Source organism: Amborella trichopoda, chromosome 2, assembly GCF_054954075.1.
Source record: "Amborella trichopoda isolate Santa Cruz 75 chromosome 2, AtrichopodaSantaCruz75HAP2 v2.0, whole genome shotgun sequence".
Classification (NCBI taxonomy): domain Eukaryota; kingdom Viridiplantae; phylum Streptophyta; class Magnoliopsida; order Amborellales; family Amborellaceae; genus Amborella; species Amborella trichopoda.
The window spans coordinates 24,248,937-24,321,025 of record NC_142337.1 but is presented as its reverse complement, the minus strand read 5'-3'; the positions used below and the strand labels follow the sequence as shown (position 1 = coordinate 24,321,025).

At 39.5% G+C, this 72,089-nt stretch overlaps 1 protein-coding gene and 2 long non-coding RNA genes across 4 annotated transcripts; 2 read left to right on the top strand and 1 right to left on the bottom strand.

The window, feature by feature from the left end:
* Positions 1-18,375: 18,375 nt before the first annotated feature.
* On the bottom strand, positions 18,376-37,610 carry LOC18427894 (uncharacterized). 2 transcript variants are annotated; one of them, XR_016050491.1, is made up of 3 exons: positions 37,519-37,610; positions 36,281-36,739; positions 18,376-18,617 (listed from the first exon to the last, which is right to left on the bottom strand). It is a non-coding gene; the product is annotated as an uncharacterized LOC18427894 (long non-coding RNA). The 2 variants fall into 2 exon arrangements; XR_016050490.1 differs by lacking the exon at positions 18,376-18,617 and having other exon boundaries at positions 36,125-36,739.
* Positions 37,611-43,653: 6,043 nt separating this feature from the next.
* LOC148783173 (uncharacterized) lies at positions 43,654-57,345 on the top strand. The gene is made up of 3 exons (XR_016050489.1): positions 43,654-45,607; positions 45,708-45,827; positions 56,884-57,345. It is a non-coding gene; the product is annotated as an uncharacterized LOC148783173 (long non-coding RNA).
* Positions 57,346-60,713: 3,368 nt separating this feature from the next.
* Positions 60,714-61,295, top strand: LOC18427898 (uncharacterized). Its single transcript, XM_011622755.3, has one exon. The coding sequence runs from the start codon at positions 60,714-60,716 to the stop codon at positions 61,293-61,295; it is 582 nt and encodes a 193-aa protein (XP_011621057.1).
* The last annotated feature ends 10,794 nt before the right edge of the window (positions 61,296-72,089 follow it).

Sequence of the window (72,089 nt, the reverse complement as noted above, 5' to 3'; positions counted from 1 at the left end):
CGTGAGCCAGCGAGAGTAAGTCCCGAACCCACCCTAAATTCCTCTGTCATTGATTGGTATACATTCCCTTGCTCCTGAACAAGGTTCTCGAGAGAGCGATCTCAAAGTCTCGGGTTCTCCCAAAACTCGAGACGCGTGCCATCAGATCATCAAGATCCAAAGGGCAAGATTAAGGCACCTGACCAGCTTAGCGACTCCACTGGGGACTTACTACCCCTTCATCAGATCGTCCATGTTTGGTTAGCTTCTCCTTTGTTTCTCTGTTTTCACACACCACATATGGCTTATGGGTTCTCTAACCCATTTATCTGAATGGGGGATTTTGTAATCCCCACATTTGCAAACTTCCCCCAGAAACAAGTTCCTCGAACTTCGTTCCAACCTTCCTTTTGAGCAAAGACCCAATGTCTAGCTCCCAGGTCTTAACCTAGATAGGTTTGAGGAGAGACTTAAAGGTCCCTAACTCCCCATATCTTCGCTCTGGTAAAACTTCCACCAAGGCATCCTGCATTGGTAGCACGTCTGCTGCTACTCACAGCATGCACCCTGTCACTGATAAGTCACTTGTTGGTCGTAATACTGAGGTTCGCCAGAAGGCTGCCCAGTCCCTTTCTGCAAAAGGCAAGGAAGTTTCCATTGCTTTTGTTGGTTGCCGTAAGGCTTCCCCTCACATTCTTGCACCACCTCAAGTCTCTATGATTAGAGACTCAACACATCGTGGAGGAGACCCTACAACCTTCACGTCACACACACTACGGCTCGTGGGTCACTCGAGTCGCACCTCGGGACAGCCCTTGTGTTACCTCAATTAAGGGTCCAGGATCAAGCCTCCTTGGGCCAAAAGTTGTGTGCATGCATATGCGTCCCACTGCTTGGAGCAATGCCACTACTACGTTAACCTAAGCACAAGAGAGACGACCCCTTCTTCCTCCCACTCATCACACACTCGCGCACCCTGTAAGGGGCAGGCTTCCACCTGTTCCCTTATAGACACATGCTTGTAGTTCTCTACCTCCTAAGGCCAGATTACCTGTTTGAGCCCAGGTTGACCCCCAAGTCACCCGGAATGCTATTTCAAGGGGTGTACAAGAGCCGCCTTCCCAGGCCACTGTTTGCTTCAGACCCTGACATCATCGAAGAGATGCTCCCCTCTTCTTTCGCCCTTTCTCCTCCCGGCTGAAACCTCAAGACCTGGTACTCGAAGGTTTTCCCTAAGAGTACCATCCTTAGCCTGCCTCATCAGGTCCACTATGCCTCTAGAGCCCACAAATGAACTCGGGCCAAAGGCCTGATGATTGATGAAGTTCTTCAACTTATGAGGCAGCAGCCCAAGCTGGTGTCCACATTCGCTGCCCCACCTTATAGATACCACCCTCTCATGCTATGAGAAGGCAGGCCAACCTTGAACCCAGTCTCAGTTCTAGAGAGAGGTTTATCGCAGTCTAAAGATCAAGCAAGATAAAGGACTGCAAATTCTGATTAAGTAGCCGACTAGAAAAGCCGGGGCACCCCACTTCAAGGGTCTTCTACCTCAAAATCCCTTCTACCCTCTTTTAATCACAGAGACTGAAGAAGAAGTGTGGGAATCCTGCACCGTGGTCAGCATCATAAAAGATGACCTGATCAGCCAGCAGCCACGGTCCTTAGACCGTCAAGAGCCTGTCCTCACATGGTCCGCATATAAGACTTGAGTCTACTCGGAGCATGTTGACCCCTTGCTGACCGATCTGCCACGTGCGACCCGCCAAGCTTGAAAACCCTCAATTGCACCTAAGGCTAACCTCCCTCGAGAAACGGTCAACATCATGGTTGTAAAAGAGCCAGACGACTCCCAGGGAGCTCGCATGGAAATGTTTGAACAGATGGCGCAAGCAATGATGAAAAAGATTGATCGCATGGAGGTCGCGCGTCACTCGACTGACCATGAGGTAAATTCCCATCATTCAGATGATACAACTCCAAGGCAGCCTCCTCTTCCTACATCAAAGGACAATTCGGTCCCTCACCCCGTCTCATAGGCAGACATCGATGCTATGGTGACTCACAGCCTAAAGAATTGACAAATCCCCGGAAATATAGGGTGCAACACTTTATCAAAATCCATACCCTTCATACATTGATCAGGTGTCGCTTCCCTCAGACTACAAGAAAGGCAAGTTTCCCCTTTTCAATGGTACCACATCCCCGCAGTAGCATATCGCCCACTTCCAAGCGGCATGTCGAGAGACAGAAGCTAACGAGAGACTCCTACTCCGTCAGTTCGTTGAAACCCTTGATTGCCCTGCTTTTCAATAGTATGATCGGCTTCCCCCAAACTCAGTACATACTTGGGAGGAAATGGAGAAACTGTTCCATCAACTCGTCTACGAGGTTGAGAGAGAGGTTCAAACCATTGAGCTTCTCACCTTAACCCAAGATTCAGATGCACCCGTAGATCAATTCATAGCAAGGTGGAGAGATTTGGCCGCTTGTCATCCCAATTGCATGCCTGAGAAGGAAGCAGTTCAGACCTGTGTGCGAAAACTGCGACCTGAGATCACTCTGCATGTCGAGGCCTCCAACCCAACCTCCATGTCCAAGCTAATCTCAAAGTCAGTTTGCATAGAGAGACCATCACACCACCATGGTGGGTCACGACAATAGTCTTCAAGCTTGGGAACCCAGGGCAATGGTAGTTCTAGGGCCAACGCCCGAGGCAACCAACAAAAAGCGGTAATCAACGTAACTATTACAGTCAGTGATCAAAAGAAGGCTACCTCTCAAACTTTGGACCTCTTTAAAGGGGTAAGCACAACAAAGACAACACCTCGGACAGACATACAACAATCGTCATATAATCGGGTACCCCCACCTGCAAACCTTAACCGAGATGACTATTGGACCAGACATCAGAACAAGGTTTATCCTTTTGAAAGGGAATGGGTTCCTGCGCTACTTCGACTATTGCTGGAACATAACATGATTGAGCTGCCTGAGATCAAGTTTCCCGATCAAGCTGGTCTCGATACGCACGCAGGATACTATTGTCATCATCGAATGGTAAACCACTCCACAAAAGAATGCTACAAACTTAAAGATCTCGTCGAGGCTCTAATCCAAAAGGGTCAGATCAAGCTTGAAGAATTCAAGAAAGCATTCGGGGCAGCAGAAGTGTCCCACGCAGTGACAGTTCAAGAGGAAGATGAGGCACCCAACATCATTTGTGCCTTGTTTGCCATGATGCTTCAAGAAGGCCTCATCATGCCAAAACCAACAAGACAACCCACGCATTGGACTTGAGGAGCCGAGGGTGTCCGGTGTCCACATCCTAAGATATCAGGGCATGACCTTAGTGAATGCTCTTACTTCCACAAGCTATTAGCAAAGAAATTGCAGAGAGACCAAGAAGTTGGTGACGTTCCAGACAAAGATCCCCAAATCTCTCCTCCACTGATAGAAGAGGACCCCATGACTTAAGACCATGGAAATGATAATTCGGACCCTCTTATATCCTTGTTTGAGGCAATCCAACAAGGGCTCGTCACTCCTAAGCCGATAAGGTAGCCCAAACACCTTGCCCAGGGGACCGAGAATCATTGGTGTCCATACTATCAGATATGGGGCCATGAGTTGAACGATTGTTATGAATTTGAAGCTGTAGTTACAGAAAAAGTCTAGGCATGTCACATTGCTTATGCTTAATGCCCACAAGTCGATACTTCCACTCAAGAGAGGGTCCTAGTACAAGACTCCCGAAAGGATGCCTCTAATCCTGCTGATCCCTCAACTTCCCAGCCATGGAAAGTTCATCACCGGTGGAGCAAGCTCAAGTGTTTAAAGGGAGAAGTGATTCGTTAAGCTAGGGTTGTTCACAAACTTAGCAAGACAGACCAAGCACGTCTAAAGGTGATTAGAAGAAGATATGAACCAAGGGTTTCTCACCAGAAGAACAAGGTTCCTCAGCTACCGATCGAGCCAAAATTCCTCCGGTCTCTTCCTCCCTTACCCCCTTTAAAAGAATTCATCCCGGTCTCCACCAACCTCATTCCTTCATCTCATTAAGAGGATACCCCTGAGTCATCTCTTACTCGAGGCATGTCCAATGAGGGTCACAATGTATTGAGTCTTTATGCTGCATATTGAGTCTTTTAAGAGCATATCAAGGATAATACTTCTTTAGATATCACCCAGTGATGGGGGCATCGCCTCCTCTCCATCAGGATATGTCAGTATTTAAGCCCCATTTGGCAAAAATCTCTTGACTATGAAGGGGCCTTCCCACTTAGGTTCAAACTTTCCTTTGAGCCACCCATGCATAACGATCGGCCATTTGATGGCTAGAACCAGATCCCCACCAGCAAATGAGCGGACTTTGACTGGCTTGTCAAAGGCCCTTTTCATTCTCCCCTAGTTGAGTTCAAGATTCTACTGAGCTTCTAACCTCTTTTCATCGAGCGCATCTAATTCTTGATAACGAAGCTTGACTTTATCATCTTCGATAAGTCCTTGATGTATGGCAACATGCAGTGAGGGGAGTTGAATTTCAAGAGGCAAGACTACTTCAGCCCCATAGACCAGGGAATAAGGAGTGGAATCAGTGGCATTTCGTGTGGCGGGGCGATAGGCCCACAACACTTCAGGAAGCTTCTCATGTCAGTTCTTTTTCTTCTATGATACTGACTTAAAACGCTGCACAAGGTTTTATTGAAAGCCTCAGCTAAGTCGTTCGCTTGACGGTGGTACATAGTTGAGTACTTCCACTCGAAACCGAACTAGTTAACCAAGCGATCAATGTGATGACTTCTGAATTGAGGGCCGTTGTTAAACATAATCCGATTAGGCACCCCAAACTAGTATATGATGTGATGGCGCATGAAGTTGGCCACCGTAGCCCCAGGAACTTGCTTGAGGGGGACCGCTTCAACCCATTTGTTGAAATAGTCTGTTGCAGCTAGAATAAAGACATGACCCATTGCACAAGGAGGGTCGATAGGTCCTACAATGTCCATACCCCATTTTGAAAAGGGCCATGATGCCACTATAGCATGTAGGGGCTCTGGAGGCTGATGAATAAGGCTCTAGTACATTTGGCACATCAACAGCCATCGAAGGTCAATAATACCCCAATCTACGTATCCGCTCATAGAGCTTAGGGCCAGACTGATTCAATCCACAGATGCCTGAGTGTACTTCATCCAAACCTTATTTGCCTCTTGTGCATCTACACATTAAGAAGAATACTGTCAAAAGACCATCTGGAGAGAGCATCTCCTTCAAGGAGAGTGTACTTGGTAGACATTCGATGCACATTATTTCGCACGGCACGATCTTCAGGCAGTCTACCATGCTTTATAAAATGAATGATGGGCTCTCTCCAATCTTCCACTTGCTCGATTTGCGCACATATTAGGTCGAAGAACTGTGATTCCTATTTCTGAAAGTCAGCTCCTTGACTTTGTGTCATTTCCTGCTCAGCTTTAATAACTTCTTTGGCTGACAGAAGTTCCCCGAATGGATAAGGCGGGCACTCGGGAAAGAGGATTCTCTCATCATCCGCGTCCACTTCGGTTCTCAGTTCAATGTGTCTCCACCCTGCCACCCAGATGGGCATGGGCCCTAGTGAGGACAATTGAATGGTAGCTCCGAGCTTTGAGAGTGCATCAACCTGCGAGTTTAACCTCATGGGGATATTCTTCTACACATTAAGAAGAATACTGTCAAAAGACCATCTGGAGAGAGCATCTCCTTCAAGGAGAGTGTACTTGGTAGACATTCGCTGCACATTATTTCGCTCGGCACGATCTTCAGGCAGTCTACCATGCTTTATAAAATGAATGATGGGCTCTCTCCAATCTTCCACCTGCTCGATTTGCGCACATATTAGGTCGAAGAACTGTGATTCCTATTTCTGAAAGTCAGCTCCTTGACTTTGTGTCATTTCCTGCTCAGCTTTAATAACTTCTTTGGCTGACAGAAGTTCCCCGAATGGATAAGGCGGGCACTCGGGAAAGAGGATTCTCTCATCATCCGCTTCCACTTCGGTTCTCAGTTCAATGTGTCTCCACTCTGCCACCCAGATGGGCATGGGCCCTAGTGAGGACAATTGAATGGTAACTCCGAGCTTTGAGAGTGCATCAACCTTCGAGTTTAACCTCATGGGGATATGACTTAAGGACACTTCATCAAATTAAGCCATATACAATTTTGTGGTGTCATGATAGGGCTTAAAAGTGTCCTTTCTCACATCATAGATCTCCTTGAGTTACCGTATTACCAACTCAGAGTTTTCGAAGATATTGAGCTGCTCCAAATCTAGATCGAAGGCTATCTCCAACAGAATTATAAGGGCCTGATACTCCGCCTTGTTATGAGAACCGGCTTTAGTGAGAGAGAAGGATAGAGGAAGTACCCCTCCTTTCAGAGTCATGAATACCACTCTGGAGCCTCCTCGATCAGATTGAAAGGCTCTCTTGAAGTACATCTCCCACGCATGAGAAAGTTCTACACAGAATACTTCTTCATTAGGGAAGTCGCTTGATAAAGGAGATTCTACCGGTATTGGATGTGCTGCGAGGCAATAAGCCAAAGCTTGACCTTTGCTGACCTTTTGTGGTATATATGTGATGTTGAATTCCATCGGCAATAATGCTCCCTTAGCAAGGCGTCCCGACAAGCATGGACGTGTCATGACAAACTTTACAGGGTCTGATTTTGATATAACCTTTACGTCATGACTGAGCAAGTAATGACAGAGCTTTTGTACCACGAAGATCAAGGCCAGGCACATCTTCTCGATAGGGAGATAATTCTTCTCAGCCCCTTGCATCCTTCGGCTGAGATAGTACAACATGGCCTCTTTCCCTTTGTCATTGTTTTGAGCCAATAGTGCCCCGAGTGATTGTTAAGAGCCATCACATATAGGATGAGGGGTTTTCCCAAAACCGGTGTAGAGAGCACTAGAGGATTGTGTAAATACTACTTGATGTTGTCAAGCGCTGCTTGACATGCTTCATCCCAGATGAATGGGGTATCTTTCTTTAACAGGTGCATAAAAGGCTTACAGCGGCCTGAGAGGTTCGAGACGAACCTACGGATATAAGCCAATTTCCCTTGAAGGGACCGCAGCTTGCGCAATGAAGTTGGTGGTGGCAATGTCCTAGATTGCCTTGATCTTGATTGGATCAATTTTCAGCCCTCAGTGTCTAACAATGAACCCCAAGAACTTTCCTGAATGAGCACCAAAAGCGCATTTTAGCGGGTTCATTTTGAGTTGATGAAGGGGTAACCGTTCAAACACCTTTTCAAGGTCTAGCATATGAGCATCTTTCTTTTCAGAATTCACCACCAAGTCATCCATGTAACATTCTACCCCCTTGTGCATCATGTCTTTGAAGATGGTTGTCATTGCTCTCTGATACGTGGCACCAGCATTCTTCAACTTGAAAGGCATCATCGTGCAGCAGAAGACCACTTTTGGAGTCAAGAATGCAGTGGCTTCCTCATCTTCTAACGTCATCCGTATCTGATTGTACCCGAAGTATTCATCCATGAAGGAGAAGATCTGGCAATGAGCTGTAGAGTTAATGAGCTTCTCTATAAACGACAACGGGAAGTCAGCCTTCGGGCAAGAGGCATTCAGGTGGCGGAAGTTAATGTAGACCCTGATTTGGCTGTTTTTCTTCTTGACTGGGACAACATTCGCCAGCCAATTTAGGTACCTGACTTCACGAATGAAGCTTGCTTTCTTGAGTTTTCTCACCTCAGCATCAATCTACATTTCGAGATCAGGCCTAAACCTCCTTGATTTCTGCTTGATAGGCTTGACGGAAGGATCGATGTCGAGACGGTGGACTGTGACTTGGGGATCCAAACCAGGCATCTCATGGTAATGCCAGGCAAAGATGTCTCAGTTTGCTGCAAGAAGGCAGTAAAATTTTCTTTCTCCTCTGATGACATATATATCGAGATGAAAGTGGGCCTAGGGTCGACTTCATCTCCCAGATTTATCTTCTCGAGCTCATCAACTGTGGCTCGACCGCCTTCTTACCATTCTTCTGAGGCCTCTTTCAACTCCTCATCATTGACTTCGGAGGGCTTCTCGTCAACCTCCAGTGAAGACACCCATACTCTTGACATTTCTTCTTCTAGCCAGGATTTTCTATGGAACATGACTCTTGCATCCGCATCTTGTTTGTTAATAAAAGGGTCAACTTTGAGCAGGGCCAATGCATCCGGTCGAGGGAACTCACTCTGAGGTACCTGGGATGGTTGCGACTAGGTGATTGTGAAGACAGTCAGTGCCTCATGAGGATCTTCTCGATGTTCCCCTGTATCCACCCTAGGTATAAGTAATATGGTAGGTTGAGGGTCAGGTTTAGGTGGCAGTTGGGTGTACAGGACCAGAGGCATCCCAAGGAACTTAAGGATGGGTGGATTGTCTAGGGTATTTGGTCTAGGAAGCATCCTAGGGAACTTGAGGATGGGTGGATTATTAGGGGTATTTGGATGAGGAAGGAGTGGTGGACTAGGAAACTTTAAGACCTTTAGCTTATGAGGTGGAGGTTGCAGCGTCGTCCCCGATCTCAGGCTCATCTGCACCATGCTGGTTGACGTTTTTGAGATCTGCACCATGTGACAGACTTCTTGAGAATAGAAGCTCTATCCTCTTGATTATCTCACCCTTTGCTCCAAGTCGGGCTCAAGGGGCCACTAGGGTTTCTTCTGTTTTGACTTCATGCACTTTCCAGTAGAAGAGGATGGCTTTGACTTGGCCCGAGATGTCAGAGCATCAGCAACTGTCAAGAATCCAACCGTCTGGGCTAGCATCTTTCTTAGCCGCCTCTGGTGCGTCCTGCTTATATTAGTTCCTTCGAGTTCTCTACCAAGGGCCTCGAAGTCTGGACATTCCCGGGTTGTACCTTCAAAAGCATAGAAGAGGAGGACGGAGAAGAAGAAGAAGAAGAAGAGGAAGAAAAAGGGTTAGTAGGTGAGGGACCTTTAAGGTCATCCCCCTCATCGGACCGATTTGGGCAGCTTTTTACGTCATCACTAGAGTTGGACATGTGCGGGGGGTCTTTTGGGTCTTTCCCTTGCTTAGACCATTGGGGATGCTTTTAATGTCGTCACCCCTATTAGATGTGCCCCGAATAGAAGATTTCCCATGAATGTCCTCCTGATGAGATGAGGGAGGAAGGATGATCGAGTCGGGGATGAAGTCCTCTAAGGTCGACAATGGAGGGAGAGGCCTGAGAAATTCTTGCTAGACCGGTGGTTGAGGAATCTTTTTTTTTCGGCGAGCAGCCCTTGGCGCATGTCTCCTCCTGGTTTCCTTGGGAGGTGCTTGATCAGTCTTGCGAGGTTTGTGAACAGCCCTAGCTTGATGAATTGCCTCTTGCTTTAAGGACTTGAGTCTGCTCCGCTCGTGATAGACTCTCCATGGCTAGGAAGTTGAGGGTTCAACGGGATCAGAGGCATCATCACGGGAATCTTGCACTGAAGCATTCTCCAGGATGGGAATACTGAGTTGTGGGTGTTCTACTAAGACGACGTAAGCAATGTGACCTCTCTGCACCTCCTTTGCGACTATGGCTTCGAACCCATAGCATTCTCTCAACTTGTGGCGCCATATCTGATGATACGGGCACCAGTGATTCTCAGTTCCTTGAGCAAGGTGCATGGATTGCCTTGCCGGCTTTGGTGTGACGAGTCCTTGTTGGAGCATCATGCTAAATAGAGCCTGAAGGAGATCTGATGGCAGTTCATCAAAAGAGAGTGGGCCTTCATCTTCTTTTTGCACTGTCACCGCGTGGGAGGATTCAGCTACCTTGAATGCCTTTTTAAGTTCTTCAAGCTTTATCTGACCCTTCTGGATCAGAGCCTCGATGAAATCTTTGAGTGTGTAGCATTCCTCTGTCGGGTGGCTTATCCTCCGATGATAAGCACAATAGTTGCAATGGGTGTCGAGTCCAGCTTGATCAGGAAACTTGCTCTCAGGCAACTCAATCATATTCTGCTCTAGCAATAATAAGAGTAGTGCGGGAACCCATTCATTTTCAAAAGGACAGACCTTATTTTTATGCTTGACCCAATAATCATCTCTATTAAGGTTCGCAGGTGGGGCTACCCGGTTGTATGACTGCTGCTGCTTGCCTCCCTGATGCGTTGTCTGTGTCTTTGTTGTGCCTACCCCTTTGGAGAGGTCCAAAGTTTGAGGGGCAGCCTTCTTTTGATCACTAAAGGTGACGACAACACTTATTACCCCCTTCTGCTGATTGCTCTGAGCGCTGGTCCGAGAATTACCATTGCCCCTGTTGTTTCCCGAGCTCGCAGACTGTTGATGTGACCCACCATGGTGGCATAATAGGCTCTCTATGTGAACTGACTTAGAGATCAGCTCTGACATAGAGGTTGGATTGGAGGCCTCAACATGTAGGGCAATCTCGAGTCGCATGTTTTGTATTCAAGTTTGGACTACTTCCTTCTCAAACATGGGATTGGAATGGTAAGTAGCCAAATCTCTCTCCATCTCACTATGAATTGGTCCACAGGCTCGTCTGGCTCTTGGGTCAAGGTGAGAAGGTCAATGGTTTGAACCTCTCTCTCGATTTCATAGAAGCGCTGGTAGAACAATCACTCCATTTCCTCCCAAGTATGTACTGAATTTGTGGGAAGCCGAGCATACAATTGAAAGGCCGGGCCATCAAGAGTTTCAATGAACTGATGGAGGAGGAGTCTCCCATCAGTCGCTCTCTCGACATGCTTCTTGGAAATGTGCTTCTTGGAAATGTGCAATATGATGGTGCGGGGATGTTGTACCATTGAACAGGGGAAGCTTCCCCTTTTGGTAATTCGAGGGAAACGTAACTTGATCAATGTATGAGAGGTAAAGCTTTTGGTAAAGCATTGCCCCCTACATTACCGGGATCTGTATGTTCTTTAAGATATGGGTTACCATGGCGTCGATGTCTACCTATGAAAACATTCGAGGGGTAGAGCTATCTTGTGATGCCGGTGGGGAAGTCTGCTTTGGAACTACATCTGCCGAGGGATGGGAATTTACCTCGTGGTGGGGTGAATTAGCTGCGGATTGCATGCTTTCCATGCGATCAATCTTCTCCATCATGGCTTGCACCATGTGTTCGAACCTGTACATACACTCCTCTTGAGAGTCGTTAGGTTCGTTCAACACCATAACACTAACCGTTTCTCCAGGGAGATCAGCCTCAGGTGCGGTGGAAGGCTTCCGAGCTTGGGGGGTCATTCGCAGGAGATCAGTCAGCAAGGGCTCAGCATGCCTCGACTGAACTCGAGTCTTAGATGCTGACTGTGTGAGGACCAGTTCTCGACGGTCTTGAGACCGTGGCTGCTGGGTGGTAGGGTCATCTTCTATGACGCTGACTACTATGTAGGATACTTGCATCTCCTCTTCGGGCTCCGCCATCTGAAGCGGGTAGAATGAGTTCTTGTGAAGAGGGTCGTCGAAGCTGGCTGCCCCAACTGTTTAAGTGGCTTCTTTAGTCAAGATTTGCTGACCCCTGTCACGCTTGGCTTTGACGCTTTGATGGACCTCACGTCAAAACTGCGATTGGGAATGCGATTGGACGGGTTTTCTTGCTCAAGAAAGAGCCATCTCCATCAGATGAAGCAATGGGTGTGGGCCAGGAACTGAGGTCAACCTAGGTCGAGGAGGACGAAGGACTTGATCTCCCATCGGGTCTTTGCCCTGAGCTCTCTTATGAGCTCCAACAACATGACCGAGCTGATGGAGCTGGCTCAATATGGTACTCTTGGGGAAGGTCTTTGAGTACAAGGGCTTAAGGCGCTTGCCTGAATAAGAAGGGGCAAGCTGGAGAGGGATCATCTCCTGATGGTATCTGGGCCGAGACGAGGAATGGTAGTTGAAGGCAGGGCATGTGCACCCCTTGAAGAAGGATCACAGGTGACTTGGGAGTCAACCCGGACTCAATTAGTCGTTCTGGCCTTAGGATGCCAATAACCAAGAGCATGTGTCTGTAAGGGAACAGGAGGGAGCCTGCCTTTTACAGGGTGCACTGGTGTGTGCTAAGAGGGAGGACGAGGGGTTCGTCTCCTGTGTACTCAGATTGGCACAGCCACGATGTTGCCCCGAGTAGTGGAATGCACATGCATGCATACAGGTTTCGGCTCAAGGAGGCTTGATCCTGAATGCCTACTCGAGGTAACACAATGGTTGCCTCGAGGTGTGGCTCGAGTGGATAACCCAATAGCTTTATGGTGTGTGTGTGAGGTGGAGGCTCCAAGATCTCCGCCTCGATGTGTCGAGCCTCTAAGCATAGAGACCCGAGGTGGTAGAGAAATGTGGGGGGTAGCCTTGTGGTAACCCACAGGAGCAATGACAACTTGTTTGTCTTTTTTCAAAAAGGGACTGGGTAGCCTTTTGACGTACCTCAGCAATACGACCGGCAAGTGACTTACCGGTGACGGGGTGCATGTTGTATGTGGTAGAAGATGTGCTACCGATGCTAAGTGCTTTGGTGGGGGTTCCCCCAGAGCTAGGAGATGGGGAGATAGGGACTTTTAAATCGTTTCTCACACCTATCCAGGTCAAGACCTGGGAGCTAAACACTGGGTCTTTGCTCAAAAGGAAAGTTGGGAGCGAAGTTCAAGAAACTTGTTCCCGAGGGAAGCTCGTGAATGCCGGAATAAGAAAATCCCCTATCCTGATGAATGAGCTAAGAAACCCGGAAGCCATGTGATTGTAAAATAGAAAAATAAAAGAGAAACTAGCCAAACAGAGATGATCGGACAAAGGGGTAGTGTGTCCCCAATGGAGTCCCCAAGTTTGTTAGATGCCTCGATCTTGCTCTCGGGTCGGGATGACCTGGTGACATGTGTCTCGCGTTTCAAGGAGAACCGAGGACTTGAGACCGCTCTCTTGAGAACCAAGGACTTGAGACCGCTCTCTTGAGAACCTTGTTAAGAAACAAGGGTAGGTACACCAACAGTTGAGAGACGAATTTAATGTGAGGCGGTACACCAACACACCTCACTTAGGTCTGTGATTCACTAGGGCTAACTCGCGACGGCACCCTCTTAGATCACAAAGAAAAACCCTCTAGTCTTACAACTGGTTCGAAAATCACCTCCATTGACCTATACTCTCATGTTTTTGTAATCACATACACACGGTTAATTTACATGACAAGTGGGCCAAGAGACCCCACCTTGTCTTTGGGCGAATACACACAGGTGTGCACATTCAAAGAAGAAAGGAAAGAAATGATGAGATGAAGATTGGGGTGATGAAAGGAGAAGAAAGAAATAAAATAGAGAAAAGAGAAGAGAAAAGACATTTGACCAGGTGGCTAGCCTGACACAGTGGCTAGACCAGTATGATGATTGACCTAAAGTGGTAGTAAGATGGGCACAGTAACTCAGAGCGACACAGCTGCAATACTACTCGACCACATAGCCAACACCAACCAGCCGAGCACTGACGTGGCAGTAAGACAAGCAAGGTAACTCAGATCGGCACAACGATAATACTGATCAACGACGAGACTACCATGATAGTGCTAGACGTAACCTGTCCCTTGGTCAAATGAGAGAGGAAGAAGAAAGAAGTGAGAGAAGAAAGAGAGGAAGAAAAGAAAAGAGAGGAAGAAGTAAGAGAAGAGTATTGAGAGAGAAGAAGGAGAAGAGAGGAAAAGAAGAAGAAGAGAAGAGAGAGGAGAGAAGAGAGGAAGAAGAGGAAGAGTGGAGAGATAAGAGAGAAGACATAAGAGCATGAAGAAGAAGGGAAAAGAAGGGAAAAGAAAAAGAGAAGAGAAGGGAGGGGAAGAAGAGAAGAGAGGGAAGAGAAGAGAGAAGAAGATAAGAGAGAAGACAGAAGAGAGAGAAGAAGGAGAGGAGAAGAGAATAGAGGAAAGAAGAAGAGAAGAAGAAAGATGAAGAGAGGAGAAGAGAGAAGAAGAAGAAGAGAAGAAGAGAATAGAAGAGAAGAGAAGTGAGAAGAAAAATAAGAGAATAGAAGAAGAGAAAGAAACAGAGAAAAAGCCGAGGAAAAGAAGAGGATGAGAAGATAGAGAAAAGGGATAAGAAAGAAGAGAGAGAAGAGAGAAAAAAGAAAAGAGATGAGAAAGAAAGAAGAGGAAGAAGAGAGAAGTGAGAAGAGATGAGAAAGAAGGGAGAGAAGAGAGAAAGAAATGAGAGGAAGAAGAGAAAGAAGAGAGGAGATGAGAAACAAGAGGAAGAAGAGAGGAGATGAGAAAGAAAAGAGAGAAGAGAGAAAGAAAGAAGAGGAAGAAGACAGAAGAAAGAAGAGAGAAGAGAGAAGAGAGAAGTGAGAAGAGAGGAAAGAAGAAAGAAGAGAGAAGGGAGAAAAAACAGAAATATGGACGATGATGGGTTCCGCTGTCCAAGATAAGAGAGAGAAAGAGGAGATAGAAGCATGGACGATGATGTGGTCTCGTCGTCCATGACAGAGGAGAGAGAAAAGGGGGAAGAGGAGAAGGAACATGGACGGTGATAGGCTCTGCTGTTCATGACAGGAGAGAGAGAGAATAAGAAAGAACATAGACGGCGATAGGTTCCACTGTCCACGATAGTAGAGAGAGGGTAAGAGTGAACATGGACATCGATGGGTTCTGCCGTCCATGATGGGAAAGAGAGAGACAGAAAGAACATGGACGGTGATGGGTTCCGTCGTCCATGATGAGAGGGAGAGAGACAGGAGAGAGAAAAGAAAAGACACGCACGGTAATAGGCATCACTGTGCGTCTCAAAAGGCACTCAGACACAACCCGGCCCACTACTTGGAAAAGGGCCCAATTCAATGTCCTCATTAGATAATAGGGGAAGAAATGTCATGCGCGGTGATGAGCATCGTCGTGCACAACATGGTGAAAGAGGAACTTGGAAAGAGGCCCAGCCCGCCACTAGCATTAAGGCCCGGCTCACTGTGCATATTCCAAGAGAAAGAGGAGGTCATGCTCGGCGATGGGCACCACGGTGCATGACTGGGGAGGAGAGAGCAAGGAAGGAATAGAGATAGAGAAAAGGAAAGACAAATGAAAGAGAGAAAGAGAGGGAAGTGAGGAAAGAGAGAGGAGAGAGAGACATGCACGTCGATGCTTATTGTTATACATGTTTGAGGTAGAGAAGAGAGAGATAGGGAGAGCGAAAAGAGGAGAGAGAGAAGAAGAGGAGAGTGAGACATGCACGATGATGCTTATTGTTGTGCATGTCGAGAGAGAGTGAGGAGAGAGTAAGAGAGAAGGGAGAAAAAGAGAAAAAAAGAAGAAGAGAGAGAAAGAGAAAAAGAAGAAGAAGAGAGAGAAAGAAAGAAGAGGAAAGAAAGAAAGAAGAGGAGAGAGAAGAGAGAAAGAGAGAGAAAGTTACCTTCTATGAGGGGTATGAGACTTTTTTTCTCTCTCCTCTCTCTCTCTCCAAGACGTGGTCTCAAAGCTTAACTCTCAATTTTATTAATCGAATTGAAGGTCTTTTACAATGGGGTACAGTGTGGTATTTATAGACTTGGGCCAAAAACATGGGTGGATGCTCAAAATCTAACCTAATTGATGATAATTACAATTTATTTGAATTAACGTAAAATCTAAAAATGGGTGCAAATTTATGATTTTGCCCCTGCCCATCAATATGCGAAATTCCAAAACAGTCTCTGCTGCACCAATGGAACGTGTGTGATTTTCCTTGGCCGATTCGGGGTTGCTCCGGTGCTTGTTTGACCAAACGATTATCACTTCTTCATTGGGATCGGCATGATGATCAATTTGATACTAACTTCGAGCCACGGATCATGTTTTTAGGCCACTATCACGCGACTTGAAATTTGTATGACTCTTGGAAACTTCTGATCGATGGTGCACTCATTTCTTGATGCCTTTTATTGATTTCTTTGCTGAATTGCGCTGAGTATGCCATCACGATCTATTTGCAACAAACGCAGCTCGATTTTGTGTCCAAACGAAGATTATACCATATTGGGTTTTTTGCGGGATCTTAAATTATAGGGCCTGAATTTTGCAGCAACTTTAACACCTTCATACACCAAATCTAACTATTCATCACGTACGAGGTTTGGACCACACATAGCCTTGGACCTTCCGCACGCAATGCAACTATTTTTACGTCGATCGGGTATGCGATCGTCTTGATATGGCCGCTCGAGTGGGTCATGCTACTGCTGATTTTCCTGCAACCTTGATCTCGAATAGTCATATTCTCTCTAGATTTTCTCCCTGCTCGGACATCGTCACGTGACGCGCCCATATCAAAACGCTCGTCTTGATGAGACGAACACGCTCGTAAAATTTGAGCGCACCCGACTCATGACGAGAGAGATATGAGTCCCAAAAATTGTTGTTTGTGACTGTGAAAACCGGTCTTCTTTAATGGCGATTGCTGCAGGGGGGGCGCACAGGAATAGCGTGCGGCCTCTCCTTTTTTAGTATTTTGCTCATAACTTTGTTCTGAAACGTCTGTTTACACTGAAACTTGACCCTTGTGGGTCTTTGACGGTGCCAGATCCAATGGCTGCAGGACCAATGGCGGTAGTCCCACAGCCATTTGACGATCCAAAAATAGGGTTCCAGTTATAGGGTCTATTTCAGGGTGTCAGAGACTGATTTTTGTGAAATTATTTCTTTGTCTTCACTGCCTTAGACATGTCAGATTGCAGTGAAACTTGACACATGAGGTTTGAAGTCCTTAGGAACATTCCCACCTGTTCTAGGGCAATTCTGAGTGTCAAAAATTCCACTATAAGTTAGGGTTTTATTGACCAGCTTCTCTTTTATTCTGCATTGGGGACCAAGGTGCTAAAAAATATGTTCAAACATCTTTCTCCGCTGAATGCTGTGCTTCGGGGACCAAGGATCAAACTATATTTAAAAAATATATTTATTGTTAAGTACGCATTTTTACAATATGCTGGCTGCATGCTAACCATGTCCTTCTTTGATTAATTTGACAATAAGCCAAATTAAAAGGCACATTGTCCTTGAATCCCCATTCCCAATGAGCAAAAAGAAGCAAAAGGACCGAGACCTCAATGAAGACCCAACTATCTCATGTCTACATGATGAATTTATTTTTAAGTATTCCCCTATTTCTATGACGACTTTGTGTACCCTTACCTATTTATCAAAGGTTTTTCAGTTTTACTTAAACCTAACTAGAATGTAAATGAAACGAGATGACTAAGGTTGCTTTGAACTCGTCCCTAAAGTTTTTTTTTAATGAAAAAGATTTTGATCCCTAATGATCAATAGCGAATTTGGTTCCTGATCTATGCACTTTTTGTTATTTGAAGTCTTTCCTTTCTTTAAATATTTAAAGCATGCATTTCTCTTGCCTTTTAAGGACTGATTGGGCCATGTATAATGGTATCGATGTCTACCATTACGTTATTTGACCCTGTCAAAGATGACAACATTGTATCTGGTTCGCAAATCATATATTTTTGGGCTAGAGTGATGCTTCTTTAAGATTTTGTGTCAGCTTACAGAAACATACATATGTTGGCATGTGACCACAATGGAAAGTATGGGATCTTTATGTAGCACTGTTTGCGAGCCAAGCTAGGATTTGGTCTTTGAATTTATATAAGAACGCTGAAAAGTTTAGAGAGAGAGAGAGGAACTCTTTGAGAAAATAATTATACCCCCCACAAATCTTGCGGTGGTTCTTTCATTGTATATATATTAATAATACAAAGGTATAATATACACCTTCCTATCTTGTCATATGCAATATACATTTCATATCTTGTCATTGTCATATGCAATATAGACTTTCCTCACTTGCTACTTTCCTATCTTTCCTATCTTGTTACTTTCCTATTTTGTTAAAATTTCTTAATTGTCTTTTCTATCATTCCCCTTCAAACTCGACTGAGGAGGGATTTGAAGTCCTAGTTTGAAGCAAAGATCTCGAAAAACAACTCGTGGAAAAGGTTTGGTGAAGATATCAACTACTTGATTGCGAGAGGAAACAAAATGAGTGACAAGTAATCAAAGAGCAATCATTTCACGCACAAAATGATTGTCTAACTCAATGTGCTTTGTCCGTATATGCAAATTATGATTAACTATCATGTAGATAGCACTAATAAAAGAAAGCCATGTCAATTCTGCAGTAGTGGATGTCATAGATCGGTATTCAGCTTCATCACTCAAACGAGCCACAACTGATTGTTTCTTAACACTCCAAGATATGTAGTTGGAACCAAGATAGGTACAAAAACTAATGGTTGAATGACGAGTGGTTGGGCACCTAGCCCAGTTTGCAGCAGAGAAGGCATATAACTCAAGCGAACTAGCTAACAAGATTCTTATGCCACATGATTGTGTATCACTGAGATAATGAAGAATTTTTTAACTGCTTGAAAATGAGCAATTGTAAGAGCATCATAAATTGACAAATTGTATTAATACTATACGAAAGGTCTGGGCATGTTATAATAATGTATTAGAGTACACCAACAATGCTCTAGTAAAGAGATGGATCAAGAAATGGATCAGAATTCCCATGAATATTATTTTTCATTACTATTGGTGTTGAAATTGGTTTGGTACCGAGCATCTGAGTAAGATCAAGAAGATCCCGAGCATATTTGCGTTGTGAGAGAAAAATCCCACCTGAAAAATACGATACTTCTATATCAAGAAAGTAGTGAAGATGTCCAATATCTTTCATTACAAATTCCCTTCCAAGTTGACAAATGAATCATTCTAAAAGATCTGAAATATCACCAGTAACAATAATATCGTCGACATAAAGGAGAAGTATAATAGTGCCTTGAGTAGTGCAACAAACAAATAGAGATGAATCAGTTATGCCGCAATAAAACCCCAATGATAATAAATAGCCATTAAACCAGACCCGAGGTTCTTGCTTGAGACTGTATAAAGCTCTTTTTAATTTGCAGATATGATTTGAAAATTTTGAACTCACAAATCCAGGAAGTTGTTCCATAAATATAGATTCCTTAAAAAAAACCATGCAAAAAAGCTTTTTTCACATCAAGCTGTTTGATAGGCCAATAGCACATAATAGCTATAGTGAGCACAATCCGAATACTAGCAAGCTTAATAACTTGACTGAATGTTTCAAAGAAATCAATGTCAGCAACTTGATTATATCCTTTAGCAACTAGTCTAGTTTTATGTCTCTCAGGATGGCCATCAAGCTTTAATTTAGTCTTATAGACCCAATGACAGCCAATAACATTTATACCTGGAAGACGTGGAACTAACTCCCAAGTTGAATTAACATGTAGGGCTTCAATTTCGTCTTCCTTCGCATGATGCCATCCCGGATGACCCAAGGCAGACTTAATGGTTTTAGGTTCAGAAGGGATAGCTTCAAAAGTAGGAGAACTTGAGATTGCTGCCATGGATGGGAGAATCCAAGGTCTACAAATACCATATTGAGATTTTATGACCATGTGATGACGATGATGCTCAGAGGATGGTAAAAAATTAGATTGGTTGGTTTCTTGATTGACAATATTTTTATCATCATGATTACATATTGCATCATCCTGGACATCTTGGATTAGTGTTGCAATGGTGAAATCTCCCTCTACAACAGAAGTTGGAAAGCTGTTATTGGCGATGGGCAAAGAAGGACTTGAGGGACTAGATACATCAAGGGCATCCCATATGGGTGGGTCATGGGGAGCTGATGAACCAGAAGAGGAAGGGGTCTGTAAGTCAGCCTCATAACAGTCTAACCATTCTACATAAGTGGACAACTCCCTCTAAATCTGAGCATTATTTAACAAAGAATTGGGGTTAGCATAAGGAAATATATTTTCATTAAATACAACATGTCTAAAGATATAAACACATCCTGTAGGTGGATGCAGACATCTGTAGCCCTTATGCTAGACACTATAGCCCAAGATACACATGGAAGAAACCGGGGAATAAATTTGTTTGTGGCATAGTCTAGAAGATATGAGAAAGACCGACAATTTAATGCTCGGAGTGAGGAGTAGTCTGGTAAGCATCCAAACAATAATGAGTATAGTGAATCCATTTTTAAACTAGTAGAGGGAATTTTGTTGAAAACATATACTGCAGTATGAAATGCTTCAACCTAAAAAGGTTTTGGAATTCCTGTATAAAACATATTTGTAAGGCCTAATTCTACAATATTTTTATATTTCCTTTCAGCTATTCCATTGTGCTCAGGGGTTCTTGGACATGATAATTGTTGCATGATTCCATTATCATTAAGATGAGCTATAAATTTTGTTGCATGATTCCATTATCATTAAGATGAGAAATAAATTCTTTCTTAGCAAATTCATCACCTCCATCATATTGAAAAACTTGAATGTCAACCATCTTATTTAATTTTGTAAATTCAACACAAAATTCAGATGTTTTTTTTTTTGGATAAATTCAAATAAAACGAATATAATTATCAACAAACAACACAAAATCAATAACTATGATTAGATAATATTGAAGCAGGGCCCCGTGAGTCTGAATGAATCTTAAAGAGAGGCTCAGTGGAGGTTTTATCAACACTGCTAAACCGAAGCTTACAAGCTTATAACTTTTTCCCATTTGACAACTATCACAAACATAATGAGATTTATTCCATACATCAACATTAATCAACTGTTTCGATTCTAATAAATGAACAACTTTATTTTCAGAATGTCCAAGACCTTGATGCCACACATCTGCTGATGTTATTTATTTCTTATGGACAATCAAGTTTGATTCACTTCTTTAAGTGCATACAATCCTCCCTTTCCACTGCCGCTAGCTAGAGTTCTCCCTATGCTCATTGGTTAGATGCCTCGATCTCGCCCTCAAGGCCGAGATGACCTAGTGGCAAATGTCTCAGGTTTTAAGGAGAACTCAGAACTTGAGATCGCACTCTCTAGAACCTTATAAGAAAACAAGGGCAGGTATCCCAACCGATGAGAGAGGAATTTGATGTGAGACGGGACATACCTTACCTAGGTTCGTTACTCACTCGGACTGACTCACGTGGGTGCCCTCTTAAATCACGACGAAAAGCCCCTTAGTACTTCAACTGGTTCGAAATCACCTTCCTTGACCTGTATCTCATGTTTCTATGATCACACACGCATGGTTAATTTTACAAGACAAGTGGGCCAAGGGACCCCACCTTGTCTTTGGGTTAATGCACATAGGCATGTGCAATCAAAAGAAGAAGGAAAGAGTAATGGGATAGAGATTGGGGTGATGAAAGGAGAAGAAAGAGATGGAATAGAAGAAAGGGAAGAGAAGAATTTGAGCAGGTGGCTAAACTGACATAGTGGCTAGACCAGTAGGTGATTGACCCGGCATGGTAGCAAGACGGGCACGATAACTCAGACTAACACGGTGGCAATACTATTCATCGTTAGAACGAGCACCGACCAACCCGGTACGATGGCTAGCCTATTGTGGTAGCATGACGGGCAAGATAACTCAAATTGGCAGGACGGTAATACTGCTCGTCGATAAGACTACTATGATAGTGGTAGACTTAGCCTGTCTCTTGGTCAAACGAGAGAGAAGAAAGAAAGAGAAGAAAGGAGAAGAGAAAAGAAAGAGAGATAAGAGAGAAGAAAGAAAGAGAAAGAATAAGAAGAGAAGAGAAGAGGGAAAAAAATAAGATAAGAGGTTAAGAGAGAAGACATAAGAGAGAGAAAAAGAAGAGAGGCACGGACTAGAAGAGAGAAAGAAGAAAGGGAAGAGAGAAGAAGATGAGAAGAAAGAAAAGTAGGGAGAAGAGAGAAGGGAGAAGGGGTTGAAAGAAAAGAAAGAACGAAGAAAGAAGAGCGAGAAGGAAGAAGACAGAAAGAGGAGAAGAGAGATAAAGGAAGATAAACATGGATGGCGATGAGATCCCACCGTTCATGATAGAGGGGGAAAAAGGAAAAAGAAACAAGGTCGGCGATGGGGTTTCACCATCCATGACAGAGGAGAGAGAAAGGGGAGGAAGCATGGACGGTGATGAGGGTTCCGCCATCCGTGACAGGAAAGGGAGAAAGAAAAAGAACATGGACAACGATGGGGTTCTGCCGTCCATGACAAAGGAGAGAGAGAGGAAAAAGAAACATGGACAGCGATGGGGTTCCACAGTTCATGACAGAGAAAAGAGAGAGGGAAAAGAAACATGGACGGTAATGGGGTTCAGACGTCCATCACAGAGGAGAGAGAAGAAAAACAAAAGCATAGACGGTGATGAAATCCCACCGTCCATGACAGGAAAGGGAGAGAGAAAGAGAACATGAACGACGATGGGTTCTTCTCTTCATGACAAGGGAAAGAGGCGAAAGAGAGAAGAGAAAAGAAAAAAAACATGCACAACGATAGCCATCGTTGTGCGTGTCGAAAGGGACCCAGACACGACCCGGCCCGTTACTCGAAAAAGGGCTCGGATCAATGTCCTTGTGAGGGTTTAGGATAATGAATGTCATACACAGCGATGAGCATTGTCGTGTGCGACATGGGGCTTGAAGAACTAGGACAGAGGCCCGGCCCGCCACCCAGGTCAGGACTCGGCTCACTGTGCATGTTTCAGGAGGAGGATATCATACCCAACGATAGGATCCTTCATGCATGAATGGAGAAGAAAGAGAAAAAAAGAAATAGGGATAAAGAAAGAAGAGAGAGATTAAGAAAAAGAGGCAAGAGAAAGGAAGGAAAAAAGAGAAAAAAGGAAAGTGAAGAAAGAAGATCAAGAAAGAGAGAGGAAAGATTATGAAGGAAAGGAGGATGATTAAAGAAAGAGCGGAGAAAAAGAAGAAGGGAATGAAAGACATGCATAACAATGGGCCACTACTGTGCATGTTGAGTGAAGAGAGAGAAAGAAAGAGGAAGAGAAGAGAGACAAAGAAGAAGAGGAGAGAGAAAGAAGAGGAAGAGAGAGAAAAGGAAAAAGGAGAGAGAAAGGGAAAGAAATGAGGAGGAGAGAGAAATAAAGAGAAGATAAGAAAGAAGAGAGAGAAAGAGGAACATGCATAATACTACAGATGTCGTGCATGTGAGAAGAAGACGAGATAAGCAATGAGGAGAAAGGAAAAATGGAAAGAGGAAAGATAAGAAAAAGAATGAAGAATGAAGAAGGAGAGAGAAGAGAGCAAGGGAACATGGGCGGCGATGAGAGAAAAGATAGGAAAGAACATGGAGGGCGATGAACTCTCCCCGCCCATGACGGAAGGGTAAGAAGAGAGAGAAAACACAGGCAGCAATGAGCCTCCACCGTCCGTGATAAAAGAATGAGAGAAAAGAGAGAAAACATGGGCCGCGATGTGCTTCCGCAGTCCATGACAGAAGAATGAGAGAATAGAGAGAATACATGGGTGGCGATGTGCTTCCGCCTTTCATGACAGAAGAATGAGAGAAGAGAGAGAATACATCGGTAGCGATATGCTTTCGCCATCCATGAAAAATGATTAAGAAGAAAGAGAAAACATGAGTGGTGATGTGCTTCCACCGTCCATGACATAAAATTAAGAGAAAAGAGAAAATATGGTCGACGATGTGCTTTCGCCGTCCATGACAGAGACTAAGAGGAGAGAGAAAAAATGTGGGCAACAGTATGCTTCTACCATCCATAAAAGATGATTAAGAAGAGAGAGAGCACATGGACGATGATGTGCTTCCGCCGTCCATGACAGAACGGAAGACAAGGAGACTTTGACAGAGGCCTGACCTGCCACTCGGGTTAAGGCTCGGCTCGTTGTTCGTGTCTCTGAAGCAAGAAGACATCATACTAGGAGATAGACTTCCCATGTATGAACAGAGAAGAAGGAGATAGAGAAAGAGAGACAGTAGGAAAGAAAAGAGAGAGAAATGAAACGTCAAGAAAAAGAAAGAAACTGGATAAAGGAGATCAGAGAGGAAATAGGAAAGAAAGATGGACGAGATGAGAGAGAAAAAGAGATGAGAGGAGGAGAGAGCGAGAGAGGAGAGGAGGAGAGTGAGAGAGAGATGAGAGGTGGAGAGAGAGATCAGGTGAGGAGAGAGAAAGAGAGAAATGAGAAGAGGATAGAGAAAGAGAGAGAACAGAGGAAGAAAGAGAAAGAGAGATGAGAGGAGAGAGAGATGAGGGAAGGAGAGAGTACGAGAGAGAAAAGAAGAGGAGAGAAAGAGAAAGATGAGAGGAGAGAGAAAGAGAGGAAAGAGGAGGAAAGAGAAAATTACCTTACCAAAAGATACTGGCCCTTTTCTTCTCTCTCCTCTCTCTCTCTCTCCAAGATATATCCACAATTTTGAACGCGAAAACTTTCAAATTTTATGTATGAGTATTGAATAATCAGGGGTCTTTTAACAATTGTGTTTAGCATGTACTTATAGAATTGGGCCCAAACATAAGTGGATGCATAAAAAATACCTAAATTGATGATAATTACAATTTAATTGAATTAAAAGAAATTATAAATTGGGTTCAAAAGAATTGTTTTGCCCCTGCCCAATAATATGTGAAATTTCAAAATTGTCCATGCTGCTACCCTAAAACTTGCGTGATCTTCTGTGGATGATCCAAGGTTGCTCTGATGCCGTTTGACCGAAAGATGATTTTTTTCTTATTGGCTCGGCATGACGATTGATTTGATACCAACTTCGAGCTATGGATCATATTTTTAAGCCATGATCATGCGACTCAAAATTTGGATGAATCTTGCAAACTTCAGATCGATAGTGGGCTAATTTCTTCAGGTTTTTTTGTGATTTCTTCACTATATTGCATTGAGCATGCCATCATAATTGCATGGCATCAAACGCAGCTCGAATTCGTACCTGGACCAAGATTTTGTCGACTTGGATATTTGGTCGAAATTTTGAAATTCGATGGTCAGAATTTACAGCAGTTTTGATGCCTCAGTGTGTGAAATCCAACTGTTCATCGTAGATGAGGTTCGGACCAGAGATAGTGTTGAACCTTACGCACATAATGTCATTGGTTTCACGTCGATCGGATATGCGAGCGTCGTGATTTTGGCCACTTGAGTGAGGTGTGCTGCTGCTGAATTTTCTCCAACCATCTTCACGAATCATCAACTTCTCTTTAGTTTTTCTCCCTCCTCATGTGCCACATATCAAAACGCTTGTCTAGATGAGATGAACGCGCTAACCAAATTTGAGAGCGATCCGATTCAGAACGAGTGAGATACAGGTCTTTGAAGTTGCTGTGAGGGATTGTGCACATCAGCCTCTTTTAATGGAGATTGGTGTAGGGAGGCCACATGGGAATAGCGTGCGGCCTCCCCCTTTTTGGTCTTTTACCTATAACTTTGTTTTAGAATGCCCGATTAAGTTGAAACTTGACCCATAAGGGTTTTCGACCATGCCAAATCCAATGGCGGTGGTCCCACAGCTGTTTGACACATCAAGAATATAATTCTACTTATGAGAATCCGTTTCAAGGTGCTAGAGGCTGATTTTTTCGAAATTGTTTCTTTGTTTGCGTTGCCTTAAACATGTCAGATTGAGACAAAGCTTGGCAGGTGGCCTTTTGAAGTGCTTAATAAGATTATGACCCATTCTAAGACAATTCTAAGACTGTTGGGAATTTCACTGATGTTAAGGCTTTTTTGATTGGCTTCCTCTTTATTCCGCATCAGAGACCAAGGTGTTGAAAAATATCTTCAAACAAAGAGAGGAGGAGAGAGAAAGTTATGTTCACTAAAGGGTATCAAAAATTATCTTCTCTCTCCTCTCTCTTTATCTTGGACATGACCCTCAATCAAAGCTAAATCTCAATTTTCATTAATCAGAATGAAAAAGGGGTTCCTTACAATTACGTTTAGCATGTATTTATAGAATTGGGCCCAAACATTGGTGGATGTCCAAAATCTAGCCTAAAAGATAATAATTAAAATTTATTTTAATTAAAAAAAATCAAAAAATGGGTGTAAAATGACGATTTTGCTCATGCCCAACAATATATGAAATTCCAAAACAGTCCTTGTTGCTGCCATAGAACGTGTGTGATCTTCCATGGATGATTCGGGGTTGCCCTAGAGCCTATTTAGCTGAAAGATGATTACTTTCTCGTTGGGCTCGACATGACGATCGATTTGATACCAACTTCGGGCCATGGATCACATTTTTAGGCCACGATCACGTAACTTGAAATTTGTATGAATCTTGAAAACTTCCTATCAATTGTGCGCTCATTTCTTGATTTTTTTTCATGATTTATTCACTAGATCACACTCAGCATGTCGTCACGATTGCGTTGCAACAAATGCAGCTCGATTTCGTGCCCGAACGAAGATTTCATCATCTTGGGTTTTTTATCGGATCTTGAATTCCGCAGACAATAATCTGCAGCAACTTTGAGGCCTTCATGTGCCGAATCCAACTGTTCATGCGCGGTGTTTGAACCAGTCATAACCCTAAACCTTACGTACGTGATGAAACTGGTTTCATATCGATCGGGTACGCGAGCGTCATGATATGGCCACCCGAGTGGGTCGTGCTACTGTTGATTTTTCTGCAACTATCTTCACAAATCACCTACTTCTCTCTAGTTTTTCTCTCTGCTCGGGCATTGTCATGGGGAGTGCCACATATCAAAACGCTTGTCTCAACGAGATGAGTACACTTGCAAAGCTTGAGCACGATCCGACTCAAAACGAGTGAGATATGAACCTCCAAAGTTGCTGCTTATGACTGTGCAAACCAGTCTCCTTTAATGGAGATTAGCATAGGGAGGGCCGGAAATAGCCTGCGGCTTACCCCTTTCTAATGTTTCACCCATAACTTCATCCTGAACTGTACGTTTAAGCCGAAACTTGACCTCTATAGGTTTTCGACCCTGCCAGATCTAATGGAGGTGCTCTCATGGCTATTTGACACACTAAAAATAGAGTTTTAGTTACAGGGTTCGCTTCGGGGTGCTAGATGCCGATTTTTCTTAAATTGTTTCTTCGTCTGCGCTGGCTTAGACATGTCAGATTATGACGAAACTTGTTAGGTGGCCTTTTGAAGTGCTTAGGAATATTTTAACCAATTCTAAGGAAATTCTGTGACTGTCAAAAATTGCAAGGTATATCAGGGCTTTATTGCCTGACTTCTTTTATTCCACATCGGGGACCCAAGGTGCTGAAAAATGTCTTCAAACAACTTAGCCCACATAATGTTATGCTTCGAGAGAAGTGAGAAGGACAACATTTGGAAAATTTCCTCAGCTTTATTATTTTTTTCTTCCTAGCCATAGGACCACATGAACGCCGAGAAGATATTCATGCAATGTATTAACTAATATGCTCAGAAGTTTGGATGCAATGTGCAGGTCCATCCGTGGAGACTTCAGGGGGAAAGAGACTTGAGCTACTGGTGGGGACACTGCATGGAATGCCCATCATGCACGTCAGGAGCTCACTTCAGGTTCCGACGGCTGGGGGCTTTCAAAAGCTTGTAGACCCAGTTGGTAAGAATCCAGGCTTGTTTAGCAGTCAAGCGCCTTTCTTAAGGGCTTTCTTCCCAATTAGTCAAGGTTTTTGCGTCTTCCGGTGGGGGACACTGCATGGAATGTCCATCATCTACGTCAGGGAATTAGGTTTTTGCTGTCAATGGGGGACACTGCATGGAATGCTCATCATCCACGTCAGGAGCTTTTTTTTGGATAGACAGTCAAGGAGCCCTTGGTTGGCATATGTGCTGCTGCACCAGATATGCTTTAACAAGCAGGGTACCTCTGTGGCCCTGTCCTGTTGGGTCCAGTCGGGTCTTTTTGTTGGCCTATCCAGAACTGAGCCTGTCATCTAGGGAGGGGTTTGGCTCGGCGTCACCCTGACATCTTTTCCTAGCTTTATAGTTAGCCTCTGGTGGGATCTTAGGCTTGTCGGAATGACTTTCTTATTTTTGTTTGACTTCTTGAGAATGCGCTCCTTTAACATGGGACCCTGACCTGTCGTCTTGATGATGCTTCTGACTTATGGGTCCTTTCGTGAACAAACTCAGAATGTCAAATTCTTCTTGAAGCTCGTATGTTTGAGTCCTGATATTAAGGCATTCTAACACCAAGGATTTTTTCTTTTGAATACTGATTGAAGCCGCCCATGAGGCGTGTGCTGCATCAACCTTCTTATTAGTCCAAGCGCCCTTGGCGGGTTTTTACTTGAACTGGGGAAGTGGTGCCGTAGAGACGATTTTCAACAACTTCTGTTTATTTGGGGCTCTTTTACCCTTGACCTTTCGGCCATGTCCACCATTTTCTTCCATTTTTACTCATGTTCCCTTTCAGGTTTTCCCCGTGCTCGGGTTTTTACTTTCACGGAACTCTTTTACTGTGGTTTCGTGACCATGCCTGTCTGTCGTTTTTACTCATGGCATTCCCTTGTTCAGGTATACACCTTACCCATTATTCTTCTTTTTTTTTTTTTTTTTAAGGCGTGTTTAAGGTCATGCCTTCGAGACTTGAGCAAAGCCTTTTAATGTCATGCGGTCAGGACATGCACTATAGTTTAGGGTCATATAGATAGATCATGGTGGAGATGGATGGCAGTCTGTGGAGGCCATGGAGTGAGTATGGTCGTGGTTTGACTCACTGTGGTGAGATGGCACGAGGCTACCTATAAAAGATGGATGGTGTATGGATGGAAGGTGAATGGTGGGGACCCACTAGCTGACAGCTAGTATGGATGGCGGGGTGGCTCGCTGTTTGTGAGCGCGGGTGAGGTCACTGGCAATAATGAATGGTAATGAAGGAAGCTGGATTTACTAAAGGTGGTGTGCGCACACGAACGAGTCGGTTAGAGAAGGCGTGCTTGAAGACACACGTAAAGGGCGTGGCTCGTGTGTGGGGGCGTATTTAAGGTCATACCTCTAAGACCTGGGCAAACAAGTTTAATGTCATGCGGTCAGGAAGTGCACTATAGTTTAAGGTCATATAGCTCGGACCATGGCTGTGCAATTTAGAGTCATGCAGCTAGGGCCATGCAGTTTATGATCGTGCAACTAGACCTTCGCTATAGTTTATGATCATATAGTTTGGACCATGGCTATGCATTTTAAGGTCATGCGGCTAGGACCATACAGTTTATGGTATTGCAACGAGACCTTTGCTATAGTTTAAGGTCGTATGGTTTGGACCATATAGTTTAGGGTCGTGCATCTAGATCATGGTTGTGTAGTTTAGGGTCATGCAGCATGGACCATTGTGTGGGTCGCCATGTGAGTAAAGCTCCATAGGCAATGGGATCATGGATGACAATCCGACTCCTTGGGGATAGAATGGTTAAGGCCATACACAAGCTGGGGGCTGAGATAGAGATGGTAAATGGAAGCGGGCTTCACTGAGGATTAAGGGGGGCAAGTATGACTCCCTGGGGTGAAAGATGAGACTCCATGGGGAATAGGCTTATGGAAGGTAACCCGAATCTCTGAGGATAAGATAGCAAAGGGATTATGACTTGGTGTGAAACAGACCCATGGGAATTGAAGAGGTAAGCATGACTCTCTTTGGCATACACCTAACTCCACTAGGGATGACGGGCTGCAGTACAGGTGTAACTCCTACTTGGGGTGATGGCAGAACACCTTCGGCGGTGATCAAGGCTTAACACAAAGACATGCACGGTGCTAACGTGGATGACTGTAACACATGCGGTGGTAATATGGCTCAGCACGCACAACGGTAACAGAGCTCAGACACACACAGCACTAGCATGGATGGCAGTAACACATGCGGTGCTAGTCGTGCACAGTGGTAACACACGCGGCGCTAGTCAAGTGCAATGGCAACACATGTGGCGCTAGCATGGGTGATAATTACACAAACGGTGTTGAATGGTCCTTCACGCACAATGTTGGTCACAAGCGGCATTGCACACGACGTTGGTATATGACTTTCACACCCGGCGTTGGTCATGAGCGGCGTTTCTCTGAGTTGGAGCCTCAGGCCTGGGCCCGACCCGGTGCTGATTCCTTATGCTTGGGGTTTCATGGGGGGTGGTGACCTGTGTTTGGGCTTTGGGTCCGAGCCCAACATGGTCTGTTTGACGCTTGACGCTTCATGGGCGGCGGTAACCATTGTTTCGAGCCTCGGGTCTGAGTTCGACCCGGTCTGTCCCATTGCCATTTGGCCTTCAGGTACCTGACTGGCATTCTCAGTTTGTGAGGGGTACTTCGGGGAAACGTGACCTATTTACGAGGGTAAACCCCTTTTTTCACCATTTTACCAAAGGCTAAGGAAAAGTGAGAGAGAGAAGCTTATGTCGAGAGCTCCGACAAGAACGCAGGGTACTCGAGAAGGTTTGCAGGAGTTTGCCGGGAAGAACTTTAAATACAAAGTTTCGACTGAGAATAGAGAGCATCAAGAGGTAGCACATGGGCCTTCGCAAAGGGTTACTGTTACCGGAGAGGGTTGCTGACAAGGTGAGGAAGGCAAGGAGCTCACTGGGGAACAATGAGGAACTCTGGAAGTAGTTCTTTTTTTGTTGGGGGTACCGGAGAAGGGGAAAAGGTTACCGCAGGGATTTGCTAGTGAAATTTCACCAGAATTAAGGCTGGCATTGAAGGACATGAGGTAAAATTTACCTTTATAGATAAGCCTCGTGTTTATGAAATAAATAATATTAAGAATAAAATCTCTACTAAGGAGAAATTCCTTTATTATCTAAAAGAAGAAATTAAGTATAAGACCATTGAGGAAAAATTGTTATCTCTAGAATTAGAACATAAAATTTGTACTTTTAGAATAGTTCTTGAAAAAGAAATATGCTTCATTGTCCCTAATGCTTTCTGAAATAGAAAACAACATATAGTTGAACTCCCGTATGAACTACATTTTAATGAATGGAAAATCCCTACCAAAGCAAGACCTATTCAAATGAATAGCAGCTCTTAGAAATTTGTAAAAAAGAAATACAAGAATTACTTGATAAAAAACTTATTGGAAAAAGTTCTTCGCCTTGGAGTTGCTCAGCTTTTTATGTTGAAAAGGCTTTTCAAATCGAAAGAGGACCCCCTCAATTGGTTATAAATTATAAACCATTAAGTAAGGCATTAAGATGGATTTGGTACCCATTCCCAAACATAAGAAATCTCTTAGATAAATTGGTAAATGCCTGTGTTTTTTCAAAATTTGATCTAAAATCTGGATATTGGCAAGTCCAAATAATAGAAAAAGATAGATACAAAATAGCTTTTAATGTCCCATTTGGGCGTTACGAATAGAACGTTATGCCTTTCGATTTAAAAAATGCACCATCTGAATTTCAAAATATTATGAATGATATATTCAACCCTTAGACTAAATTTATGATTGTGTATATTGATGATGTACTTGTGTTCTCTGATCAATTGACCAACATTGGAAACATTTCAGTACATTCCTAAAAGCTATTAAGAATGCTAGATTGGTAGTGTCAACAAAAAAGATAAATCTTTTTCAAACAAAAATAAGGTTTATGAGACATCACATTTATCAAGGAAGAATTATTCCCATTGATAGGGCAATTGAATTTGCATCAAAATTCCCAGACATCATTAAAGACAAAATAGAACTCCAACGATTTCTTGGTTACCTAAATTACATTTTGGACTTTTAAAAAAATCTTGCAATTGATGCTAAGCCTCTGTTTCAACGGTTAAAAAAGAACCCTCTGAATTGGACTGACGAACATACCAAAGCCATCAAAAAAATAAAACTTAAAGCCAAAGAATTACCCTGCTTAGCGTTGTCTAGTCCTATAGCCTTTAAGATCATTGAAACTGATACTTCAGAGCAAGGACTGGGAGGCAAAAACTTCATAACCAAGAACAGCTGGTCCGGTTTACTTCAAAAATATAGAACCCGGCTCAACAAAACTATTCTACTATTAAAAAAGAAATCATTGCTATTGTTCATTGTGTAACTAGTATCAGAGCCCAGGTTCATTCTAAGTGTGCTTTGAGTGTTTGTAAGAGTGCTTTGAGTGTAACTCACCGATTATCAGTGCGAACACATACTCCCTTCAAAATTACAAATATCACAGAGAAAATTCTCTGACTATAATAAACATTGTTTAAAAAGAAATTATCATCTATATTTTATGGTTTTATATCAGGTCCCTTAGATCCTTAAATGGACATACCAGATCTCGGAGGACAAAGAAGACAGATGGGACTATATCTCAGAACTATGCCAAAAAATATCGGTAAAATGGTGGGATAGTTATAAAAATGAATCAATGAAAGAATAATTTTAGAAGGGCTATGAAAGACTTCAAATCAAGTCCAACATCTTGTGTACAAGGTTAACACTCCTAGTTCTTCCCAAACTGAACCAGAAGAACAGACTCCATCCGAGCTTGACTTTGACCTTCTTACAATCCTAAGTAAAGAAGAGTTTATCATTGATAAAGAATGGATTATAAAAGATTTCCTATCAGAAGAAAATGGACATATAAGGGATTGCTATTGTTCATTGTTCAGACATACCGTCTATGCTTCAATTAACAATAGTCTTACCAAAGTATGAAACTGAACTGGAAATAAGATCTTCTTCTATTTGGAGGTCTACAGGAGTGGGTCGAGGATAATACATTCTAGTTTGGGAGACTAGTCTTGTATTTCTCCCGTAGCCTATTCTATTAATATCTAAGCTTTCTACCTTAAAAGCATTCTCTATTTGAGAAATCTCTTAATCTATATAACTTTGATCTTTCTGCAAAACCTGCAACTCACCAATAGGAGGTTTTCTCATATCCTTATCATCAATGTCTAATTTTGAATGCCTTTTAGCTAGTTCATCAACCAGCTCCTTATTGTCTTCTTTTTTCTTTATTCCCTGCAGACTGAACTTTCCGGTTTCTATACTTGGTGGGGGTTGGAATAAAACTACTTCTTTCCTGCTTTCTTCTTCCTTTTCTTATCATACATATTTTAAATCATATGTATATATGTATATACAACTATATTTTTACATATATATGTGTGTGTGTGTGTGTGGGTGTGTGTGTGTGTGTAAAAATATACTTGTATAACTATATATGTCAATCACCACGGATTCATTTTTATAACTATATGTAACTGACAAAATATATTTGTATAACTATATATTTTTATATTTATATATTTTTCAAGCTTTACATATATTTGTATAACTATGTATGTCAGTCACCAAGGATTCATTTTTATAAAAATATATATTTTTTCATATATGTAACTGACATTTTTCAAGCTTAACATATAACTGGTTAGACTTTAAAACTGAAAATACAACCTCTAAATGTTTCACATGTTCAGCCCATGACTTACTATGTATTAAAATGTCGTCAAAGAAAACTAGAACGAATTTTCTCAAATAAACTTTGAATAACTCATTCATAAGCGCTTGAAAAGATGAGAGGGTATTGGTAAGGGCGAATGGCATTACTAGGAACTCATAGTGGCTTTGGTGAGTTCGAAAGGCAGTCTTTTCCACGTCACTCGAATGCACCTGTATTTGATGATAACCGGAAAAAAGATCTAACTTTGAGAAGAATTGTGTTCCATTCAACTCATCCAAGAGCTCATGGATCACAGGAATTGAGAACTTGTCTTTTATTGTGATTCGATTTAGGGCTCCGTAATCAACACACATTCGTCATGACCCGTCATGTTTCTTCTCCAAGATAACATGAGAAGAATAGGGACTATTACTTGGTCGAATCACACCAGATGACAGCATCTCAACCACCAATTTCTCTATTTCTGTTTTCTTAATTGAGGTTATCGATATGGCTTGACAAAAACATGTCCTTGACCGAGCTGCAGTGGAATCTTGTGATCATGTGTACGCCTGGGAGGAAGGCCCTTGGGCTCAGCCAACACCTCTTTATATTTATTAAGAAGTTGCTGCACTGGTGAAGGCATAAGAGGACGAGCTAGTTGTGTTTGGGGGGCTCTTATAGAAAACAAGTGTAGCAAGATTCCTCCCTTTGCCTTTCGAGTTGTGTTTTGCAGCTGTAGGTTGCTAATAACCTTATTTTCTGGGATGTACAAACCTTGTAGTGCCACTTCCTTTCTTGCCACACTAAACTTCATCTGTAGTTTGGAAAAATCCCAAACAATGGGCCCCAGTGTACTCAACCACTGAGTCTCTAAAACAACATCATAGCTCTCAAGTGGTAATAAATAGAAATCTACAAATATAGGGACTCACTGTAGAATTAATTGAGAGTGAGAACATTTACCTAGGCTAATTAATTTCTCTCCTGAAGCCACCATCACCTCCAATCTGCCGCCTGAAATAGGCTGCAGTTCCACCGCTTTGGCCAAGGTTTCACTCACAAAGTTATGAGTGCTTCCAGAGTCAATGAGCACAGTGACTGCCTTGTGTTGAAGACTTCCTTTAACTCGCATTGCTTCTGGTGCGCGGATTTCAGCAATAGCATGTAAAGATATCTCATGTATTTCCTCAACTTGCTCACTAGTACTACCATCATCTTCCATTTATACGTTGCCATCCTTGTCTTCTAGGGTCGCTTGAATCATGAACAACTTCTTGCAGCGAAGCCCCAACCCAAATTTTTCATGGCATCTAAAACAGAGCTCCTTCTGTCGTCGCTCATTCAACTCCTCAGTTGTCATTCTTTTCACTAGCATTGTGGGTGAACTTGTGGTAGTGGCACTATGAGATTGATAGCCAGCTTTTGGAATTGACGAACTTGCCCTTCGGTGGGAGAGGTCTCTTGCCTCGTACAAACGGGCCAACCCAATGGCTAAAGACAAGGTTCGGGCTCTGTTGGCTTGTACATCAATGCGAATTGTATCCCGTAAACCACTGATGAAGCAACTCACTTGTCGTGCTTGAGGTAGAGGCACAGCCTTGACCAGCAGCTTTTCAAACCTAGTTTGATACTTTTGTATCATCCCGGTTTGCTGCAGCTTGGTGAGTTCTCCAAAAAAATAGAGGAACCGATTAGGACCGTATCGAGATTGAAGCCCCTCTTTGAATTCCTCCCAAGAGATGAAAATCATCTCTTGTTTTAGCAACTGATACCACAATTGTGCATCACTCTCAAGATGGATGGATGCCAAAGAGACACATTCAACTACCGGTGTCCCATGAAGATGGAAGAATTGTTCGGCCCTGCACAACTAACTGGTTGAGTCTTCTTCGCCATCAAAACCGAGAAAATCCAACTTCACAAGTCTAGATGAGTAGGAGCCAGTAGAATTGACCTGTTGAAAGCCGTCATTACCTCCTAGACATCCATCTTGAACACCCATATGGACTGCAGAATTTTCAGCAATCTTATTAAGATATTCACTAACTATTTGATCTACACGAGTACTGAGCTTGTTGAATATCTCAGTTATTTGATTCAAGATATCCGTCTGGCCTGTTAAGAGCGACTCCATAGTCTTCTCTATCTGCTCCACCCGTTGGTCCATTGTCAGGCTCTGATACCACTTTGGTATGGCCAAGCTATATTCAGTTTGTTGTCCTGTCCCTATCTTGAGTTTAGGTGGTGATCAAGAGAGGAAATACTGTAGGTTACTTCGAGGGAACCAGAACCTCCAATATTACACAGAAGTGAAAAGGTGAAAATTTGCATGCCTTTCTTATTATTCTCATGAGTCTTAAATAAACTGATAATACATCTGTTGCATCCTAAGAAGATAGGTAGACTCCCACAAAGACTCCAACAAAATAGGTAGACTGCTAACAACTCTAACTAATTCAAACTTAACTCATAACAACCGGGACTAATTCAATTGGAAAAACAAAACATAAAATATCCAAAGGTCTATCAACAAGGAAGACTTATTTCCACGAATTTTTTGGGCGTAACAAAGACCATTTACCTTTGATACAAGGTGGTCACATTAATCTTGACTATTAGATGTGAAATTGGGTGGTTGCAATTATTTCATTGACCAAGCTCAAACTTTCAAAAAATGGCTTGAACTGTGTGACACATCTAAGCTATTAAATTTCACATCAAAATAGTTGTCGGGAGTTGTAACCACCTTTGTATCAAAGATAAACGGTTTGTTGTATACAATCCCGATTTATATGATGTTCCAGCATTACACAATCAAAATAAGAGGCAACTCCAAACTTTGTCGATTATAGTGTCAAATTATTTTTAGAATAACCCGATAATCTATTTTTACCTCTGGCTATGAAGTTTTAAACTCTAAAATTGATTTAAACCAAACATATCTATAAACTAATGCAAATATTGAAAATACTCGGTAGTTGAAAGCCATTGAGGTAGCAAAAGGAATGCAAAGTCACGGAACAAGTTGCTGGATGCTTGCCGAACACCGACACGCAAGCACACACAGAGAAAGAGAAAGAGAAAGAGAGAGAGAGAAAGACAGAGAGAGAGAGGTACCATCAAGTGGGAGTTGGCCCAAAGGACTCAGATCGAGAGAGAGCGATGAGGGTTTTTGATGAAAAGGAAGAACATCAGGAGCAGGGCCATCATCCAGAAAGCATAAGCTAGGGCATCGCGTGCCACGGCCAAACCAGTGTTGTAATCACTCATTGTCTCTCCATCATGAGTTTTTCTGTAAAGACAAAATGCAGCAAAAGCGAGCTTCTCTTCTGAATCCTTTACATCATCTTCTTCTTTGAGTTTCTCCTCAGAATCCTTTACCTCCTCTTCTTCTTTGCTCTCGTGGTTAATAGAGATGTGCCGCTCTTGCTTGTGTAGACCTGCAATTTTGCTGGTTTCTGGGCTGACGTCTGGGGTTTCTGGTAAGAAGCTAGCTAGAGTGTTATTTTCAGGGATCAGATCTTTAATGGCGGCCTCCTCTGGCTGGAACTTTCCCGCATCTTTCACAGGAGAAGGCTGAGAAAAGTCAAGGTTTAAAAATTAAAATAGTGAAAGTTGAAACTGATATCTTGCGAAACTCAGCAATGAAACTCTCTCTCACACACACACACGCAAGGAAAATAAGGCTTTCACCTTTTGCGCTCTCTGGATCAAGGTAAACTAGACGTTCAGCTCTCTAGTTTGATAATGAAAACGAGATTTCAGTTCTCTGTAAATCAAGGAAACAACATTTTTTACCCCTCTCTCTATCCTCTCACTCTTGTTTCTCTCTCTTTGGCAATGAAAAACAACAGAAAAACAGACACATTCAGGCTTGCATTAAGGCATTAATCCTAAACAGCGAGATTGTTCAATAGCAAGATGCATAAAAAATATCAAATAAAAAAGAAGAAAATGAACAAAACTAACGAGATATTCAGGAATCGAATCACACAAACCAGAAAGGAAGAAAATAGGGAATTTGATCGCAAGAGCACCGGATAACACGATAGCCAGTACTCTTTCAAGGAAATTCGAAAATTTTTCTCTATAATCAGTACTCTTTTTGAAGAATTTCTAAGAAAAATTTCGATCAAAGGAGATACTCCAGGCTTTAACCTCTAAAATGCAATACCAGCTCACAGAATTTGAGAGTGAACAGAGGAAATGGAAGACCATAAAAGTAAAACATGAGAAAGAAGAGAGAGAAATTGAGATTCTCTGGTACATGAGAAAGAAGAGAGAAAAAATTGAGATTCTCTGGTACATATTAATAGAGAAGAGACTAAGAGAGAGAAAATTAGGTTTGGTTGTACCGCACGAGAAGTTTTGAAGCTGGAACGATGATGCAGTGGAAGCCTGGGCGACTGCAACTGATGCTGAATTGAACCCTTCATTTTGAACATACAGAGCGCCTTTAAACGGTAGCTATTTATATACATCTCTTCTCTCAGAGGGAGGTGTTGGCCTTAGTTCGGGCCAAAACGAAATTCAGTGAAACTTCGCCGGAAACTCATCCGTAGACTTAACCAGGTAAAATAAATCCCCATATTTTCTCGATTTCTCTGGGCTTTCTTCTTCAACTAGTTGAAGAGGGAGAAGATGAGTTATTTTGTCGACTTTCAAATGCCTATGATCATGCATTTTCTGATGGTACAATACTTTTTGAGTCTTTTCTTGGGCCTAAAAACCCCTGAAATTTCAAACAAAAAGGCTAGGAATTTCATTCTTTTTTGCAAACTATCATAATCCCCAATTTTTCCTGTTAATTTGCATGCTCTGAGTCACTAATAAGCTTGATCGGTGAAATCTAATACAGCGCAATCATATGACCTTTTTCATGTTTCCTCTGTTTAGGATGCAAGTTCATTGAGTGTTGTTGTTGATTAAAGTTCTGAGAAAGTAAAATTCTTGTAAGTTTCATTATGGCTAGTCTCCAATCCCATGTCACACCCTTGTGGGTTTATTTCAATATAACAGAGAATCGAAGATTTAGAGGTGGATCAAGTACTTGGGTCTGCAAATTTTGCACAAACAATTTCCATGGAAGTTATTCTTGTTGGGATGTGATCAAACATTACACCCTATTGCCCTATGGCATTCTTCCTCTTATTAAAAGGTATTTTCGTCATTAAAAATAGACTTTTTTTTAGTGGGGGCCCTTGAAAGGATTTTGATAGAGAGAGGAACGTGTGGGTGAGTGAGTGAGTGAGAGAGAAAGGGAACTTGAAATTAGGGTTTTGCAACAAAATCCTAGCACTACAATTTGGGGTACATTTTGCATCGTTTTTTGTCAGCATTTTTTTGCAGCATTGGTGAGTCGAAGAAATGAGTCGAGTATAAGTAGTTTTATGGTAGGAAATTCTTTTGTTTAAGCATTCTTGAAGATTGTATGAGGTAATTGTACATAACTCGTTGTAAATTTTTTCTCTTGATAGTGAATACATCTTTGCCGTATTTACCATCTTGCCCGTGGACGTGGCCCATCTTGAGTCAACCACATATATGTGCATGTCCATCTCTACTTTCATTAGTGTTGTACTTTGAAGATTTCTCATATTGTTTGTTTTATTGTTTTTTATATTTTCTCAATTATATTACATTTGTTATTGCATCTTGGGCATGTTATTTGAGTGTTGAAATCATTGTAGTGTAGTACTATATCTAGTGAGATTTGAGATATCTCGATTTGATCAAAAGAGTTGATTGGGTTATCCCGATTTTAAAACAATTCTTGAGTGAAGGCCCATCTTCTAAAAATTAGAAGCGAAAGGATTCAGTCTTGTAAAGGAGTAGACAAAGTGACCCTTGAACAACTTAGGGGACTGCAATATCCTTGTGAAACACTACAACAAATAACCCTTAATCAACACACTGCAAGAGCCTTGTAAAGGAAAATACCTAGTAACTCTTAAGAAAGCTTTGGGGGTTGCAAGGACAATGTGTTTGAAGAAACTGCATTAAAGCGTGATCTAGTCAGTAACAAGAGAAGGATAGATGACCCTTCCTCAAGGCAATTGGACCCAATCTATTGCGAGGCAAAAGATCAGGCAGTACCCAGATTTTTTTACGTTAATGCCTTTTGAGCTAGCAAAAGATTCGTAGTGGAAATATAGTTTCAAGCAATGGTTTAAAAAGCAGATCGGTGATCCGGATCGGGCATCTCAAAAACCGATCCGGATCGGCAAATCGGTGATCCGGATAGGGAATCGGCTGAATCGGTTGGATTAAAGCTTCAAAAAAAATATTAAAATTCATTATAAATATTGTTTTTTAGGAATCCAATAAGAAATGAAGGTACTACATTATTAACTTTCATTTTTTTCATCAATTTGTGAATATTGAGATGCTCTTTCCCTGTATAAACTTATGTTATCCATTAAATTTGCATCACATAAAAGAAAAATCATAGTATTATCATAGATAAAATATATAATTATACATGGACTATTATAAAGAGTAGACTAATAAATGAAACACCCTAATCTGCTAAAAAAATCCAAATTATTACAGCCTAACTAACTAAATCCAAAATTATTAAAACCTAACTAATTATAATATTATATACTGAAATTATAATTATTAGTTTACATTTTATAATTATTTTATTAGACAAATTATAACAAATTAAAAATATTTTATAATATTATCTAATTTAAAATGTATTATTGACAACTGTAAGAAAAATAATACATTACATGATTTATAATGTAAAAATTAATAAATAAAATAAAAGATTTGGTTATCAATGTAAAAATTAATAAAATGCGTACAAATTTTGGAAATAACACTTCAATTTTTCAAAAATGTATATTTTTAGGTTTCTATGATAAATTTCGTGAAAGAGATGGTTAGTAGAAAGATGGAGATTTCAAATAGAATAAACTTTTTATGTTTTATTTTTTTATGCCTTTCATATTATTTAAAAAATAATTATACCACTATATACAACAAAAATTAACTGCTATACAAAAAATTAACTTTTTTATTTTTATTTTTTTATGTTTTTTATATTATTTACAAAAATATTTATACAATATATACAACAAAAACTATACAACACAAAAAAATAATGCCCACAAGGGACTCGACCTTGAGAGGTCACATGAAGAAGCAAAGGTCTTAACCACCACGCCACCTCACCATATGTGGTAATAACTTGATGATTAATATAATATATTTAAATTCCCTTTTCATTTAATGATGTTTGGGATTATCCCACATCGAAAGATGGGTATTCCACTTGGGTATATAAATACCTATGTAATATAAGTTAAAATGTTTATGTATAAATATTATGGTAATCTCACACGTGTCACACGCGTGCACGTGCATGTCGCAAGCGTGCACGTGCGTGTCGCACGAGTGCATGTGCGTGTCGTACGAGTGCACGTGTGTGCCGCACGTGTGCAAAGAAGGAACTGGGCTGAACCGGGTAGAACAGGATTAGAACCGACGGTTCTTCTCTAGAACCGGACAATTCCCGGTTTTGTATCGGAACCGGCACGACTGTACCGGTTCCCGAGTCGAACTGGGCTTCGGTTCGACTCGCCGATTTTTAAAACACTGGTTTCAAGGAATTGAGTAATGGTAGATATGACACCCCTAGTTATATTAAGTTGAAAACCAGATTGCTTGTACAAGTGCGAGCTTCACTCGAGAAATCCCTACAACCCATTCCAGATCCATGGGAAATAAACGGAGTATCTATCTTATCAAATGGATGCCCAGATCCTAAAAAAGGTCCTTAATAAATTTCATTGCCTTATCAGACAGGGTTTGATATTTATAAGAGTCGTAGATGCCTCTATGATATACACAGACACTTAAGGTATGACTCCGTTTGTTTTTGAAAGAAGGAACTGGGCTGAACCGGGTAGAACAGGATTAGAACCGGCGGTTCTTCTCTAGAACCGGCGGTTCTTCTCTAGAACCGGCGGTTCTTCTTTAGAACCGGACAATTCCCGGTTTTGTATCGGAACCGGCATGACTGTACCGGTTCCCGAGTCGAACTGGGCTTCGGTTCGACTCGCCGATTTTTAAAACACTGGTTTCAAGGAATTGAGTAATGGTAGATATGACACCCCTAGTTATATTAAGTTGAAAACCAAATTGCTTGTACAAGTGCGAGCTTCACTCGAGAAGTCCCTACAACCCATTCCAGATCCATGGGAAATAAACGGAGTATCTATCTTATCAAATGGATGCCCAGATCCTAAAAAAGGTCCTGAATAAATTTCATTGCCTTATCAGACAGGGTTGATATTTATAAGAGTCGTAGATGCCTCTATGATATACACAGACACTTAAGGTATGACTCCGTTTGTTTTTGAAAGAACAACTCGTTTATTTAGTCGGAGTATATAATATTTTTTTTTTTCTTTTTCATTAGTTTTCTTTTCTTCACGGTCTAGATCACTTACACGTAGTCCTTTTATAATTTAATAATTTTAGATTGTTTGAAGACATTTTTCAGTGCCTTGGATCCCCGATACAGAATAAAGTGGAAGTCAGTTAATAAAGCCCCTATTTACAATGGAATTCTCGACATTCTCATAATTGCTCTTGAATAGGCGGAAATGTTTCTAAGGACTTCAAAAAGCCACCTGCCAAGTTTCGTCGCAATCTGATATGTTTAAGGTAGTGAACACAAATAAACAATTTCGGAAAAAATCAGCCTCTCATACCTTGAAACATACCCCATAACAAGAACTCTATTTTCGATACGCTAAACAGCTGTGGGACCACCGCCATTGGATCCGGCACTGTCGAAAACCATTGAAGGTCAAGTTTTGGCTAAAGCAGGCATTCTAGTGCAAAGTTATAGGTGAAGCATTAAAAAACGATAGGCCGCACGCTATTCCCATGTAGCCTCCTTACATCAAATCACATTAATGGTGACTGTTTTTGCAGTTTCAGGAAGTGACTTCGGAGACCTATATATCCCTCGTCCAGAGTCAGATTACGCTCAAATTTTGTGAGCATGTTTGTCTCGTTAAGACGAGTGTTTTGATATATGACACGCCCCGTGACGACACCCGTGCAGGGAGAAAAGCTAGAGAGAAGTTACCTATTCGTAATGAAAGTTGTAGGAAAATCAACAGCGACACATCTCGCTCGCGTAGCCAAATCACGGCACTCGCACATCGGATCGATGCAAAACCAGTTCCATCGCGTGTGTAAGGTATGAGGCTACATCTGGGCTGAACCCCGCACGAGATGAACATTCGGATTTCACGCACGAAGTTGATAAAATTGCTGTAAATTCCGGCTGCTAGATTCTAGATTCGGGCCAAAAACCTTAAAGTGTCAAATCTTCATTTGGGCATGAAATCGAGCTGTGCTTATTGCAATGCAATCGTGACGACATACTTAATGTGATCCACTGAAAAAATCAAAGAAATACATAAAAAATCGAGCGTACTATTGATCCAAAGTTTTAATATTCGTGCAATTTTCGAGTCGTATGATCGAGGATTAAAAACGTGATATGTGATTCGAAGTTGGCACCAAATCGATCGTCATGCCAAGCTCAATAAGAAAGTAATCATCTTTTTGCTAAACAAGTGCCGAAGCAACCCCAAATTGGCTATGGAAGATCATGTACATGCTAAGGCTGCGGCAGAGACCAAAGTAAACTTTCATGAATTGTTGGGCAGGGGCAAAATCAATTAGAATAGATTTTGATTAATCCACCCATGTTTGAACAAAAATTTATATATATCACCTTATATCATTGTACAAAGGGAACCCTTTGCTTAATAAAATTTGAATATTCACGTTTTGAGAGGAGAGAGAAATTGATAGGTCGGTACTCTTGGGTTTAGCATAAATCTCTCTCTTTTTCTCTTTTCTCTTTTTCTCTTTTCTCTCGCCCCTTTCATTGATTATGGAACCCAATTGCCTTTATGTTTCATTTTTTTTTCCTTCTCCTCTCTCTCTTTTCTCTTTTTCTCTTTTCTCTTTTTCTCTTTTCTCTCGCCCCTTTCATTGATTATGGAACCCAATTGCCTTTATGTTTCATTTTTTTTTCCTTCTCCTCTCTCTCTTTTCTCTTGTGGTCCTGACGATCACATCTGTCTCTTCCCTCTCCTCTCTTTTCTCTTGAGGTCCTTACGATCACAATTTTCTCTTCTCTCTTTTTATGGTTCAAGACCGTAAATTTTTTCTTTTTTTTTATCGTCTACACTTTTACGTGTCTCATGTGTGCCCTTTGGGTTTGCGTAGTTTTGCTTTTTTTTTCGCCTTTTTTACCGTTGTCCCGCACGACCATCATTCTACAAACCTTTCTTCCCTAACGCCGCGTGACTTTCTTTCCTAACGCCGCCCGTGACTTCCAAGCCCCAACGCGGCTTGTGCAACCTCTACCCATCGCCATTTGCAGCCCAACCTCTACCCATTGGCCTGTGCAACCCAAACTCTTCCCATCGCCGTGCGCGACCCAAGTCCATCGTTGTGCGCGACTACTATCTCAGCCAGCAAGCAGCTCGAGCCACTACCTCCCTCCTCTTTCTGCCACTTTCCTCACGCCCCCTGCTGTGTGCAACCACCTTCGCACTGCGGTGCACAGCCCACTTCCCTCGCCTCTCTCTACTCCCTGCCATCTCCGTCACCCCATATTGCCACCCTCCCTTCTTTTCCCTCATTTGCGGCCACCTACTGTCCTCTCTCTCCAAAGAACACCACCACAAAAACCTTCACCACCCCTCCCACTGCAACCACCTCAAACATATTTGCTTCTCTCTTCCATCCACGAGCTCGATCTCTCTCATTCACCTGCTTCAATCCCCCCACTAGCTGCCATCGCCCTCTTTCTTCACCTTCTCTCTCCACCACTCTTCAGCTACCTTCTTCTCCGCCAACCTCCGCCACCTTGCTGCACACCACCTCCGACCAGCAGCCAATCTTCCTCTCTTCCTTCACTACTCTCTCTTCCTCCAACCTGCTACACCCGGCTGCTCCCATCTTCTTCACTATTGTCCACCAGCCACGAGCCACATCAACCACTCGCGCACTTTTTCTGCCTGCAGCCTCTGCTGCAGCCATCACCTCAGCCACCTCCGCCTTTCTCTTCCAGCCACTCTTCTCTCGTCTCAGCCTGCAACCATCACCACTTTGTCACTCCTTCTTCCATGCTGCCGTAACCCACTTTCTCTCTGAAAAATCCCCAATCTGTCACTCAGCTGCCCCTCTCTCAATCTCTGCCACTGTTCTCTCTCTATAAAACCAGCCACAGCCCAACTTCCATTTCCACCATCTCCGCCTCCTTCCTCTTAGCCTGCTGTTCCAGGCAACAGCCAAATTGCTATCTCCGCCACTTGTAGCCAAAGCTCATCCATCTTCTTCTCCACTATCGGCAACCTAAGCCTCTCTATCTCCTCTCATCCACTCCAGAGCTTCTCGCTGCAACCTTCGGGTCTCTCTCTCTAAAAAAGAACCACTTAACAAAAACCCAATAGTGAGCTAGCTCCTCACGTCTCTCTCTAAACGTCCAAACGAAATCCCCATTCTCTCTTTTCTTTCCCCTCACGCTATTTCGTTCAACTCCAACCCACTCAGCCAGAAAACACCCAATACCTGAACTCTCTCTCTCCCACCCAAATAACCCCAACGTCAAACCCACTCATTCTTTTAAACCAATTTGTTTTCCTTATATTTTATTCCACCTTCCTCATATTATTTCCTCCACCGCCTTCTTTTATTTTATTCCATTTCAATTCCTTCCCATCATCTTATGTTACTTCACTCACTTATTTTAATTTCTCTTGTCCTGTGTTATTTTATTTGTTTTATTTCACATACCTCATCCCACCATACCTTACTGTACTTCGTCAATTTATCTTACATTATTTTATCTCATTCCATTTTAATTACTCATTTTACTTTATTTCATGACCTCTTTTATTTCATTTACCCCATCTTATTTTATTTCGTTTTCTTTTATCCCTATTAATTTATTTTTATTTACTTGATTTTATTTTAATTTATTCATTTTATTTTTATTTCGTTCCATCTTCTAATCTTATTTTATTGTTAATCCATCTCTTTCATCACTCTTATTTTATCATCACTCTTATTTCACTTTTGTCTCTTTTAGAAGACCTAGCGAGAGTCAAGCTAGCTTCACCTCCCTTCTTTTTCTTCTTTGCTTATTTGACCAGAGAGCAAGCTAAGCCTCGCGCTATCGTGCTGGTTCTGTTGTTTAGGAGTAATGTCGTCGTGCCGGTTTGAGTTATCGTACGGTCTTACTACCACGACAGACTAACCATCATGTCAGGCTGGTCGGTATTGGTTTCGTCGTCTAGTAATAATGTCATTGTGTCGGTCTGAGTTACCGTGTCTGTCTTGCTACCACTCCAGGTTAATCACCTACTGGTCTAGCTACTGTACCATCCTAGCCACCTGGTTGAGCTTCTTCTTTAACATTCGCATCTTTCATCTCTTTATAGTAAGGCGGGGTCCTCTGACCCACACCTCTGTATTTTTTATGTGTGTGTGTTTGCAGGAAAGGAAAAATAGGTCAAGGGAGGCGATTCTAAATAGGCCGCAGGCCAAGGGACATTCCAACTTGATCTAAGAGGGTGCCCATGCGAGCTGGCCTGGGCGTGTCATGGACCCACATGAGGTAAATCTCGCTTCACAACCTTAATTTATCTCTAACCGGTTGGTACTCCTGCCCACGTCTTCTTTACGTGGTTCCCGAGAGAGCGGTCTCAAGTCCCGGGTTTTCACTGAAACCTGAGACACGTGACACCTGGTCAACCCGACCAGGAGGGCGAGAACGACACACCTAACCATACATAAAAGAAAAGAAAAGAATACAATAGGATCTCAAGAACATGAAGCCATTCAAAACCTTTCTTTAAACAACAAAGAAAAGATACAACCTATGCTTATGAATAAAATATACAATAAATAACTATGGAAGAAATAAAAAAAGTTGCCAGAGATTACCTCAACCGGGCTTAATACACCCCATACTGAGTCTCCTCTTTCTTGTGGTGATCGGGATCTTTGATCGGTCTCTTGATTTCTCCTTCTTATGACAAAACCCAAACAATGCATATGGATCCCAATCTAGAATCACCCACTTAAAGCCTCAATACTTAAGTCTAATTCAAGGCCCTTAGCTTGATCCTTATGAGAGATAGAAACCAAGAAAGGAGAGAGAAACTACTAGCTAGAGATGATCCCTTTGCTGCCTAAAAAATCACATAACCAAAACCTAGCTTGATTTACAACCCATGAGAGAGATTCAAGTTTAACCTAGCTTAGCTTGGGCATGCCTCCCTTATAATAGTTTGTGAGAGAGAGAAACCTATGTGGGGCATGCCCATTAGAGAGGCTAGAGAGCTATTCTATTTTAGAGAGAGAAGAGAGAGTAAGTAAGAGGTGTATAGACAAGAGAGGAGAATGATCCATTTTATGAATTTTTTATGCATTAGGGTTTGTCATAAAATCGTAGGAGCAAATCTTGACCGTCATCGATCTAAAGAGACTTGTAGGGTGAGGGATGTGAGCAATCCATTCATTAGATCTACTATCAATATGCTAAAGAAGGTGCTAAAACCTTATACTCATCTTCTTAAACCTATTCCCATCAAATAAATTAAATAAAAAAATATTTTTTTACTTTATCGAATAGTAAATATTCATTCCTTTTTTTTCAATCAAGCCTTCTTTAATCTCAAGATTTTCTAAAACCCCATATTTCATTCATTTAATATAAGTAGACTTCTCCCCAGAAAAGGAAAATAAACTAGTATGAGATGCCTCTCACATTATTTACCAAGAAAATACAATCCTATATGAGTGAGGCATACCACCCTTTGGTTGCCACTCATGGGCCCCACCCAATTGTCCCATCTGATTTAAATGCGCCTCCAATAATTATGGAGCGTCTCACATATTTTAGAAATAATAAAAATTGATTGTTAGATGTTTTTGAAACCTCTTAGTTTATTCAAAACTTTAGAAATGAATTTCTATTGATGTATAAATCCAAATGACAAAATTAAAATATAAAAATATTTATTAAAAATTCAAATAAACATTCTAAAAATTAAATAACATAGAATTAATTAAATTAAATTAATTTGGATGAGAATCAGATCCACATAGATCTAGGATTTAATAAACGCATAGGAGCACTCCTCCGTTAACTGTGAACCACGATCTACACTAACTTTCGCCAACTGACCCAACAATTCCCATGACTCATAGTCTACTACAAGGGCTCATGATTGAACTGCCAAAGTCAATCAATAGGTTAAGGGACGTAATCTCAGTTTGTGTATTTCAGGTTCTCCCCAAGAGATAAACCATGATCCGCCAGACAATGATACAACCATGAATCTATGGTGCATAGTGGCATTCTCTCGTACATGTACATGTTTCACTCTCAATGGTGGATTACTATCTCAACACGGCTATCTATGTACATACCGTGTGATGATATAAATGATGAGGTTTTAGTCATATTTCTATAGGCTATTCATTACACACAAGGGTCACACAGTCCATCAACTCTCATCCAGGCATACTCTGACCTTATCAATGGTTAACCTACTAAACCCTCCTTAGTTTCATCTTTATACCCAAGTACCTTGGGTTTTCCAACTCTGCTGGCCTAGCACGTCAAGCCTAGTCCGAATATCGGTAAATTACATTTGTATAGTATAGTCCACAAGAGGACCACACTCCCATTGAATTTATGATTCATTTATTCAAATATTTATACAATCTCTCTTAAGGCCTTTAAAGGCCACATAAACCCAGTAGTTTTTGGATGTCATAAGCCAAATTGGTACGAAATATGTTTTGCAAGTTATCACCGACAATGATTTGGCTTGTAAAGGAATTGGGCTTGGGTCATGGCGATAGAAGTTGGGTTTTAATATAACTACGTCCCAAGTTCCATTCTTACGTAATATTATCAAAAAATAAAATAAAAAGAAGATAATGATTAGCTTGTAAAATTGTAAGATTGGGACCGGTGAAAGTCCATCCTCATATTTTTTGGACCCCTTGTGTGGTGCACACTTTGAAATATGCATTAGAAAGGATATGTTGCACTTCTAGTGGGCAAGGAAATTGAGCAAGACATGAAGATTATTAGGGGTTTTGTATTGGAAAATCCAAATGGATGCATAATTTACGACAGGTACCCTGAACTGAAACTTTAGTAGTTCTTGAAACTAGATTTGCAGCAACGATTATGATGGCAAAGCTATTTAAGTTCGTTCAGGATGTGCTATGTCCTATGGTGATCGACCCGGAGTCTTATGTGGAGGACAAATTGGAAATTACTTAAACCACCAAGGACAGGATAATGGATGATTCTTGGTGGGTTAGGATCGAGTATCTTATCGATTTCAGTTCACCTATCTTCACTATGTTGAAGAATGTTGCTGGAGATGAACTGGTTCTTCATCGAGTCTATGAGATGTAGGCTGAAATGATTGAAAACGTGAAGATAGCTATATTTGAACATGAGAAGAAGGGCCCATTTCTCGATAAATCGAACTTTTTCAATGTATTGAATGAAATCCTTGAAGAGGAATGGGAAATACATATTCATTGAATCCTAAATACTATGGGTACAAATGGCTCAAGGAAGAAGGCAAATGCATGGAAAAGACAGCACCTCATCAAGATGCCAATACATCAGTGAATACGATTGCATGCTAAAGAGGTTATTTCTTGATCTAGAAAAGCTTCTTGAGGTTCATGGACAGTTTGGTATTGGCTAGTGGATAGAGAACTTTTAACTCAGACTGACTGATCGAGATAATGATGAGCCCATTCAATGGTGAGCAAAGCATGGATACTCTATGCCCTTGCTCCAATCTTTGGCATTCAGATTTCTCTCTCACCCAGCTTCTTCATCTTGTCGTGAGAGAAGCTGGTATAACTACTCACTCATCCGTGAGGTCACGAGTAATGGACCCAAAAGGGGATGGAAGGAAGACTTGATATTTGTCCATACAACCAAACATTTGATGTCGAGGCGGAGGGAGGAATACATGTATGGACTTTTTTGGATTTTTTTTTTAATTTAAATAATTTGGTACTGGCAAGTACAGTATAATACAACAAGCCACTGGAAAACCATAGCCAGTGGGGTCATCTCTGTCCAATGAAATGATGGATGATGATGAATAGAGAGTGGGGCTCACCCGATTAAGACATGGCCACAATGGTGTTCCCACTCTTTGTACACCATCAGTTTTTTGGGGAGTGGTGATCCAATGGACCAGGAGCTCGATTAAGATTGAGAGTAGGGGATCTTGAAATGCTGGTGTATTCCTAAGGTTCGGAGTTCCTCCCTATAATGCATATATTTTAGTGGTCTAGGTCTCCAAATGTTAAGGATCGAGATCCTAATCTTTTGGGGATCTTGATCTCAACCCTTTAAGATCTTGATCCCAACCTTAAAGAGTATCCCTAGTTTAAGACTATATATATAACCTTTAAAGTGGGGATCTCTTTATTTACAACCAACAAAGCAATGCAACTATATCAAGAGTATAATTATGTTGCCAGTTAGCTATAAATTAAGAAAATTATCAGTTTGGTTATTATCTTGTTCTTTAAGGTTGTTATCAAGATCTCTAATAGTGGGGACCGAGATTCCAAAATTTAAAAATTAGTATCCCTTGAAGGTCCCTTTTTGCAGCACCAAAGTGAAATTTCAGAGCTGTATCCCTAGCTATATTGGAAGATCCCAGAAACTATGGTTCCATTCTTCATAGGAGCACATGCATTCCCCAATGGACAATGGTGTCCTATTGTCCATAGGATTATACCTTGCTTTCCCTTGTAGAATTCTACATAGAACTTGTTTTTGGAACCTAATGTTCATGGTATTTGCAGGAAAGGACCAACAAAGTTTTGGGATGTTTATACAGTAAGGTTATGATATTGATGACCAACTTGAAATTGATGTCCCAAATCTTACATTAGATGATCCTGTTCTTGAACCAATTACTTGGACATAGGATTGTGAGGTTTTGTTCGGTGGTATGATGCATCAGTATTTACCAAGATGGTTTAAGTGAAAAGCAAATGTTACTAATTTTTGTTTAAGTTTTGAATTTTCCAATATATAAGTATCATGTTGAAATATGTCCATAACTTGTTTCTTCTTCTTCTTCTTTTCTTTGTGAATACTTAATTGTAGCTTCGAATGGATAGAACTTCCAAGTCTTTGGAGTTTAAGGAATCCTTCTCTTGAGGCTGCAAGAACTTGCAATCTCTTTCTTCAGTTTGTGTTTTGAGGCATTGCATCAGTTGATAGCATGTTATGTAAAACATGGGTTTAGAAAAAGTTGATCATTCCAAAAAATCCCAAAAGGGTGGAAAATACAAAAATAGGGTACAGCTCACGAACCATTGTCAAAAACATCCAAATTACATCTTAGGTATCTATACATTGGTTCCATAATTTTGAATAATTTTTATAATTGTTTAAATTTTTTAATTAGCCCAAGTTGTAACCAAGTACTCGGCTTGGCATGTTTACTTGGACTCGGCCGAGTTTCTAGACATTGGTATTAACCGATATATTTTAAAAGTACATAAACTATAGAATTCATTACTGAGTGATTCATTAAAAAAAATAAAAAATTACCTGTATACTAATCTACATTGGCTTCTCCTTGGGCAACAATCTACTCTCTCTTTTACTAAAATTTGCCCCTAATTATTTATGAAGCTTGCGCAACCTAAATAAATTATAACGAGTTTCTCATGGATGATGGGGTTAACCTCTGCAATGATTTGAATCTAAGAGGACATGCTTGTCATATTTAGGGCAAAACAAATGTGACTACAGGGCCCCCAAAAATGGGGAAGAAGGTAAGTCCAACCCAACCTTATTGTAATTTATTTTTTAAAAAGAACGGTGAGAACTTTAAAGTTTCCCCTAACCTACCCTAGCCAAAATAAAGGAGGTGGGTTGTGTTAAGTAAGCAACAAACGTAAAACTTTACCAGTGCTTATCATGAATTTTGAAAATTTGTTATCTGATGATGATTTCTTTTTCTTAAAATTGATTTTTAAGAGTGGCATTATGTTGCAAGGCCCTCTTCGATGATATATAAGAAGGGAAAAACTATTCCAACTCAAGATTGTATTTCATATAGGTAATTTGAAATTAAATAAAAAATACAGATAAAGTGTTAAATTGTTCATCTCTTACAAAGTAATGTGATTAATTCCCCAATATTAGAGTAGTGACTAGCTAAAAATTTAGAAAGATGGCTTACATGATGGCAATCAATGATGCATTTGTTTTTTATTTGAAGTGGTCAATTGGGACCTATAAACAATGACATTCATTGCCTATCCCGTGTTCCAGTTGGAGCAAAATTTGTAGTTGTTTTATTGAGCAAAAAGCCCACTTAGTAGAATTTTTTTAATATGGGATTTTAGGTTCCATTTTAGAATCACTTGATAAGTAATTAAAAAAAAAAAATTTTGAATTATATTCCTATATTTGACCATCTAAAAGTTGGACCATATGCCCTTTCTGGGGTGTGAGATCTTCCATGCACTTGCAAAGTGGTTATGAAATTCTTTTTTAACTTTTTTTTTTAGGTTCCTACATCGAGTAAGTCAAATCCCAAAATTTGGGGTCCTAAAACTATAGTTTTCAATAATGGACCGGATTATCCAGTCCAATTATCTGATTGTAAATTAGTGCTTAGGGTGGTTGAGTCTAAGGTAAAAATCGGATTCGATCGAAAACACGTCAAAATCAATGTATGACAAGTTTTGGCCGATCAAATTGATCGATTTTAATCAGTCAGACTGTTAAACAAAGTTTGACATTTTCTAATATATTTTATATTTTTTAACTATTATTTCTATTTTTAAAATTTAATTCAAGTAACCCTCAAACCAATTTTTACTAGATTAGACTTTCTAGTTTGATCCGGATAACAGGACTTAAAAGTACTCTCGGCTAAGGTTTGACCTTCGTCAGGAGAAGTCGTTGAAGTACCCAAAATTTGAACCCCAATATTCTCACCAATGCAAAACTTTGGGGAAATCCCTACTCTCCATCATACGCTTCAACCGAGAAATTTCTTGAGAGGCTTTCAATCCCGGAATGGTCCAAAGTTCGGCGAAAACTTAGCATCGGTTTGGGACTCGGCCCTACCCAAGTTGAGTTACACAAACAACTAATTGAGGTAAAAATAGAAGTAGCACATGGTGACCGATTCCTAGGTTGGACCGAACTATTCCATGCCGACCCAATATTTTTTAAATTATTGGTCTCAAGTATAAGTAAAAGAAAAAAATGGGGAAGCATCTCAAGCTTAAAAAAAAAGCTATTCAAAGTTTAAGCTGTGCAAAAAGAGAGATGAAATCTAAGACAACATAAATGCTAGAAATCTAACACAACATATATGCCAAAAAGCCTGAGCTCCTAAATTAGAAAACTTGGATGTTAAGATTTCTTCTTTCTCTCCTCCATGTTCGCACTTGTTCAACCCTCTCACGCGAAGTTCACATGGTACGAAATTAGAGATTAGGGAAAGGAAATAAAGACGGACGGATGCCAAATGGCCAAAGTTGTTGGTTACCTAAATTCAATGATTGAATCGTCTCTAATTAGTTCTTCCACATAAAAAAAAATATTTTCTTGAATTCTTGCTTTATTATATAAGATTTTTAGGTACGACACCTGCTGTGTCCTTTTATTACCATTTGAAATTAATATTTTTAGAATTATGAGAAGAACCCATCCCACCATGGTGCTTTTCTTTTTCCTTAAGTTTCTCTCTTGTTAAGCAATAACCACACCACACACTTCTTATTTGATTATTTTTCAAAAGTTAAAATTTGAAAATTGAGTTTTCTAATACATAAAATTTGTTGGGTTTATGTGACCTTTAAAGGCCTTAAGAGAGATTGTATAAACATTTAAATAAATGAAATCATAAACTCAGTAGGAGCGTGGTTCTCTTGTGGACCATACCAGACAAATACATTGTCGATACTCAAACTTGGCTTGACATGCTAGGCCAGCCGAGTTGGAAAACCCAAGGTACCTGGGCATAGAGATAAAACCGAAGAGGGTTTAGTGGGTTAGCTCTTGATGAGGTCGGAGTGTGCCCGGATGAGAGCCGAGAGACTGTGTGACCCTTGAATGTGATGAATAATCTATAGAGACAGAACTAAAACCTCATCGTTATATCATCACATGATATGTACGTAGATAACTGTATTAAGATAGTAATCAATTGAGGATGAATCGTGTACATATGCGAGAGATTATCTCTATGTACCATAGAGTCATGGTTGCATCATGGTCTGTCGGAACATGGTTTGTCTCTAGAGGAGAACTTAAAATCCATAGACTAGGATTACATCCCCTAGCCTATTGATTGACTTTAGTGGTCCAATCATGAGCCCCTGCAGTAGATAGTGAGTCATGAGAACTGCTGGGTCAGTTTGAGAAAGCTAATATGGATCGTAGTCTACAGCTGAAGGTGGAGTGCTCCCATGCATTGATGAAATCATAGACCTATTCGGATATGATTCCCATCAAAATTAATTTATTTTAATTAAATTTATGTTATTTAATTTTTAGAATGTTTATTTGAAGTTTTTATGAATCTACTGATATTTTAATTTTATCATTTGGATTTATAAATCAAGACAAATTTAATTTCTAAAGTTTTAAATAAACTAAGAGATTTCAAAATTCTAAAAAAGACAAATAATTTTTTTAAAAATATGTGGGACCCTCTATAATTAGTGGAGGCCAATTTAATCACATGGGACAATTAGGTGGGCCCTATGAGTGGCCACCAAAAGGTGGCATACCCAACACATAAGGGATGCTTCTTCTTACTAATTGTGGTAAGACACATCTCATGCTAGTTGGCTTTTCTTTTGTGGAGAGAAGCCTACTTGTATTAAAGCAATGAAATATGTGGTTTTAGAAAACTTGCTGATCAAGAAGGTTTTGATTGTGAAATAAGGAACGAATATTTACTAATAGAGAAAGCAAAGAAATATTTTCAGTATTTAACTTATTTGATGGGAATAGGTTTAGGAAGTGGAGAATAAGGTTCTAGCACCTTCTTTAGCTTCTTGATGGTGGATCTAGATAATGGATGATTCATATCTCTCACCCCACAAGTTTCCTTAGATCGACGATCAAGATTTACTCATATGATTTTATGGCAAACCCTAATGTAAGAAAAATCTATAACAGAGCTCTCTAACCTCTCTAAGGGGCATGGCCCACCCTAGGTTAGCTTGACTCTCTCTCATGGTTTCTAGACCAAGCTAGTTGGTTGTGATTTTGGGTAGCAAAGGGATCTTACCTTAGCTAATAGTTATCTCTCTCATCTCCTTGATTTCCATCTCTCATAAGGGTCAAGCCAAGGGGCTTGAATTAGACTAAAGTATTGAGACTTTATGTGGGTGGCTCTATATCGAGACCCATGTGCATTGATTGGGTTATGCCATAAAAAGGATAAATTAATATACAGATCAAAGATCTCGAGTACCAGCGAAAGGAGAAGACCCGGCGTGCGGTGTATTAAGCCCGGTTGAGGTAATCTCCAGTAATTTTATTTTTTTAAAAGTTTTATTTATGTTATGTTTCTTTTCCCATAAAGCAAAAAGTCTAGTTTATTTATTTATTTATTATGTAAGCTTTGTTTTAGAGGTAGCAAGTGAACTCCTATATGTCTTTATTTATTTCATTCAAGTGAAATTTAATTGTAATTGGGCATTGTGAGTGATCTTGTCGGTGAAATAAAACAAAAATTTTAAATATATACACTGTGCACTATCACATAGTCCATCTTTCAGAACTCATCCTCTAAAAATTGGATGGTCTCTATTCAATCTTGAAAAAATAATTGTTTTTTCAAATGTGTAGAGGGTGCAATTAAAATTTTTTTTATTAGGGTTAATCAATGTGTTGAAGAGGTTATATGAGCTTATATGAGATGTCTAGGAGCTGCTACTACAGTATCTTGGTTGGTACTAGGAGGTTTCAATATCCTATTGGATAGTTCATAAAAGATGGGTGGTAGTGGCTATTTACTGCCGAATTCAGGGAATTTTGCACAAGTTATGTCAGACTGTGGGTTAACTGACCTTGAGAAAACAAGGGGTTGCTTTTCGTGGTCTAATATTCAGCTTACTAGGAGATGTGTTAGAAGAAGATTGGATTGTGCTATGGTGACTACAATATGGGTGTTGGCGTATCCAGAGTCTAAAGTAGAGTTGCTTCCAAAGGGAATTTTGACATTGCCCGTTGCTAGTATCCATATCAGATTTGGGTCCAGTTGGGCCAAAACCCTTTAAATACTTTTCCACTTGGGAAAAAATTCCTAGTTTTATTAATATAATTTCAACATCTTGGTAAGGCAGAGTGGGGGGTATACCTATGTTTCGCTTTATTACAAAGCTGAAAAGATTTAGGGGAGATTTGCGTGCTTGGAATAAAGAAGTATTTGGCCATATGAGTGATGCTATTTCGGAAGTTCGGCAAAAGCTATCTATTCTACATGATAGTCTGTGCCTTGCCCGTATCAATGAAAATTTAATGTTAGAAGAGAAGGAGTGTACTGAAAAAATTACAGTAGTTATTGGGCCATGAAGAGAGACTATGGAGGCAAAAGTCGAGGCAAAAATGGTTGAAGGATGGGGATTCGAATACAAAATTCTTCTAGCTGTCTACTGTAATTAGGAGAATGAGTTATCGTCTTATCTCACTAAAAGATCAGAATGAAATTTCTTTGGCTTTTGAAGCAGATATTAACAATTACATAATAGGTTTTTTCATCAATCTTCTAGCTCAGGAAAATGATGTTGATACTCATATGGTTGAACAATTTTTGCCATCATCTCAACTTAGCACTCATCAGTAGGAGAAGTTAGTTGAGGATGTTTTTATGGGAGAGATAAAATATTGTATTTGGGGAATGAAATGTGACAGTGCTCCGGGCCGTGATGGTTTCTCGGTGGAATTCTATAAATTAGGATGGGAGGTGCTCAATAAAGATCTTTTTTTGGCTCTTAATGATTTTTTTAAGAACTGTAAATTTCTTAAACAAATTAATTCCACTTTTATTTGTTTGATTCCTAAGGTTGTCACTCTTACTATTATGAAATATTTTTGCCCAATTGGTTTATGCAATGTGTTGTATAAAATAATTAGTAAAATCATTTCTAATCGCCTATGGGTAGCGCTTAATGATCTAATTGACCCTAGACAAGCTGCCTTCTTGAAAGGTAGACTTATCACAGATAACATCATTATGGCAAATGAACTCATATCTATCTGCAATAAGTATTCTAATAGGGCTAAAATGTGCTTGCAATTAGATTTGAGCAGTGCTTATGTTAAAGTATCTTGGCCATTTGTTATTGCTTGTATGAAGGCTTTGAGATTTCTAGATACTTTTATATGTTGGGTTCGTTTATGCATATCCATTCCTTCCTTCTATGTTTTGCGTAATGGTTATCCTAAGGATTATTTTAAGGGAAAAAGAGGTCCGAGACAAGGGGATCCCTTATCTCCTTATCTTTTTCTATTGGTGATGGATTTTTTTAGTAGACAATTGGACTATGTTATCAAGCATGGTATAATTACCAGGGCTTTCCTCCGGGTTGTGATTATAGAATATCACATCTTTTTTATGCAGATGATGCTGTGATTTTTTGTAGTGCTTCAATTAATACTGTTGTTGCTATGAAGTCAGTTATCTCTATTTTTGAAGCAACCACAGGACAAGAACTTAATATTGCAAAAAGCAAAGCCTTCTTTTTTGGGGTCTCGCAGGGCAATAAATCTTTGATTCTGAAAGAACTTGGTTTTGGTGAAGGGTCCCTTCCAATCTGTTACCTATACCTTTGTTTCAGGGTCATTTGAAGCATAGTCAGTGCCTTGCTTTGGTTAGAAAATTTATTGGAAGGATAGGTTCTTGGCAGGCTTTGACTTTATCTTATGTAGGGGGTCGTTGTTGAAATCAGTTCTATGCTCTTCTTCTATGTTCTAGATTCTATCATTTATTTTAAAAAAGAGAACTTGTAATATGTTTGAACGGTTGTAGAGAAACTTCCTATGGGCATGCATGGATGGAAAGAAGGGGGTTCTTCTACTTAAATGGAACACAATCTGTCTACCTCAAGTAGAAGGGGATTTAGGGATACATGATATAGTCAATTTCAATACTGCAGGGATGATGAAATTGGCAGATTCTTCAGCCTTATTTGCTCAATTTTTTAAGCATTGTTACTTCAGTAATTGTTCCATATGGGAGACTATATACACAAGATATTCATCTTATGCTTGGAAGGGTATTCGGATCGGGTTATCTCATTTGAAGGATAATGTCCGATGGGTTATTGGTGATGTTCAACTTGTAGATTTTTGGGCAGACCCGTGGTTATCAGAAAAGTCAATATGGGACTCTTATGGTACGATTGTTCATCAGGAACTTGAGGTTGTTATGCCAAAGATCTCTGATCATATTAGGGTTGTTCCTCAATCTTGGGTCTTACCCTTGCCTACGTCAGGCTTTTTTACATTGATGTGGAAGGAGGTTCAGAACAATATCCTTCCACTACAGCCACATAGGGATTTTTTGGTATGGATTAATTTTGTGAGTGGTTTGTTTTCAATTAAAGAAGCTTGGGAGCATATTCGTAACAAGGGAACTTCTCAGCCAATATTCAGAACCTTGTGGTCAGCAAAATGTCATCCCCGAGCGAAATGGTTTTTTTGGTTGGCCCTCCATCATTGGTAACCTACTACTTCTCTCTTGCTGCAGCGTGGGATTGCTATGGCTTCTCCTGTATGCCCTTTTTACAAAAATTGTGATGATAGTTCATGTCATCTATTATTTCTTTATGACTTTTCACAGGTTTTATTGATGTTGATTGGTTGGCGATGCGGTAAGTGTTTCATCTCTGGTAGCTCTATTCCTATAATGTTGAGAAATGGTTATCATTCAGATTCAAATCAAATGATTTCTTCAATATCTAAACGTCTTTATTCTTTACAACTATATGGTTCTTATAGGCGGAACGCAATCGGAGAGTTTTCCAGGATAGGTTGACCAAAAGGGAACAATTAGTCAAACAGATCATTTCTCATGTTCATGAGTTAGCAGATGTTAAATCCTGGACATTCCATTTGTCAAAAAATGCGATCATTGATAACTTACAGTTCAAATGGTATCAGCAGAGGGATAAAATTTCTATTCTTAGCCCTAATCACTTCAAGATAAACATTGATGAGGCTTCCTTGCATAACACAAGCCAAGCAGGAGGGGTGGTGTTATTAGGAACTCTAACAGTGCTTTTATTACAGCATTTGCCAAACCTTTTAGAATCACCTCTAATAATTTTGCGGAACTTTGCGCTTTGGAATAACGATTAATCCTAGCTGATCAGCTACAGTGCTACCCTATTCATGAACGCTGGCGACCTCCATAAAAGTTACATACGGTGGCAGTAAATTGTCGACAACGTCTCTCTAAGTGTAGGTGGTCAATTTCTCACATCTTTCGTGAAGCCAATATGGTGGTTGATTTTCTTAAAAAGAGGGCTACATCTTATCAAAGAGCTACTGTTTGGCGTTCTCGTCCGCCAGATTTTATTTGCCTTGCTTTTTAACTCATGATTTGGTACAGGTACCCTGTTCTAGGGTTTTACGGTAATGAGTTGTAAACTTTTTATTTCTTACTTATTAATAAAAAACGGGTAGGGGGCCTTCTCCCCCATTAACTTATCCAAAAAAAGAAGAAGAGGTTATATGATAAAAAATTGGGTTCCTTAAATTAATTTTAGGTACATTTTTAGTTTTCCTTGAGCGAGTAAATAAAAATTATACTCCCGAAGGAGTATAATATCTTTTGCTAAGACGGCAAACACATGGCAATCAGACAAGACCATAAAGTTTTTTATTTACCAAAGGAATTTATACTCCCTCGGGAATATAATGGTCATTTACTCCCTCTCGTAAAACCACTAGGATTAATTTAAGGAACCCAAATTTTGGGGATGTAACCTCTTCAACCATTTACTTCAATAAAAAATTCCTAATTGCACCCTCTATATACTTGACAAAATAATATCTCAAGATTGACTAGAGACCGTCCAATTTTTAGAGAATAAAATCTAAGTGTTAGAAAACTCAAATTTTAATGTTTTTTAAAAGTAATCTACTAATAATTAGTTGGTCCCAAAATTTTAAATTAAAAAAAAAAAATCTCCTAAGTAAGTTTTTTTACCAAAGAAGTAAACTTATATACATCCCTTTTTTATTTTAACAACAATACATTGGTATTGTTATTGCTCGAAAAAAAAAAAAAAAAAACCATTGGGGGTGGTGCTTCTCATAATTTTTGTTGTAGCTTTCCAAGTGCCGTTGTGTTTTAGAGCTTCCGTGCACAACATCTCTATCACCAAATTCACTCACAAAATCTCTCTGTCCCTAAAGTAGGTTTCCCACTTTTTTTCTTGGTAGGACTCTCTCTGTCTCCTCTCTCACAAACGCCAAGAAGTATTGCCATTCATGTGTAAAAATCTTTATACACCTCTTAAATTCACATTCTAAAACTACCACTTTCTATCTCAGGCACTCTGCTAACATACAGTAAAACGTAACACTCTCTCTCCAAACAAATACTAAAAGCAATAATGTATAAAATCCCTTCTCTCTCTAGGTCTTTAGTCAAATAGTAACGTGAAACTCTCTCTCTCCAACTGTGCAAAAGCTAAGTAGCATTGAACAAAAAATCAGGTTGGTTTAACCAATAACCGCACAGTCATAACAAGGGGCGGTTTTGGTGACTAGCTGGGTATTTTTTAAAAAAAATTAAAGAATATATAAAATTTTAAAAAATAATAAATTTTGTTTGTAATGTATTTTTAAGGTTTTCATCATTACGACAAAGATTGAAAATTGTTTAGGCAGTTAATATTTATTTTTACATTTTTTCATATTTTTTTTAAAAAATAAAAAAAATACTCATGCGCACAAATTGATTCTTTAAAATTAAAATTTTCATTAATTTTCAAATTCAATCAATATTTTCATTAATTTTAAACTTTATTTAAATGATTTTTTTAATCATTATAAATATACTCTTCATATTTCATTAAAAAATTTTGTATTTTTTTAATATTTCTTAAACGCCTAAGACTTGTTCAATTAGAACGGCAAAACCGCTTCAGACACTATATCCGATTAACCGTTCCGATTCGATTTTTCTTAAGCAATCAATGTCCCCTAACAAAAACAAGCCCCAATTAATAAAACCTCATCATTGTCCCCACCGCTACCCCCATATACCTTTTCTCTCTAACTTCCACTCCAAATCATACCTTTCGAACCATGTTAAGCACTCATAGGCCCACCTCCCCCACCCTAAGCCCCCTCATTTATTAGCCCATGCCCCCTCCCTTCTACAAATAGTCCACCCCTCACCCCCCCAAAACTCACCCTGAAAACCCCTTAATCTCCACCATGTCTTCTCTGCTTTCTAAAGAGCTCAAAGAAAAGGCCCAAATCTATCTTGGCGATGAAATTTGCAAGGCCAAGTCCCTAGAACTCCTTAGAGAAGTGGGCATGCCCAATGGCCTCCTACCTTTAGAGGATGTGTTAGAATGTGGGTACATAGAGGAGACTTGTTTTGTGTGGCTTAAGCAGAAGAAGAGTAAGCAGCACCATTTTGATAAGGTTGGGAAGCTTGTTTCCTATGCTCCTGAGGTGACTGCATATGTCGAGAATTCTAGGATGAAGAAGGTCACAGGGGTGAAGGTGAAGGAGTTGATGTTGTGGATTACGCTGAGTGAGATTTATGTGAATAATCCCCCCACCGGAAAGTTCACGTTTAAGATGCTGGCTGGTCTCTCCAAGAGCTTCCCGGTGTCGGCATTCGAGGTCCCGGAGGAGAAGAAGGCAGAAAAGATCGTTGGAGGTTCCCAGGAGAAGGAGTTGTGGAGAAGGCTTAGGTCTATACATATATATATATATTTATTGTCTCTCTGCTATTTTCTTTACATTGATTTAAACTTTCAAGATGCAACAATGGGTAAAGAAGAGTAAGAGCAGGCCTAGATTTACTTTGGTAGATCTCCATCTCTCCCTATCTCGCCATATGACCGTATCAATTGTCCTCTCCTTCATATATGAGCATTCAATGAATCGAAGGTCAGCATTCAATGAGTCTAGGTCCGATAATGTTTTTCGGGTCCAAATATATGAGATATTTTTAAATTTAGTTAAGTACATATATATTTTAAATTTTGGATCGGGTCCGGGTACAATGAATTCGGATCTCATATCAATCTTTCAGGTCCAGGTCCGGTCCGGCCCGACACGACCAGCTGCCACACCCATTTTTAACGTGATTTTGGAGGCTGCTAGATGCTCTAGCTTCCAAACTAGTGCTGCACTTCCCATAACTATCTATTTTCAAACATGAGAAGTGGTATAGTATCACGAAGTGACCACTTCTTAATCCGTCGCTTTCTGAAATGACTGCATCATCATCATCATAGCCTTTTTTTCAATTAATTGAGTTCCTTAAATCAAGACATCAACACCCTAAATCAATCATGCACCGAGAGACATCAAAACCAAATTTTCTTCTAGTGTGGATATGAGTCGGGGGTTACATCTAAATTTACACTTTCCCAATCAAGGCATCATCATCATCACCATCACAGCCTTTTCCCAATTTACTCCTATTATGAAGGGGCCTTGTGCATTCATGCCAATGGTCTCAACTATTAAGTAAAGAAGTAAATGGGGAAGCATCTCAAGCTTAGAAAAAGCTATTATTGAAAGTTTATGTCAAAAGCTATGAAATCTAAAGGGTCATTTGGATACCTAAAAATATATTGTCTGTGAAATATATTACTGGCATAATACATTATTTGCAAATGGATGGTTATTGTTGGGGTGGTATTTACGGCTCGAAGAATGCTTCATAGTATGCCTAAAAGTTTTTGAAAGATGTCTTACAATTGCAACAAAAGAAGAAAAAGTTAAAGAAACCTAGAGAGAAGAAGGTTACACAAAACAACCTCTCAATAACCAATTCATAAAGAGAAGCAAATTAATCTTATTAAAGTAGAGAGAGAGAGAGCGAAATCAATTTAAGCAGCATGTAACATACTCTGTTTAATTTTAGCAGCATCATGTATCATAATATGATAATTTCAGCAGCATGTAGCTCGCCTTGATTATAAAAAGAATGCACCGAAATTCATATCAAAAAGTATCAAAATAATTCACTGTTGTTCATATTAGATATAACCTAAACTCTAAAGAAAGTTCCTAAATTGTAGTGAGAGAGAGAGATAGCCCATATCAGGGTTCAGAAAAAGAGCTCGAAAAATTCAAGTTAGAGATTCCCAAATGATGAATCATACAAAAATCTCATAAGAAATTTCACAGGAGATACCCACATACAAAAGGCAATTATCGTACAACCAAAACCCAAAAAGAAAAATGATTGACCTTATGAAATAAATATTGGTAACTACTATATTATAACCCCATGATTAAGATTTCTAAAATCTTTTATAATTAATGATTTTAAACTAAAATAACAAGAATGACCCAAATCAACCCATAACTTTACTGATTTTATGGATACTCGAGTAACAAAGAACGAACCAAATCAATCTAATCTTACCTGCTCTAATCAACCCCATTGGCCGCCAAAATGTTTACTGTTGGAAGAATCTCTTACCCACCAAACCCTACTTTTATAGGGTATTGGAAAAAATGAAAGCCCTAAATATAACAGATTTATGTCATAGAAAAATAGGTAAAACCCTAATTTTTTTAACGCAGAGAGAGAAAAATTTCTTTTAATTGGACACGGTAAGAGAGACAGATATTGACTTCGAATAGGGTGAGAGAGGTGGCTCCAAGAGAGAGAAAGGCGACAGTTTTATTCGAGTTTGCTTCAAGTTTGTTGCTCCGAGAGAGAGAGGTAACAAATTTGCTCACAGAGTTTACCCGCACGACAGTGAAGAGATTTGAGGAAATGGCGCCTAAACAATTACCTGTCATGTCCCGTAATTGATTTCTTAGCTTCCTCACATGTAATAGTTTCTACAATATATGGAGAAATTGAGCTTAATCTATTTTCATTTGCTTACTCTTTAGGTGTACCCAAACACTATAAATATTAGATTTCCTTGTAATGGATTTCCAGGTATCCAAACGATGCCTAACACACACATAAATATTCGAAGGAAAAAGTTTATACAAGGTTGCAATCTTAAATTGTAGAATTACAGATGCACCTAAAAAATCCATGGAAAAAAGTTGTTTTAATGTTAAAAAACCTTCTAATTGATCATCTCAACATCGAGATGTGTGAATATGAAAAAAAGAAAGAAAGAAGATTTTGCGTCTCAAAAATAATGCATCTTGTAACACTTTATCTAGATCGTTCATTTTCAAGATTTTAATATGTTTATAGATTTATTTGATTTTAACCATTTTTGGAGTTTAAAATTTTATAAATAGATATGAAAAAAGATTTTATGATACTCCTAATAATTTTCTACCCCAAAAATACCTGTTAGGATAAAATTTTGGCGGTGCATCTTAATTCGATTGTTTAAGGTTGTAGCCTTATAAAAACCACACCCATAAGTACTCCGTGCTTGCACGTGCGCCGCCCTCTCACACGAAGTTCACATGGTAAGAAATAAGAGATTAGGGAAAGGAAACAAAAATGGACCGATAGCAAACGGCCCAAAGTTGTTGGTTACTTGCATTCATTTGCCGCCCTCTCACACGAAGTTCACATGGTAAGAAATAAGAGATTAGGGAAAGGAAACAAAAATGGACCGATAGCAAACGGCCCAAAGTTGTTGGTTACTTGCATTCATTTGCTTGAATTGTCTCTCTTAAATCTAAGGACACGGTTTCTACTCGGCCAGCCCGCATATTGTAGAAATGTGGGCTTGACAATAATACATTTTTTAAATTTAATTTAGTCCTAATTTTTAGAGAATATATAACCTTTAATATGGAGATAATGAATATGATAAAAAAAAATGGAGATTAGAAATCATAATAATATTAAAAAACATTTGGACTTAGTTACACTTGTTTTTAGATGGACCACCTATTTGCATCCACATTTAAAGATTGATGCTTTATACCTCTAGACCACATATTATAGATACATGAGACAATTTTCTTAAATCTAATTTGGAAAAGGGAAAAGTTTGTGTAAGGTTGCAACCTTATACTGTTGAGGAGAGGTGCATCTCAAAAATTCTACAATGGAGAATGTTCCGAATAGGAGAACCCTCCAACTGATCATTTCGACCTTGAGATAAATGGACATGAAGAAAAAAAAGAATTAGAAGTTCAAAAAATAGCCCATCTTGTAAAAAATTATCTAGCTCGTCTGTTTTTAAGATTTTCAAGTGTTTATTGATATGCTCGATCTATACCATTTTTAAAATTTAAATTTTTTAACTGAAGATAAAAAAATATTTTGAAGCCATCATAAAATTTTCGATGCCGAAACGACATCTCTAAATAAATTTTATAGGTGTACTTGACTTCTACAATATAAAGAGGCAACCTTATACAAACCTCACCCTTTGGAAGAAGCCCATCATGAGTAAGTCGGCAAATACCCCCCTGGCAAATACCCCCCTGATTCACCAACATCCATCTTTAAGATGGATGTTATAATAAAATCACAAGGGTTATACCGTGTAGAAATTTTTTTAAAAAAATAAAAACTTTAAATATCAAAGATTTTATTTTATTTTCTCATGTTCATGGTAATGTTAATTTAGATCATGAATCCCTAAAATTTTAGATCAAAAACCTATTTCTAAGATGGTTTAAGAGGGGCCCCGCATATATATAGTATGAGTCGGCTGACTCATAGAAACCCCATCCTCTAACAAATGAGTTCATGTTCCTGTAATGCAATTTGCCTCATATGTGGTGTTTTGCATGTAAATATTGGCAAATTTGGTCTTGTATTTCGTAGTTTTGCTGGTTAGCTCTTCCACAAAAAAAAAAGAAAATTTTTTTTGCTTTATTATAATACGTACTGTGGCTTTGAATCTTGGGAAATGTTTGTGCGATCCCAACGTTCGATATAAATCGAGCGGCCATGATTGTTTACACCATAATGTCGTGCCAAACACTATTTCATTTCTCATTTTTTTCTACACAAAATTTTTTGGATGAAATTTTGGGCATCCCATATTTTTTTAAAAAAGATTTGTTAAAAATATTTTTTTAATAAATATTTTTTTAAAAAATAAATGATCAAAATATCCTATAAATTTCAAGAGTATTCTGATAATTTTGCATTGGAAATATTTTTTATTATTTTTATCTTGTGAGCCCTATGAGATCTAAGAATGCCCAAATTTTATTTCAAATATATTTCTAGAATAAAAATAACTAGATTATGAGGCATTTAATCAAGATCTAATGATAAAGAGCTAACTTGTGATATTATAACTAAACCACCTCAACCATCTATTCAGATCTAACTGCTGACACCAAGAATCACAGACAAATCCTTCCCTTGAATCTTTGGTGTTACGCCGTTATTGTTCATTCCAGTTTCTCATCTTAATTTCAAAAAAAACAAAAGAGTTAGTGTCTAATTTCTTACACCTCCCCTAAAAAAATGCAATTGTCCAACTCCTTACACCTCCCCTCTCTTGCATCCGAATTTCGTCATTAAAGGGCAAAACAACAAAATTCTCTCTCTCTTACCAAATTCACGTACAAAACCCCTCTCCCTCTCTCTCTCTCAAAAGGTAACACTTTGCAAACAAATAGTAAAGATAGTAACGCGTAAGATCTCTTCACTCTCTAGCTCTCTAAACAAAGGAAAAAGATTATACAAGTGTCAGGTTTTAAACAATCAAATTACGGCAAACTATGAATATTTTATTGGAAGAGGTTGTTTTTGTTGGGTTTTCGGGAACCCCTAGCTTGCAGAACTAAGAAATACCCAAGATCGTGTACATGATTGGCTAAATATGAAGTAAATGAATAAAACTATAAATTGAGTGTAATAAATAAAGTAAACATAAAAATCACACCACAACAACACACGATTTACATGGTTCACCTCATAGGGCTACATCCATGGCTTCAGTAAGTAGAAATCTACTATCTCAATAAATATTACAGTTTTTTGTTACAAGAGGTAATACATATCTCTAAACATCGGTAAAAGGCCATTACTGATCTTTCCTTCTAAACTTATTCTCCTGACTGAGAAACACTGTCGATCAATACCTTTTTTCCCATCGCAATACCACTATCGGAAAGATAACGTCCAGAACAACCGAGAGACTTCTCTCTCTATAAGTGGAAGCCTTACCAACCAAAAACTCATGATAATACCGCTTGACCAATCTTCATCTTGAAGATCCATTCCCTTAACCCCTAAAGGGGTGACCTTCTAAAGGATAGGATATTATGTCTTCATTAAGTCTCTTATATCGATATCACTTTCTTGCTTCTCAAGAAAATTCATTTTCATTTAACATAATACCCTTAATCTTTAGAAGAAAAATATGGGTATAGTGATTTGGAAATAGTGCATCCTATAATGCATTTTTAGAACGTCAAATTTAGATTTTTAAGTGTTCATAGATCTGCTCGATCTACACTATTTTTTAAACTTGAAATTTTTATAATTAGATATGAAAATAATTTTCAGATCATCCCAAAGATTTCCGCTACTAAAACATCTTTCGATATAAAGCACACCCCTTGTACAAATGGTAATGCGTAAAACTCTCCCTCTCTCTCCCTCCCCAACAAAAACTTAGTCAATGTCCCCCATCAAAACAAGAGCTAATTACGTACACACCCAAAAAATAGGTAAAATACAAATAGTCGAATTGGCTACAAAATTACAAGAAAGGTTGTTGCCGTAAATTTTTTAATTGTTTTTTTAAAATGCCTCTCGGTCAGAGGATACCATCATTGGACCGCCCACATTATGGTCTTACACCACATCACAGGCAAATCGAGGTCCCCATCTTCACACTGCCCAGGTTGTTATCTTACACCACATTACAGGCAAATCCAGGTCCACATCCTTGGACCGCCCACCTTGTGGTCTTACACAACATTACAGGCAAATCGAGGTCCCCATCCTTACACTACAATCTGGTGTTATACCATACTACAGGCGGTCTGAGGTCTCGGGATGCCTATAATGTGGTTGAATACTATAGTGTTGGCAGTCTAGGGATGGGGACCTCAGATTCATAACTGGATTGCGCCTAAGCTAGTGATCCGAGATTTCCATCTTCGGACCACCTATAATGTAATGTAGTACCACAATTGGGGTTGTGGATTGTCTGAGGATGGGGACCTTGAATCGATCACTAACTATTCTAAAACATAAGACAACAAAAAAAACTTAAAAATAAAAAATCAAAGTCAGTCTGAGTTATCCTCATATCAAGCGGTATTTAGGAAAAAAAAAAAAAAAAATTCTTCAATGACTAGCCTTCTTAATAATTTTTAGTCACTTTGACATTTTCGAATTTTTCTTGTATTATTTTTTTGTTTTATTTAATTAGCTCCCAAAACAAGCCATAAATCAAGGGTGCGGTTTTTATAGAGCTGAGGCTCTAAACAATCAAAGTAAAGCGGACTTTCAAACAATATCGAGAAATGTAATTTCAATGCTTGGAATCTTCGTGATAGCCTTAAAAATATATTTTCTTCTTTAACTATAAAATTTAAAGCTCCAAAAATAGTGTAGATTGAGCATATCTATGAAAACTTGAAAATATTGAAAATCAATGGTTCAAAAATGTATTACAAGATCCACTATTTCCAAAATATGAAATCCATTTTTTTCTCATGTTCATGCATCTTGATATCGAGATGATCAATTTGAGAACATTTAGACATCACAAAAACCTCTTCTACTCTAATTTGATTGTTTAGAGTCTCGCAATATAAACTTTTTCATTTTTTCCATCAATAAATCCTTATCACTGCACCCACCGCCACCCTATCTACCTTTTTCTCTCTAACTTCCCCTCCATATCCTGACAACAACATATCTTGTCTGAAAATACATATCCAACAACATATCTTGAGCTTTACATATCTTGACATATCCTGATTGTAAAAATGTAAGGCTTTTTTACATATATATGTGACATTTTTACATACATTTTCACATCTATTTTTACATGTATGTAAAAATATATTTTTAAATATATGTAAAACTATATTTTTACATATATGTAAAACTATATTTATGTAGAAATATATGGGAAAAGCTAGGATTAGCCCACTAGCTCATATGTACATATGAGCCCAACGTCCCACATTGAATATGGGCCGATCTGAAGATCACGAATGTCTGATAGTGTGGGAAAAGATGGGATTAGCCCACTAGCTCATATGAACATATGAGCCCAATGGCCCAGATTGAATCTGGGTCGATCTGACGATCACGTATGTCCGATAGGGTTTGAGTTTTAATTTTTTTTTTCTACAAATTCAAATCACTTGAAATTTTAAGTGCGCATTTATTAAAAAAAGGTGAATCTTTGAAAAATATCAAAAAAATATTTTACATGAAATAAATTGACCAAAATAACCCTGAAATGATTCGGGAGGTATTTTGGTCATTTTATTTTTCACGAATAATTGTTTCTATATTTTTATTAGGTGCGCCTTGATGAGAAAAACACCCACCTAAAATTTCAAGTGATTTGGATCTGTAGAAAAAAAATAAAATTCAAACACTATTGGACATCCGTGATCGTCAGATCGGCCCATAATGAATCTAGACGGTTGGGCTCATATCTTCATAAGAGCTAGTGGGTAATCCCATCTTTTCTCATATATATATATATATATATATGTTTCAAGCTTTATATGTATGTAAAGCTTTACATACATTTTACATATATTTTTACATACATACATACATACATACATACTTATAGTATAGATACATTTACTAATAAAACATATAAAAAGAAAAAATAGAAAATAGAAAACAAAAATATGTCAAAACCTAGACAACATAAAAAAGAAAAATTCATAAAACGATTTTCTCCTAAAAATAAATATAAAAAGGGAAAGAAGAAACTACCTGTTTGTTACAAGTGTGGAAAGTTGGGCATTATAAGAATAACTGCAAAGTAAAAAGAAAAATAGATAGTTTAATAGTGGATGAAATTATTGGAAATAAAATATATGATATTTTACAAATATATGATTCAGAGGACAATTCTATAGAAAATACAAGTTCCAGTTCACTAGTAGGAAATATAGAAGATGAATAGTTGAGTTAATATGGAGCAGCTCCGATGAACAGACAGATTAAAAAATGGAAGAATGCTCTTGCAATACATTATCTAATGAAGAAAATCTAATAATAGATTTAATAGATAAAATAGCTGACCCTAATGAAAAAAGAGAAACGATAATGCAATATCTTAAAATAGTTAAAGCCAAAAATAAACCCACTCCCTTAATAAAAGCTCTAGATGCATATAGCTTTTCTGAAATATTAAAAAGGGTAAGCAAGAAAGAGGCAATTCAAAGAGAACCAACTATAGCAGAACTAAAACAAGAAATGCATGAAGTAAAGACCGAAGTTCAACAACTTAAAAATAAGATTAGAACATTAGAACTACATAACGAATTTTCAGAAACTATTTCAAAGAATGATGAAGAATTCGATCAATTGATAGAACCCACAAATTAAAACCAATAAAACATGATCTACCAGAATCTTCTGGAATAAAAAAGAATATCCAAGAAGAAAACATTTCTTTGAATTTAATAGATAAGGTAATTACACAAAAATGGTTTACATTAGTAAGGATTATAGTTAAATATAGTTTTCAATCTTTAGCATTAATAGACTCAAGTGCTGATTTAAACTGTATAAATGAAGGATTAGTGCTTACTAAATATTTTGATAAAACAACACAAATATTAAATACTGCTGACGGTAGTAGATTAATTATAAACTATAAATTATCTAATGCTGTTGTTTGTAATAATGGAACTTGTTTAGAAATACCTTTTATCATGGTTAAAGGATTAAGTCAGGCAGTTATATTAGGAACACCCTTTTTAAGCCTACTTTATCCTTTAAGGATAGACAATACAGGAATAGAATCAAATTTAGATGGAAATAAGATAAAATTTGAATTCGTAGATAAACTTAAAATTAAAGAGATAAATAATGTTAAACAAACAGTTCAAAATAAAGAAAAATTTCTCTATCATATTAAAGAAGAACTTAAATATATAAAAATAGAGCAAGACCTTTTACTTCCCGAAATAAAAAAGAAAATTGAAGAAATCAAAATAAAACTAGAACAGGAAGTTTGTAGTGATATACCAAGCGCTTTTTGGAATAGGAAAAAACATATGATAGAGTTACCTTATGAAGAAGGATTTACAGAAAATATACTACCTACTAAAGCACGACCTATACAAATGAATTCTAGATTACTAGAAATCTGTAAAAAAGAAATAGATGATCTATTAAAAAAGAATTTAATAAGACCAACTCATCACCTTGGAGCTGTGCTGCTTCTTACGTAGAAAACACAATTGAAAAGGAAAGGGGAGTCCCTAGATTAGTTATAAACTATAAACCCCTTAATAAAGTCTTAAAATGGAAAAGATATCCTATACCTAATAAGAAAGATTTATTAGACAGATTAATCAATGCTTGTAGTTACTCAAAATTTGATATTAAATCAGGGTATTGGCAAATACAAATACAAGACAAATACAAATACAAATACAAAACTGCATTTAATGTCCCTTTCGGACAATATGAATGGAATGTGATGCCGTTTGGTTTAAAAAATGCTCCTTCTGAATTTCAAAAAATTATGAATGATATATTTAATCCATATATGAAATTCATGATTGTCTATATTGACGATGTGTTAATTTTTTCAGAGAATATTCATCAACATTTTAAGCATTTAAATATCTTCCTAACCACGGTAAAGTATGCAGGTTTAGTAGTATTAGCAAGAAAAATGAATCTCTGTCAAACCAAAATCAGGTTTTTAGGACATAACAATTTTTAAGGAACTATTATCCCAATAGACAGAGCAGTTGATTTTTCAAATAAATTCCCTGATTTAATCTTAAATAAAACGGAATTACAACGGTTCTTAGGATGTTTAAATTATATTGCCGATTTTATTAAAGATCTAGCACTCATAGCTAAACCAATGTATGATCGATTAAAAATGAATCCTCCTAAATGGAAGGATGAGCATACCAATGTTATTAAAATCCTTAAAAGCAGAGCAAAGGAACTTCCTTGTTTGGTTCTTTCCGATCCAAATGCTTTTAAGATTATTGAATGTGATGCCTCTGAGCTCGGACTAGGTGGTATACTAAAACAACAGCGTGATAATGGCCCTGAACAATTAGTTCAATATACTTCTAAATCATGGAATGGTACCCAACAAAACTATTCCACGGTAAAGAAAGAAATATTAGCTATTGTTCATTGCGTAACCAAATTTCAAAGCGATGCTCTTAATACTCCATTCTTAATACGTACAGATTGTAAATCTGCTAAAGACATTCTTTTAAAAGATGTTCAAAATCTTGTATCAAAACAAATTTTTGCTCGGTGGCAAGCCATTTTGTCATCCTTCGATTTTACAATTGAACATCTCCGTGGTTCTACGAATTATCTCCCCGACTTTCTTACGCGTGAATTTTTACAGGGGGGAAGGAATCTACCACCACTTGAACCTGAGCAACCACCATTAGCTTTAATATTATTTCATCAGAATAATATGGATAATAGAAATAGCCAAAATGGTAAATAAATAGTTCCAGCTCATC

What these genes read in the sequence shown, in the direction of transcription:
- LOC18427898 (XM_011622755.3), top strand. Translation starts at nt 60,714, where the DNA reads ATGTCTTCTCTGCTTTCTAAAGAGCTCAAAGAAAAGGCCCAAATCTAT.